This window comes from Equus asinus, chromosome 20, assembly GCF_041296235.1.
Source record: "Equus asinus isolate D_3611 breed Donkey chromosome 20, EquAss-T2T_v2, whole genome shotgun sequence".
NCBI lineage: Eukaryota > Metazoa > Chordata > Mammalia > Perissodactyla > Equidae > Equus > Equus asinus.
Genome location: NC_091809.1, coordinates 88,075,865 through 88,147,746, shown reverse-complemented (window position 1 = coordinate 88,147,746; position 71,882 = coordinate 88,075,865). Strand labels below are relative to the sequence as shown.

At 39.0% G+C, this 71,882-nt stretch overlaps 4 protein-coding genes and 1 pseudogene across 4 annotated transcripts; all 5 read left to right on the top strand.

Moving 5' to 3' along the window:
* The first annotated feature begins 25,773 nt into the window (after positions 1–25,773).
* On the top strand, positions 25,774–27,361 carry HBE1 (hemoglobin subunit epsilon 1). Its single transcript, XM_014839627.3, has 3 exons — positions 25,774–25,906; positions 26,029–26,251; positions 27,113–27,361. The coding sequence occupies exons 1-3, from the start codon at positions 25,815–25,817 to the stop codon at positions 27,239–27,241; spliced, it is 444 nt and encodes a 147-aa protein (XP_014695113.1). The 5' UTR covers positions 25,774–25,814; the 3' UTR covers positions 27,242–27,361.
* A 4,772-nt stretch (positions 27,362–32,133) lies between these two features.
* On the top strand, positions 32,134–33,658 carry LOC106830159 (hemoglobin subunit epsilon-like; annotated as a pseudogene).
* Positions 33,659–42,647: 8,989 nt separating this feature from the next.
* LOC106830373 (hemoglobin subunit epsilon-2) lies at positions 42,648–44,283 on the top strand. Its single transcript, XM_014839955.3, has 3 exons — positions 42,648–42,781; positions 42,895–43,117; positions 44,013–44,283. The coding sequence occupies exons 1-3, from the start codon at positions 42,690–42,692 to the stop codon at positions 44,139–44,141; spliced, it is 444 nt and encodes a 147-aa protein (XP_014695441.3). The 5' UTR covers positions 42,648–42,689; the 3' UTR covers positions 44,142–44,283.
* A 3,360-nt stretch (positions 44,284–47,643) lies between these two features.
* LOC106830157 (hemoglobin subunit beta-like) lies at positions 47,644–49,001 on the top strand. Its single transcript, XM_070491548.1, has 3 exons — positions 47,644–47,747; positions 47,863–48,085; positions 48,873–49,001. Exons 1-3 carry the CDS (start codon positions 47,644–47,646, stop codon positions 48,999–49,001), a joined length of 456 nt encoding a protein of 151 aa, XP_070347649.1.
* Positions 49,002–54,813: 5,812 nt separating this feature from the next.
* On the top strand, positions 54,814–56,322 carry LOC106830211 (hemoglobin subunit beta). Its single transcript, XM_014839626.3, has 3 exons — positions 54,814–55,093; positions 55,222–55,444; positions 56,068–56,322. The coding sequence occupies exons 1-3, from the start codon at positions 55,002–55,004 to the stop codon at positions 56,194–56,196; spliced, it is 444 nt and encodes a 147-aa protein (XP_014695112.1). The 5' UTR covers positions 54,814–55,001; the 3' UTR covers positions 56,197–56,322.
* Positions 56,323–71,882: the final 15,560 nt, after the last annotated feature.

Below are 71,882 nucleotides of genomic sequence, written 5' to 3'. Positions count from 1 at the left end.
TTTCCTGCCATTTCCTAATAATTTTCAGTTGGTTCCTGTTAGCCTCCACTTATGTTCCACTTTGACATCCCTATATTATATCTATCATTCTCCCTTTTTCTTTATTCTCTGTCCATCTTGTGAACACTCCCTCATGAGACATTCTCCCCAACCACTCCCTTTATCTGACTTTTTACTGATTCTCCTTGTTGCATTCGCCGGCTTTGACTCCTCTGATAGCCCACCCGAGACTCTTGACATCATTATCAAATGTTGTCACTGTTGAACTGCTGGATCCAAAAGTATTGTGGACAGATGGGTCCGGGGAACAAAAACAGCAAGATGAATTGTAATAGGGATAATCACAGGCACAACACTTAAGATTAAGATTCAACTCCATAACTTCAAGCAGGAGATACAGATCTTTCTTTAAGGTGGCTTGAAAAGCAAGAAAATGCAGCATATTTTTTAGGAGCCTTTGGGATCGCAGAAAAGATGGTTAGCTCACACTGCCAGGGACAGACAAGAGAGAGTTAACTAATATGAAGGGACTTTAAAGGAGAAAATATACCAGAAATTCCGTTTCCATATCACCTTATTGTGTTGTCATGATGACTAGATGAATGCAGCAAATACATTTTAAAAGGTAATTTTTATCTTGGTTATGTTTTAATCTAAATCTTGGTTATGTTTTAATCTAAATCTGTCTTTGAGTGCTGAAAATGTATCCATTAACCTATTGTTAAATATAAATTAAAGTAGGAATCTATACATACAAAAGAACTGGAGAGAGTGAAACAGAAAAAAGATGACAAAGAAATCATGATTATAAATAGGAGCTGAGAAGGGATCAGAACAACTGAAATTTATGTAAAGAAAATGAAATGGGTAGAAAACATCTGTATAAAAGTGGTATTTTGAGGAAAAATAATGCTTCATATTCTGAGATTTTTATGTAAAATAGCTAAAATCTATTGCAGGAAGTTACAAGGAGGTAAATTTTTAGATCAATATTGGAAGGACATTTTCAACAATCAGAGCTGTACACTAATGGACCAGGCTTTCTTATATATTACTGTCCACTATAAATGTCCCAGAAAAAGTAGCAAAATAATTTATTAGCATTTTAAATACCCAAGTAAAAAGTAGAAGATTGTACAAAGCCTCTAAATTTTCTGTGAACTCTAAGACTCAAATTACTCATTACTAACTTACCTGAAAATGTTGTATATAAATGCATATGTCACACTCCAGACAAAAATCAGTGCATATTACTGGAGATTTCCCATTTGTAACTTTGTTCTTTCTGTTTCTTTTAGCAATAGCCCCTGTTTTTGATCTACCTGATAAAAATCACATCCTTTTCCAAAGTCTATGTCAAATGAATAAGCACAATGTGTTTACTCTCTTAAATTTCCATTAAACTTTATTTCTATCGAAGGCCTTGATTCCTCTTTGTAATGTACATATACTCCAAATGATTATTACAAAGAGTACTTATCCATGAAAACCAGGACCTAGACTTCTATACACTTCTAGACTAACCACATTTTGGTATATGTGGGAAGAAGAAAGCATTTTCTCACATCCACGGATGAGTTAACCAATAGAACTACATGTCTGCCCACTGGCGCATGGCTCCCACAAGCTCTGGGTCAGAACTCTCCTTGGCATACTGCTGGTCACCACATGGATATAGAAGGGTTGGCTTCTCTTGAAAAGATCTTACTTTTGTCATGCTGCTCTCTGGAAGGGATTAACCTTCTCTCCTTTATCAGGGAAAGACCCAGGTTTAACTCTTGGGGATATAATCTCATTCTTTATTCCCACCTGTACACATAAATGATCATCTTGTCTTTGCTGCAACTCCCCACACCCTCAACATACACACCAGGATAATTCAGAGGTAATACTGATAACACTACTAATACTAGTAATAACGATACAATTATTATGGCTGACACCATGCTCAAGGCACTGCTCATATATTAACTCATTTACTATTCACAGTAACTCTGAGAGTCATGTGCTATTGTACTGCCCTTTTCACAGATCGGAAGACTGAAGCACAGAGACGCAAGGTAATGTCCCAAGATCAAGCACCTAGTAAATAGCAGAAAGGAAAATTCAACCCAGTCTGTTTGGCTTCAGAATATATGCTCTTAACTATTATACAATAATAAGACATGGCAAAACATTTTTCAAGCCTAAATTGTTTATTCTGGAATAAGATATAATAGTTTCAGATGAGAGAGGTTAGATTCACCTAAATATTATGGAGTTTGGCAACATTTTGACACTCCAGGTCTTATTTTCACTGCTTAAGTATAATAAATATATGCTCCATTATGCCTTTGATTTTATTATCAAGAGTCCTGCTGTTTTTGGATGTAAGGTTTTGAGGTAATGCTAATTACTACTGACTAGTATGGCAGAAACAATGTGGATCAGGGAAATCTATGTATGAAACCAGGGGCCAACTTGCTTTAACTATACTTACTCAGTTGCCTGTTTGCAAAAGTAGTTGGATAATGCATTACTAACGCCCGCCCTGTAGATAACATCTCTGCCACTTGAGTCACCATGGTAACTGGTGCTTGACTTTTTAGGGAACTGAGGGTGGACTCCTTGTCCAGTTCAGGATGGTTAAGGCAACCGACTCACCAACTAGGCCTGCGTGGATGACCGATAGGTGATCCTTTGTTGTCAAGGAGCTGAAAACCCCACTTCTAGATCATGGTAATGCTGCTATTTTATGAACATGCATCCTATGAAGAGCCATGAAGCTCAACTACGCTTGCGCAGATCATCAACTACCTCACTTCTCCCTACCTCCAATCATCTATTACCACACTTCAAACCACCCTACCCTTTTATCTCATTCTCCTCACTTGGATGCCTGTGAATTAAGCCCTTTTGCTGCCGCAAACTCGTTGTCTCAGTGATTGGTATAATCGTGCAGTAGGCAAGATGGACCTGGTTCACTTACGTGTGCTCCTCTATCTATTCCCTCAGCCATTGCAATTAAGTTGGCCATGTGACTGGTTCAGGCTAAGAGAATGTGAAGATAATTATATGTCCTTGGCCAAGCCAAGGGTGTCTTCTCATGAGGCTCTCTCTCTCCTTCCATGTGGCAGGAAGTAAAGGATTCTGAGATGGTGAATTCAAATGCCAGAAAGAATCTGGATTCCTGTGCCTCTGCTTGGAGGACAGCACCCAGGAGAACTAACTAAGAACCAGCATCTGACTGTGACATGAGCAATAAATAAGCCCAAATTGTATGAGAAACTGCCTAAAATTAATGAAGCACATGTTTCTACTGGTGCACATTTGAGTTTATTGGTGTCTTATTTGTTTACTCCTACTCCAATTCTGTTTTCTGTTACAATGCCCTTTCAAATTCTCATCTCATGGACTGAGATAAAGTGACTATCAGTTCCAGACCTCCAGAATTTTATAAATATTTTCTTAATTCACTCTTCCAAATTTGCCCATTTGCTCAAGTTCTCCTAGATTGATCATCAATGAGGAGTTGTAAGGAATCATTGAGAATTTTTTAAATCCATGATTATATCCTTATGCCTCTGACATTTTAACTATGATCCAGATTTATGAATTGATTTATGATAAAAGATGTTAGTCTCTGCAATATGCCTTTATCAGTCATGCTCATGGTGACTAACACCAAGAACCTCTACTTCATCCTCACAGACATCCCTAGCTCTCCCTGCCTTGACCCTATCCTCTTCCATTATCTCTACACTGTTCCCATGGGCAGCATTGCCATCCTGGCCAATATCTGGAAAGAAAACTTCTTTGGTGAGCTTAGTTGCTCTCCATGTTTGTTCAGATGGATCTGGTCTTTACGGCCACCATCCTTTCCACAGTGATGAGATCCTCTGTTTCAATGCCTCAGAATTTAGCTTTTAATCAAATGCCCAATTATGCTTCCTCCCTAGATTATCTTTTATGGAATCCTGTATACTGACAGCCAAATCCTTTGGCTACTATGTGGATATCTGTTACTACCTGTGTTACGCCTCCATCTTCATTATCAAAGTCATCAGCATTGTTGGCTTCATAATAATACTTTTTTATGTCCTACCTGTCCTTTTCTACTATTCCAGATCAAATGGCTTTTCACTTCTTATTTCCACCATCCCTCTCATTCCTTTGGCCTCCTTCTTGACGTGATCCACTTAGTCTGTGCTTATGGCTGGACTGATAAGTGGTATGGGTTTATGCTAGTGTTGCTCATCATAACATGGGGTCCATTGTTGATTATTCTTCCCTATGCACTGATCTAGAGAAGTGTTCAGTCATTTTACTATTTGTGGAAAATGTCTGTACACTTTCTAGTTCACTCTGCTGTAGCAATTTCAGTTTAGACCTGTAAGCATGAGAACGCCTTCTTCTCTGATTTAGTGTCTCACAGCCTGTTGGCCCACACTCAGTACAATCTGAATGATCACTATGAAAGAGAATGTCAGTGGTGATTACAATGGAAAAAAATGAATGATTTCAATCAAAATATTATTTTTTCTTTTACTGCTTTGTTATATTCTTGACACATATCTGGAAGAACTCTTTAGAAAAGTAGGCTGCAGCTGTTGCTGTGACCACTAGAGGGAAGGAGATGCCTATGTAGTTAACAGACCAAGATGGGTGGAGCCTCAAATGAGGAAAGTGTTGAAGGGATCTTTTGATTGAAGGTGCGAGCCCCCATCTTACAGAGACAGGGCAACTGGGTACTCTTCCCAGTTTCCCTTTTTCCCAGTTATATCTCCTGAGAAAATATCTACACTTTCCCCCCTATTTCTGATAAAGTCAAGGATAGTAAAACATCATCACCTTGGATTTTCAAAATGTCACAGACTTTCAAAATGATTTTAGATATTAGTCTGTCTTTATTCATCCCAAGATTGCAGAAAGTATAATATTAACTTCAATTTAGTGTAATAGAAAGAGTTTTTCAAGAGTAAAGGAGCAACTACTGAATCTCTTTTCCCGTCTCTCTGGCCCTCTTTTCTCCCTTCCCTCCTTCCTTCCGTCCGTCTCCACCACCCCCATCCCCGTATAGCAGACATATATTCTGGAAGGATTTGCAGCAAATAGCTAAGGCTGGTTTCCTCTAGGAAGGAAAATGAGAGTATGAAGCTAGAGTTACATGGGATTTTTCAATTTTTAGTTTGTATTGTGAGAGTATTCAATAATATAAATCAATTTTCTAGCTATATCATGTTTGGATATTTCCTTAAATATCCAGAGTTGTACTTTACTAACTTGGGAAAGGGAGATAAACACTTGCTGTACAGTGTACTAATGATTAAGTGAGATAATGCATGTGAACCCCGGGTCAGTAACTTACATACAGAAGATTCTTAAAAATAAATATTAAAAGGTAACATTTATAGGGTTCTTACTTTATGCTAGGCACTATAATAAGTCCAGTGATGCATTGAATCATTAAGGTCTAATTTAAACACTAGAATGCAGATGTTGTTATCCCAAATTCATACTGGAGACCTCCAGACTCATAGAAGTTAATTAAATTGCCCAATGTCAGATGTATGTTCCAAAGACTGAACTCAGACTGCACTTTGACTAATTTTAGATACTTCTCTCCTAAACTTGACACTATTCTGCTATTTTAGGAATCATTATTCTCTGCGTATTATTAGAGGGCAGGATCTACTCCCCCAAAACAGCCTCTAAATTAAGCTAAGCAATTGATGCAGACTTGCAGGATAGTCTGGAGACCGCAGGGGGGCAGCAGAGTGGTACATCCAGTTTAGTTCCACCAGCAAAAACCCAAACTCACACACACACGCAGACATAGCTCTGAGCACTTACATACTATACTACATGCTAGGCTTTTGTTTATATTTAGGAATGAATAAATAGATAGATAGATGATTAGATAGATACAGTAAATGCTTGTCTTCATGATTGTCTCCCTAACCTGCTTAAAATGTCCCTCTCCCAGATCTGAGATACCTGGCCTTGTTTAATTCATCAATGGCTACCTTAGATTCTGATGTCAAAGGAAGCCAAAAGATTTGAAGAACAATTTCTGACCCACAACTCATATGTTGTAGATGATTAGGCTAAAAATGTTCAGGAGCATTTTGAAAATGTTCAGGGAATGAACACTAAAATCTCCTCTTTTCCCTGAATCTCAGGTCCCAGCTTCTCAACATTTTCAGTCCTTCTCCTACTGCAGGAGGCCTCAGTGGCAGTCAGGAGAGTTGAACTTGGTAGACAAAGGAGAGAAGTATGTCAAGCCCGAAAGTCACAGCCCCAGACTTCTCAACGCTTCTCTCACCATGAAGGTAGGCAGGGGTCACTTCTCTGAGGGCTTCCGGGAACAGGGTAAGGACTTGTTTGCACCTTTTGTAGGAGAACATCCCCATTATGCAGGCAAGATTTACCTCCAAGCAGTGTCCTTTTGGGATCACTAGTTCTCTGTAGAGATTTCCAGCTAAACAGGCCCTGTAGGACCTCAGACTACACACTCCAACCTAGTCCCCACAGCTGGAAAACCCAAGCTCCTGGTTTTGATTTCAGCTCTTTTTGATTACAAAACATTGAATTCCTACCTTAATCCTAACCCTACCCTTGTCACTTGTTTGGAACATTAACTATGCATTGTCAACTATCTACTATCCCTCAGGCGGGGTCAGAAATTAGTCAGTGAAACACTCTGCAATACCTCTTCTTGATTTTCTAGCATGTGTCGGGAATAGGACTAGGTGTTATATATACATTATCGCAACAATTTGGTTAGTTTTATAATATTTATATTATTGATAAGACACTGAGGCCTAGAGATGATAGCTTTTATTTTCTGAACTGCAATGGCTTTGTCTTTTTTTCACCATAATGTAAGTTTCCCAGACACTAACAATAAAAAGCCATTGTGAATTCACACAAACACAACAGAATTGTTCTGAAGTTAAATCTACTGTCAATGTATGGGAAAAAAAAAACACATACATTTTTCCACTGAGCCATTGAAGCAAGAGAGACAGTAAAAAATTGAAAGAGTAAATTTCTCAATGATTCCTTTACTATGATGCAAAGATAAGCATATGAACCAAGAAGGACACATATTGTCCATAACTGGTGTTTGGGGCAAGATGAGGGTTTGGATGGGATGGTATATAGTGCAATGAGCTTGCCAACACTTTTAGAGCAGAGAGCTCTCTGGGGCTCAGGCACACAAAAGGGAGTGCAGGGTATACATAGATCTCTGTGTATTGTTCCTTTTCTTCTGAGGAGAATAGTCATAGCCCGAGTTTATGGGCTATGAGCCCTTTCTCCTCTCTCCTACTCAGCATCCAGGTCAGAATGATAATGGTTTGTCCCGCCCCTGTGCAAGGCTGACTCACTCCAAGGCCCAGATGTGGGAGGGGGCCCTGTCAGGGCTCTGATAGCACTATCTGTAAGGCCAGGACCCAAGAGGGGCTGCCTCTCCTTCCCAGCCCCTGAGCAGAGTTTGCTTATTTATGTATTTGAATGATATATTTATTTTCAAAGAAATAACTAGGCCCCCTCCCAGCTTTGACTGTAGCCTGGAAACTACCTAAGGTATTTTAGATTCCTTCTGTTCCTTCTCTCAGCATGAGCACAGTTAGGAGCAAAGGAGCTCAGTGCCAAGTGCACTGGACAACAAGTCAGGAGTTTTGAGTCCTAGCCCGGGCATTTCCATGACAAATTAAATCATACTGAGAAAGTCCCCACCCTGAGCTTCAGTTTCCTGCCCTGTAAATGGTAGGCTAGAAAAAAAGGTCCTTTTTCCAACACAGAGTTTCTGTTGATTAAATTCATGAGCTCTCTCAACTCCTAAACCAGGAATGTCATTGAACCCAATACTCCTCAGCTGACTAGACATCCCCAAGTCCTCTCATTCAGCAATGAAATTCCCTTCTTTAACAGGTCCACTGGATACGGATGAGTGGGTGCTGGCTCATGTGTGGAGAAGCAAGGATGTCCCTCTCCCTTCTGTTCTTATATACCCCTAGGAAAGAATTTGACCCCCTCCCCACATAGCCACTCTACTAACTCATTTCAGAGATTCAAACCCTTTGCTGCAGGGAAGTCTCAGGCAGTAGAGAGCAGTGGTTAAGAGCAAGGAATCTGGAGCCTGACTGCCCAACTGCTGGCAACTCAGCACCTCTTACTAGCTGTGTTACTCAGGTCTCTCATCTGTAAAATGGGGTTTTAACATCCTCATGGGATGGTCGTGGCATTGAGTGAGTTAATATATGCAAAGAGGTTAAAGTAGTGCCTTATATATGCTGAGTACTCTAGAAGTGTGTGCTATTTTTATTACGTCTGACTGCAATCACTCTCGCTAGAGCCAAAAACTATTTTTATTCTGCACTTTCCATCAGTTTACTTATAACAATAATAATAAAAATAACTGACATTTATTGAAGGCTTCTTTATGCACCAGGCACTGTAGTAAGTACTTTGCATAACATATGTCATTTAACTTATTTCTCTGTGGTCAGGAGCGAGTACACCAAGTGAGAAGTGATCGCTATCTTCAGTTCAATGCTTGGCTTTGTGAATTCAAGGACTATGGCTCTATGGGTCACTGTTATGTCTCCAGCACTTGTTACAAAGCATGCAATTTGTGTTTAATAAACATATGAATGCTCTAATATGAAAAGGTTGTCTTCTGGAACAGAGATTTGAGTTATACTATGTGACAGGGTTAGAAGATTTTCATTTACGTAAGCACTTTGTACATATTAAGCTGTCTAACAAAAACAAGGGCTCAGTGGAAAAGCCATAAGCTCCATGTATGAATATGACAGGGGTGTATCAGAGGAGATTCCCACCCTAAGTAGAAGGTTGGTCTTGAATTCCTAGACTTGCATGGCTCTGCGAAGGCCTGCGCTGTTATATCTTATTATCTGCTCCCCCATCTTTACACAGGGATGAACACATGTGACAGAGGGTCTCCTCATACTTCTTGATTGGATGAATCAGATTATCAAGTGGATGTGTTGAGGTAAATGGGGAAGCAGCACAAGAAAGAGTTCTGAGTGAAGTGGAAAACACAATGCTCCCTTACCATTCAGGGCTCCAGTAGAAAGGAGTTCAGGGCTTTGTGAAGCCTGGCCTAAAATCAGGAGCACCGTAGGATGTGAAGAGGAAAGAGGCCCAGACCCTACATGGAAGAGTTTTCCTTCATGTGAGAGGAGCCTCTTGCCTCAAACCTCCAGAACCCCTCTCTTTGATGTGCCCTATTAGAATCTCCTCACCTCCCTCCAGAAACTATTCTCCCACAGTCTGTGCCCCTCTTAGTCATAGCGGTTCCCCATGGGGAGACCCTCCCAGCATCCAGAGTCTAGTCCTCAGATTCCTCAGCTTCCAGGAGGCCCTGGATCCAGTTGTCTGGTGTTCCTTCCTTGGCTCCTGCCATTGACCTTGATCCTCCTTCCCCTCCCTGAACCTTACTGAGGTGATCCATTTGGTGAGTGTGGCTCCTTCAAGAAATACCTCACTTTTTAATGGCTTATACCCAAATCCCACTCTAATATCTGGAATCACTGTAAAGAAGTAGGGGAGTCACTATGAGTAAGAGAGAACGAAGAGGAATGCAAAAACTTGGAAGTGAGTAGGAGAGCTGCAGGAGAAGAGGCATGGGATTAATGGGTGATAAAATCCACTAGTATTTATTGATAACTTTTATATTCTCAAGTCTAATCAATTAAGCTACTGCTTTGCAGATAGGGTGTCATATTTCCTTTCATCCTCATACTAACACCACAAGATAGATACAATTATTTTTATCCCTGTTTTTGGATTGACAAGACTAAGCTCAGAGAAGTCAAGGCATTTGCCTGAGGTCAGACATGTAAGAGGTGACACTGGTTCTTGGACACAAGTTAGACTCTAAATCTGCTGCTCAGAAGCCCTTGGCTGCACTACTGTAAACATTAGACGGATGGGTCTAGGAAAGCAGGGGAACTGGGCTGTAGATGAAGGAGGCAAGAATGGAGAAGTCAATGACTATAACTTTGGGAGCAGGAGTCTATTAGGGCTTGGACTTCAGTGAACATTGACTCAGCAAACCCGAGGTCCCCAAAGGGACTTTGGGAGCTGGTGTGCAAGATGTGTCTATCAGAGGTCACAGAGAGGGCAGGGCCAGAGCTAGCTGTCAGCTATCAGGGCCCAGAAGGGTTATAGGTCTGTAGACTTAGATACGTGGTCAGCTCAGGCTGGCAGTTCGGGGTGGAGACCATGACTCTTAGGGGAGATAGACTGTGAGTACAGGGATGAACATGGAAAGGGTAGAGAGACCCAGCACAGCAGCATTTTACATTCTACTACCATGTGAGACCCCCACCCACCTCCTCTACTAGGGGCACATGGCTTGACTCCTCTGAGCTCAGTCTCGTCATCTATAAAATAAGGGTAAAAACTGTATCTATCTTATGGGATCACTATGAGGATCAAAAGAAATGCACACTGTCTGGGCCAGTGACAGCAATTCAGGCCAGAGATCCCTAGGGACCAGAGGTCTCAAAGTAGCAGGTGATTTCTAAAAAATAACACCAATCACTCTTAAATATATAGGGGCAGTCTCAAAGCCCAATGTTTAATTTAGCAATGGCCTGGGATGTTGTGCAACAAGATCCTTTCCTCCCTCAGTAAGATCATCTTCCCAGGTACTGTGGTCCAAGGCCAGAGCTCAGCTTTAAGGGCTGAAACACCCACAGATGAAAACAGTTGACAGCAACTTTGCTGTTTAAGAAAATTCCACTTCATTGGGAACTTGCACAATGAAGCATGCGAGCTCTACTAAGAATCAGACCAGGAGTTGAGCAGGAGACAGGATGATTAAGGTACTAGAGACCTCAGGAGATACCCTTGAAGAAAAAGAGGGGATTTGGACTAGAGGAAAATGAAAAGGGTTGGGAATTAATACTTACTGAAATCCTTCCATATGTCAGGTGCCATTTTAGGATGTTTAAATAATCTTATTTAATCTACTAGTTTTATGAAGTGTATATTATTGAATATATTGCAATTCATGCCAATGGTAAGTAAGATCTCGAGTATTTAGTATATTTTAAGATATAATTTAACTTCATTATGTGAATTAACTTAGTGTATCCTCATACCAATACTCAGAAGTGGATTAACGTCTCTTACTGATGAGGAGATTAAGGCACAGAAAATATAAGAAAATTTCTCGAAGGCACACAGTTAACAAGCAGCCAATTTATGATTTGAGCCCAGGTGGTCTGGGCTATCCTACTGTCTACATTCCACTGTCTCTCTTAAAGTGTGGAGGACTTGATGGTCAAAGAGATTAAATAACCTGTTCAAGCTCACAAAGCTAGTAAGTAGTGACGCTAGGATGTAAGTCCAGTTTGCTGCTGCTGAAGACCATGCTCTTTCCCCAACAAAACACCAACATAGAAATCCACTGTGGACCCAAGAAATAGAATTAGGTACCCCCACCACCCACTCCCCACTTTCACACCTTGCAGACTGGAAACCAGAGTTCAAGCCACAGTTGCAGACCATATTTCCTTAACATGGTTGCATCTCCTTAGGAAAGTTTGAGAGAGAAAGAAGTAAAGAAAAATTTGGAAACAAGTTCAGAAGAAAAGGAGGATCTAGCCAATTATGGAGATTGTAGGATTACAGATTATAGATTCTGGATTATGTGTTCCTGAGAACACCAGAGGCCTCTATGTGCCCAAATAACATCTTAACCCCTTGCCCAAGCTGCAAGTTTGGCTAAGTAAGAGGGTGTTCGTGTATTATATTCTTCAGTTACTCCTCAGGCCTAACCTGCTTCCTCTGTCTTTACCCTGCAGTAACTTGGAAATTCACTGCCCCCAAAACGTATGTATATGTGTCGATGTGAGTGTGTGTGACATTCGAACTAATGCCAAGCACTGAGGATGCTAAACCATGCCAGGAATAGAGCTGTGGTGATGAGTTAGGAATATAGAAAATGAGAAGAAATTCTGCAAGTTCCCTGCACCTCCCTTTGCTGAGCCTGACAAGAGTTCTCCCAAATTTTACCAGTGTAAGACATGTTCTATATGTTACCTTCTCCAAAATCAGTTTGGTCTTCACACTGTCTTTCTCATCTGCAAGCAGAATGGAAGAACTAAGCATCAATCCTATAGAAGTCCCTAGAGCATCTGTTTTGGGCTGAGCTCGCCTGCTTTCTTTATCTCAAAAATCAGCCATCAATGTTTCTTCTTCTAAGCCCAAACTTAAGGTCTTACATTGCCTGGGGAGACTCTCAGTGGTCAAAGGTAGACTAGGGAGAAGGGCACAAGGACAGGGACAAGGACGAAAAGGGTGGAAGCACGAGGGGTTCAGAGACGGAGAAGGTAGACCAGAAATTGCACCATTATGGCCTTTTGTCTAAATATCTCCCATAGAATTTTTTTCGGAGGTAGGAATAGTGTTTCAAAATAAACTGAATCTGCTGTCAACATTTAAAATCAAGAAATGCCAAGCACAAAAAGAAAAAATTAGCATGATCTCACTTGCATGTGGGATCTAAAAAGTGGAAAACATAGAATCAGAGAGTAGAACAGTGGTTACTGGGGTGGGGAGGTGGAGGAATGAGGAGATGAAGGTCAAAGGGTACAAAGTTGCAGTTATTTAGGATGAATAAGTCTGGAGATCTAATGTACAGTATGATGACTATAATTAGTGATACAGTGTTGATCACTGGCAATTTTCTAAAAGAGTAGATTCCACGTGCTCTCATAACACACAAAATAATGGTAACTCCAAGAAAAACTATGTTAATAAGCTTTACTGTAGTAATCACTTCACTATGAGTGTGTATATCAAATCATCATGATTTACACCTTAAATATATATAATTTTTATTAAAAAAATAAAGGAAAAGTACCTCAAAATATCTGTATTTCTGATCATTCCTCGAAAGTAAGATATAACCCTATTAGTTATATGCATATACTTATAATATTATAACAGTTAATATATAGTGAGGACATACTGTGTCTCTATCTCCTTATGCAATAAACAAATTAATCCTCATAGCAACGCTATGAACTAAGTCATATTGTCACCCTGCATTTCAGAGACATGGGGACATTAAGCAACTTGCCGAACATTACACAGGAAGTAGGTAGTGTTGGGGTCACTGAGCCCACCCCAATCCCTTATGGCAAGATTTGACTAAAGTGCTGACTGTGCTATTTTATTGGAAATGGGCTTGTAGTCATTGCAGACCCCACCTGACAGCCTATTCCTTTATGTGATTTGTCTGACCCCAGAGGGCTTATGAAACCTCTGATGTAGAAGAGAGCAGGAAGGGAGGGCTTATTGTAATGTGTGATGAAGTCTCCTTCCCTGACCATACACCAGTGAGACTCCTCTCTAAGACCAAATCATTCGGGCACACTATATTTTAGCTAGTTTCATACCCCTTGTCTGAAAGGAGATGAAGAACAAGTATTCTCAACTGTGAAAAATCCATTTTCATCTCTCAAGACCCAGCTTACATTTCCTAAATTCTGTAAAACCTTTCGATTCCTTCCTTATTCCCTAAAAAGAACCGCACTTAGAGACTCATAATTTTTCCCTCCTATACATATCTCTATTAAGTATGAAAAATATTGTATTAGAATTAATTATTATTTTAACTAGGACTTCTGGAAGGCAAGACACATATCTTATTCTTATTTATGATTCAAGCACTGAAATTAGTGTCTAGCACATAGCAGATACTCCAAAAATATTTGCTGGATGACTGCATGTTCTACAAGACCAACTCTCTCTATCCCCTCCATCCTCTTCATCTCTGATAAAATAAGTATCAGGTTTCCATTAATTCATATTCCATTTTTGTCTAAGCCTCCCTTGCTACCTTTCTGTAGTCTAAGCATAGACATTTTTGCCAGAACCCCAGTCTGAGTCAATGTCCTGCCCACTATTTTCTTGATCTGCATAGCCTTCTAGGTCAGGGTCTGGCCCCAGGACAGCCGTGCTGAATCATGCTGAGTCATACTGAGGCTTAGGGTGTGTGGCCAGATGTTTTCAGCCTTGAGTGATGACTGCTATCTGGGTCCCCAGCAGGAGACTTATGGGACAGATGGCAAGAAAAGGAGAAGTTGACTGCCTAACTGTAACTCCACCCTGACCAGCATTATGAAGAGAAGGGACCCCTGAGGCAGGACGTAACATTTCCTAGAATATATTTCCTTTTGATTTAAAAGATTATCTCTGTTTTTCTCAACAGCTGCCCTGGAATGATAGTCATTATTCATCAAATATTTGTCTTGCAGTTTGTTTCTCATACCTAGAAGTGGAAAAAACATCCCTTGTCAGTACATGTCTGTAAATTTTTAGTTCATAAAATATATAGCCATTAATCAAATGCTATCAGAGTAATTTGAAGCATAGGACCATTGTGAGTAAGCTTCTTGACCTTTTCTCATGTACCGTATAACCAGGGCAGAATCTTAGTTTCCTCCTGACTATAAAGATGTGGCAGGGCTGGATGGCTAAAGGATTCCTCCAGCTCTCACCATCCTGAGATTCTACATACTGAACACCTACTTTGCACAGAGTCCTGTATTCATGTACTGAGACATTGGTATGGAAGAAGAAGGCAGGAAATAGGTGAAAAGGAAGTCATTATTCACCATTTTAGGGAATCTCAAGACATCTAGGTGACAAGAGGCCTGTGCTCTTAGAGGGCACATGCTCACATGCTGGGTCAGTTCTGACTGGGGATGCCACTTGGGAGCCCTCAACTTAAGAAAATATCTCAGGTCAGTCTTGGTGCTGCCACTCTTATTGGGAAAATGTAGACATCTCTAAGACTGATAGGGAGGAAACGTTCCTTTAGGAGGGCCAGCAGGGTTTCCATGTGTTGATAACTGTTGAGGACTGCAAAAGGATGGAAACCATGAGACAGTGCCCGGGGAGAGAAAAACCAGGAGGTTAAGAGATCAGAAGAATGACTCTGAAGTAAGCTTCTACAGGAGTTAATGGCAGCAAAACAATGTTTCAGAAATGTGAAATGACTTGAGGAGTTATACAATTGGGAAAAAAAGGTTTAAAAAGAGGCAGATAGATTTGCTCAACTGAGCCATGAGGAATTTTCAGATGATCATTTGGTTCATTTACTACATTGAGCTTATAGAGCTCAGGAGCTATGCTGGTTCTGGATTCCCAGGGCCTATTACAGACCCTAGTACACAGGTGGCATAGTTTCTGGTATTTGTTGGTGAATGAGTGGCCTCTTGTAAGTCTATGTGGCTGTGATAGGAAAACAGAGAGATTAAGTGATTTTGCGTTACAACTTCCTTCTTGATTCAAGTGTAGGAATCAGAGACAGGATACATAATAGCATGTTTAAAGTAAATGAAGACTTTAAGAAAGGAAATCTACCTAAAGAATGTTTATAAAAGCAATAGAATACAGAGACAGTGTTGTGTATAATAACTGTGAGAGAGTCTGGAATAGGAGCCATTTAAATCACAAAGTAATGAAAAAGTGTGAAAAAGAAAAAAAACGGGGCATGTAATTATAGAGACCAGTATGGTTTGGATTGGGAGAGGTGCTTAAAAGAATGATGTTGGGCCAAACTTGAAAGCTGTGAATAAAGAACCAGAGAATTGTTCATTCCTTCATAGCCTGAGTAAAGAGATACAGCTTCATGGTTCAGAGCAATGTGTTTAGGAGTCAGACAGACACTTTTGGTCTTTGTTTTTCTTGGGAAATTTAAAGAATCTCTTAGAGCCTTTTGTCATACATAAAATGAGAGTAGTAATTACTTTATCACCTATTTGTTGTGATGACTATGGTATATTGCTTATAAACTACTTAAAAGTGCCTGAAACATCACATACTCAAGAAATGATACCGTTATTATTGCTATCATCACTGGTATGTGCCAGGCAATACACTAGAGATGCAGAGAGAAATAGCACAGGACTAGAAATTCTATGTATCCCCCTATGGGCATCAAATGAATTATATAACTAGAATTAGGAGGAAAGAGGCTGAAGGTGGATTCAGGAGCCAATTTGAGAAGACATTTTCATTCCATGCCAAAGTATTTCAATATTTCTCTATAGGCAAAGAGTAAAGAGATGAAGATTAGAGATTTGAAGCTGAAGAATAAGATCACATCTGTGGAAAAGAAAGATAATTTGGGTAGCAAAAAACAGTTGGACAAGAGTCATTCATTCATTCAGCAAACATATCCAGAGTACTGTTCTGTAACAGAATCTGTGTTAGACTCTAGTTTACTAATGTGAATAAACGCAAATAAAACACTGTCACTAGACTTAAAGAATTCATACATTCTGGCAGAAGGTAGTCATTCAGGTAAACAGATGATTTTTACTGCAAAATAATAAACACTGTGATGGAGAAATAGACATGGAAGCAAGTCATTCTGCCAATATTTATTGACCAAAGAAATAAATGAGTGATGATCAATGACAGCAAGAAGTTGAAGAGAGGAAGCTAGTAGGTGATTGCAATAGCAGGTATTAGAAATGACGGGGTTCTGAACCAGAACCAGAAGAAGGAAAGAGGCCCTACTTCATCAAGGCCCAAGGTATGTGTAAAATCTGTGCACAAGGTGTGCGGAGGGCTAGGAGAAAATCAGATGAGAACATAAGCACTTGGGGTGGCAGCTACAATTCAGTCTTGGGCAGAAAGTTTAGAACTCATAGAAATTCAAGATTCAGAGGCAAGGAAGTCCTGAAGAATAATGATTCTGAGCCAGACAAAGTTAGTTTTTCTTACAGAAATTATTCAAACTGTGGGGAATTCAGGCTCTAAAATTTATAAAGAAATTACTCAACCTGTTAATAACTCAGACCCTAAAATTTACCCATCTTAAAATATACTAGTTTCATATTCATCAAGGAACTGGCAGCATTTTTCGGTTTGTTTGTTTTGCTTTGTCTGTTTATTTGCTAATATATCCCCATACCCTTGAACAGTGGGTCAGAGGAGGCGATCAGCAAATATTTGTTGAATGACTGATGTGGTTCTGAAGGCCACAGTGTAAAAGGTAAGCCTTGGCCAATAGTGACAGAAGCTACATCACAGTCTGAGGAAATGCATTCCTAGTTTATTCTCTTAGCAAAAATATAAATTGAAGAACTTTTCTAACGGTTCAGACGTCTGCCTTTGCCCAATGCCCACAATGTTTCATCTGCATGCCTCTTTTGGTGTAGATCAATGCCTGTAGCTGAATTATCTGATAAGCTTCTGTTCACACCTAACTCTACGGTCTTCTTGACCATTTTATCTTTCTCAGCACAGCCCCAGAATAGCTGGGTCTTAATCAAGGGCTCAGATCACAATTTTATACAATTCCCTAGGAAATCTTACTATAGATCTCCAGAATTGTCAGAGGAATGTGGTTTATAGAAATGTCTGCAGAGATGAAACTTATTTAGGACATACACATGGAACTATAGTAAACCAGAAGAAAAAGAGGTCATGTGCTGTTTAGGGGCCTAAAAAAGGGAAGATTCCAAAGAAGTGTTGGAGAAACATGTGTAATTGTTTCTGATTCTTCCCTGTTTTAAGGAATGTTTCTTGGTATTCTGGACCTGGCCAGTCGTCTGAAAAATTTCCCTGGAAATTCTAATATGACACTTCCATCGTGCCTCTGACATTTATTCTTCCTTCACTAGGCCACCTCTCCAACCCCAGGCCTCGGAGCTGGCTCAAAATCTATAATGTCTCCGCTGAACTTCAGCAACTGTCTCCTGACCATTATTTCAGCCTGCATTGTCTGTTCCTACCAACACCCACGAGAATTATCATTTTGTGCTGGGTCTGGAAACTATGTAGATGGTTCTAAGCAAAAGGATTGTGTCTTGTCTATTTCTCTCTCAAACACAGTTCTCAGCACAATGCGTAAGGTACAGTAGGTAATCACATGTTCGTTGAATTAAATTCTATCTTTCTTATTCCATTTGACACACAGAGTAACACATCAGGGAAATAGGTGTGCCCATAGGAAGGAGGTGCTCTGGAGTGTGACTGGGTATTTAGAGGAAGAGAATGGCGGGCCAGATCTCCTTACATAGTACAGAGGCCTCAGCATAAACACTCCAATCCTTCACCGCACAGAATGCCTTTCTGTCTGATCTTTCTCTGACTCATCACATAGTTTTCCCTCCTCAAAGAAAATGTGAGTTTCTCAGCTAGAAAGTGACAGCTTATGGCCTCTGATCAGGCCCAAGAGATATTAGTTGATGTCACTTTGGCTAAAGTTCTGATGTGTGAACAAACTCCAGAGATAGTTTCTGATTTTTTTTATCTACTCATCCCCACTCCCCACTTGAAATCAAGAATTCTGAGACAGTAACTATCATGAACAAAGGCCTTGACAAAACTCAACATAGAGATTCTCCTTGACCAGCTTCAAAATCCTCACATTGACATATACTCACATTCAGAAATTAGCCTCCATGAGAGTGTACAAATATGCATACACACAAATTGCACAAACTCCACATTCTTTTAGAAAATCCATTTGGCTTTAGCTTAAAAATTTATTTAAATGTTGACCCCTTGCTACCACCTCCATTGCTACCACTTTGGTCTGAGCCATTATGATTTCCACTTAAACTATTCCTGAAGACTCCTAACTGGTCTTTCTGCATCTGCCACTCCCCCTCTATAGCTTCTTCCCAACATAGTAGCCAAAGTAATCTTTTAAAAATATAAATCACATATGGTAAACTCTTTGTCCAAAACCCTCTGATAGTTTTCTATATTACTCATAGTAAAGCCAAAATCGTTACAATTTTCTACAATAACAGCAATTGCTAATGTTTATGGTGGCACATATACATATATAGATGTATATTTATATATAGGTATGTGTATATGTATACAAATATAGGTATGTATACATGCAGATATAATTATAATATGTATATTATATAGGTGTACATGTGTGTGTATAAATACATATATATTTATTTTATATGCATGTTTTTTCTTACAATTCTATGATATGGGTATTATTATTGTCCCAAATTTTATAGATTAGTGCCACTGTGACCATATCTTCTTCTAGTCTCTCCCTCACTTAATCTGCGCCTACTTTGGCTTTATTGTGATTCCCTGAAAATTCTAAGCACTCCCACTTTAGGATATTTATATTTGCAATTTCCTCTGCTTTCAACATTTAATCAAAGTTCCATCTGAATTGCTTGCTCAGCATCGATTGGTAGGCGCCCTTTCAAGTGTGCCGTCACTGCCACACTGTTTAATGTAGCAATGCCCATCCACCCTTCTCCTGATCACACTCTATCCTTCATCCCAAGGGTTCTTTTCCTCCATAGTGCTTCACATCATTTGGCATACACTATATATTTTACTTGCTTATTTATTTTTTGTCTATCCTCCCACTATCAACTCCATGAAAACAAGGACTTTGTTTTCTCACTTCTGAACACTTTTGCAGTGTTGAATTAATGAATAGCCAAACACACACACAACTATAAGGAAAAAGACATATACGCGTACATCCAATGATACACACATACAAAGAAATCAGGGGAGGAATCTCGGAAATGTTAAGGCCGATGAGAGTTAGTCCTCAGCAGGCAGGACCTTAAATGGATTATTGAATTGCAGGATGTGGCTCACTTGTTTTACAGGTTGAGTTTGACTCTTGAAGGCTTATTCTGGCCAAAATAAAAGGCACACCACTAAAATAGAAACCAGAGTGCTTATTTACTAATTTACATTGAGATCTATAACTGGAATACTGGTGTCTATGTGAACAATAAATTCTTTCCTTATATCAGTCAGGTAAAAGTAGAGGAAACAAACTGTACCAAGGTAGGTAGCTGGATGCCAAGCGACCATCTTACAAATGGGGTTAGATATGACTTGTTCATCCATCTTCATGGAAGGATAGCCCTGAGCTGGACATAAATGTTATATGAGGTTCAAAACGTCTCTGGATTCTAAGCTAAGAAAATCTTTCCTTTTACTGTACTTTCTTCATTGACCAACTCTCTACTGATTAACAATCTTTTTTTTAATACATCAGAACATTCCATAAGATTATAGTCAGGAGCTTCTGGTTTGGGAGTCATTCTGTCTCTTTCAAGTGACTTTGAGTGTTTCTTTTTTGGCACTAAATTTATTTTTAATCTCAGTTGGATTTAGAGAATGTAATTTATTCCCATGTCTTCCTAAGCCTTGCAAATTATCTACTCACTGTAGCCTTCATATTTTGACAATATTCACATATTTATAACCATATATACACACATATATGTGTGTGTATATATTATATATTTTATATATATATGTGTATATATATATATATATATATATTACACAGAGCATATTTATCAGTCATTTATGAGCAGTTAACCATGCAGGACTCTCCAACACCAACCGTAATCTCTTCCACTTGTCTACTTGTGTAAGAACCAAGAATGGGGTCTTTGAAGGCAGTAAGAGAAGCACTTTGGTTCTCACTGTCTTTAGTTTGTCCCCTCCCTTGCCATAGCTCTGTGTAGTCCTGAGTCCTTATCTATGCCCACAGTTTCTGACCCCACCCAGCTATCACCAGCCCAAGTCCCCAGGATGAGAAAAACACTGGATCTGCCTGCCTGTGTTGATTAAAACAAAGTAAAATATATGCTCCCAAAACCCCAGGGAAGAAATGAATAGAGAAAGAGACAAACTCAGAAAAGAAGAAGGAGAAGGAGGTGGAGGAGGAAGAAGAGGAGCAGGAGGAGCAGAAGAAGAAGAAGAAGAAGAAGATGACAAAAACAAACAGATGCAGGAAAAGACTGGTGACATTAGGGCCTGAATGAGTCTACAGTGCAGATTAGAGCTACATTAGCTTCTTGGTGAGAAGCCTAAGAGGTGTTCCATTCCCTCACAGATGCCTCAGATTCAATAAGATAGGGGTTGTGGGAATTTGGTTTCAGAAAGAAGCCTTCTGGGGCTAGAACTAGCAAGACCTAAAAGGGGTTAGGGGCAGGAGAAATTATGAACTGCCCCCACTAGGTCAAACAAAATGAAAGGACCTGGTTTCTTATAATTCCTCATGGTTGATGATCTTGTTAATGGATGAGGTCTAACCATAACCATTACTGCTTCCTTTTAAGCCCTGCTTACTGATCAAACCTCAAATTTATCCTTTTCCAGGGAGAGGCAATTTTTTTTTTATTCAGGAAATATGCTTCACTATAGCTTCAATACTGAATATCCAAAGTACTGCAAATAGCATGCCTAGGCGAAAAAGAAAAAAAAAGAACTCATTAACTTCTTTGTAGAGTTCAAATGTCACTAAGTCAAGGACTTCTCAATTTTCTGTCAGCAGAGGTTGAAACTTGGCATAGAATTGGATCTTTTCCATGATTTCTGGATGCAAAATTCTAAGCCCTAGTTAAGAGTCCCATTTGAATCAGCCCTGGGTAGAAATTTGAATATTGAATTTATGTATGCTTTGGAGGTACTGCATTTGAACAAAGTTTATAAATTACTACTTGAGTTAAATCTTGGGTAAGAGCTATGAGATATGGACCAATGACTTATGGTAGTACAGTAAACTGAAGGGAGGGGAGATTATAAAGCACTGGCTCTAATAATGGTGTCATTCCTTCTCACTATTCCACAGTACTTTTTTAGTCTTGTTCTTAGTTCACAGAATACTTTAGGTAATAACATTTAAAAAACAAAACAAAAAAAAACAGGAAAAAAAACCAGGAATTTCTCAGAATTTTAATCATGAAAATAAAGTGAAGGAAACTTTACTTAAGGTCAATAAGCATCACGGAAACCAAGAAAGCAAGTTACATTCCATCAGAAAATGGGAAATTTATGACGTTTCTAAGTTGCTAGATTCAAGCTTTAACCTTCAAGGTCCATCTTGTACAAAAGCGTTTAATGACTGGCTGTTTCTGACTTTCCATTTCTTCTTCCCAATAAAGATTGCTCTTGCTTAATTAGCATTCACACATATCTCTGGCTATGGCTTAAGCACAGTGGTGTCAGAGGTCAGTTAAGCCATCAATGTCCATGCTGTGAGCTGGCAACTGAAAGAAGTTACTCTGAGAATAAGACCCAGCTGTGGTTCAGACTCACCTACACCCTTTGTGAGAGATGATGCAGAGGCATGGCGTATTGAAAGCTGTAGTATAGCTTGACTACTAGTTGTGGTCTAGTCTCTCATTCTTTGCAATTATAGCAGAAAATGTTCATTGGCTTCCTGTATGGCAGCCACAAGAATTTCATGTTCCTTGTGGCATCCAATTTATTCTAGGCTAATGCAACACGTAATAGAACCTTTGATCCAATCTATTTCCGCTATGAGACTATAAATTCAGATGCATAATGGAAGCAGACGAACTTATAGCCTCTAGTCAAGAATCCTAAGCAGTGTTTTGTACCCTCAGTGGCTTATAAACCCTGTTTATAATTTTATTATTTTAAAATTAAAAACAAAATAATTCATTTGTGCTGAAGAATAATTTTTGAAGTAATTTTTCTCTGATAATATTACGAAAAACAAGCAGTGAGGTAAAGACTCATTTTACATACCAAAAATGTAATTTACATAATTCTCCATGCTAGTGGCACCTAAAGATAATAGAGTATTTTTTTAAGGCATGAGCTTTTTAATTTTTTTTTTTGTGAGGAAGATTGGCCCTGAGCTAACAACTGTTGCTCATCTTCCTCTATTTTTTTCTTTTTTCTCCCCAAAGCCCCGGTACATAGTTGTATACCCTAGTTATAAGTCCTTCTACCACAGCACAAACCACAACATGGTTTGATGAGCAGTCTGTAGATCTGCACCCAGGATCTGAACCGGTGAACCCCCGGCCACCAAAGCTGAGAGTGCGAACTTAACCACTACGTCACTGGGCTGGTCCCCGATAATACAGTATTTGACTCATAGGATTAGTATACATGTAATAAATTAGCAACAAGATCTAAGAAAATATTTGATTTTTCCCTGCTGAAAAGAGGCATCTTATGGGGCCAGCCCAGTGGCGCAGCAGTTAGGTTCACATGTTCCGTTTCTCAGTGGCCCAGGGTTCACTGGTTCAGATCCCGGGTGTGGACATGGCACTGCTTGGCAAAAGGCATTCTGTGGTAGGCGTCCCACATATAAAATACAGGAAGATGAGCACGGATGTTAGCTCCGGGCCAGTCTTCCTCAGCAAAATGAGGAAGATTGGCAGTAGTTAGCTCAGGGCCAATCTTCCTCAAAAAAAAAGAGGCATCTTACATTTCTTAAAATCCAGCACAGAACTTACAAAAGTATAAGTGCTACAGGGTACCCTGAGAGGCAGGAATTCAACTGTATCAAATTTTGGAATTTCTTTTTAAATATCCTCTTTTATTTAAATACCTTAAAATCAATGTTTTTTCATTTTATTACTTTTTAATTTTATAGATAAGAAATGAATGTTCTTACTGTTTATGTTTTCTGACCATTTAATTTTTCTGATCTATCCTGGATAACAGTGTCAGTTATCTCTCTAAACTTTAGGTTTTTCTTCCAGGAAAGGGAGACATTAACCATGGTATTTCATAAGAGAAATAAATAAAATACTTCCAAATGAGCAACTGAGATAATTTAGCTTGGATCAACAAGCACCTAAGCAATAATAAGACTATACTGAACCTACTCGACTACAGAATCAGAAGTCATGAGCCGGCCGGCCCCATGGCCGAGTGGTTAAGTTCGTGCACTCCACTGTGGCGGCCCAGGGTTTTGCTGGTTCAGACCCTGGGCACAGACATGGCACCACTCGTCAGGCCACATTGAGACAGCGTCCCACGTGCCACAACTAGAAGGACCCACTACTAAAATATACAACTATGTACTGTGGGGACTTGGGGATAAAAAGCAGAAAGAAAAAACAAAAAAGAAGATTGGCAACAGGTGTCAGCTCAGGTGCCAATCTTAAAAAAAAAAAAAAGAAAACCAAAAAACCTCTTAAAAAAAATAAACGAAGTCATAAGCCTTGTACTGAGCTACAGACATACTACCTTCCAACCCTGTAACCTTTCCTGAAGCCTTTTCCCATACCTGGAGTGATAAGAGAGCAAGTGATGGGCCAGGTCCTTGGAGTCAGGCCAGCTCTGTTCCCAAAGGCCATTACTAGAAAGAAGAGATATGTGCCATGCAATGAGTGTGAGAGAGGAGGAGGAGGGTCAACCCCATACCCTAACTCCAAGAGAAGACTGGTGTCTACACTGAATTGGAAGCAGAATGAGACATACTCAGAGTGTCTGCTTCGGGGAGAGACTTCTTTCCCAAACTCTTGGTCTTGAGAAACCTGTTACTTATTCCCTGTGTTTTGCTAATGTCTGATCCTCATACCCAAGGTCTAAGGAATAGCTCACTCACCTTACTCTGTGGATTTATAGAAAATTTGCCTTGGAAACTTACAGCCCTATCTCTATCGAATAAAAAACTCTTATTCACCTACGGACTATTCTTCACTGAATAGTCTGCTGTTTCTTATCCATTCATTGGTCTTCTACTTCAGTGATCAAATATCTCCTCTCTCTACCTAGAATCCCCCCATCATAGGCTATATTCTAGCCCAGAATGTCTTTCCTGTCTTTCTTAAGGGGAAAAAAGCTAAGAAACACTTGTGAAGGCCACAGTCAGGAACACTTGTTACTAAAGACTGAGATTTAATTATACAATTACAGAATGCTTCTCCTCCACCATTCCTTACCACCATATCAACACAACTCTAGTATAACAGTGGATTGCAACTGAAAAAGTTGTCAGGAGCAGAATCTATTTCATGATGATACTTTAGAGCAGCCAAAGACAACAGGGGCATCAAAAAACAAGGGTACTAGAGGAATTTGAAGCCTCTGGCACCTATGACTACAGCAAACATTAAACATCTTCCAACTTCTAGCTTGAATAACATATCATCTATTCCTCAGTTTGATCACAAGTCCTGGTTTTAAATAATTTCAGACTCCTCAGCAGTCTTACTGGTGTAAAGAAGTATAAATAGGACATAAGATCAAGAAGAGAGGTCAGAGCAATGTTCCCATCGTAGCTAGTTTCCTCTGTAGTCACTGAGAAATGGACAGAGAGAGGGTTTCCTAGAAGCACAGGATGGTAGCTTATTCTGTCTGTCCTCTCTGTGAAATTAACCTTGGGTATTGTACTTTGGAACTGAGTTCTTAGTCCCATTGTGAAGTTCTTGCTATTCTGTTCAGCTGCCTGAAGTAACCATGTGTGTGTTTTGTCTCCCCTGGAAAACTAAGATCTAAATGTTTGTTTATAATCCACTCTTTCAAGAGAGTTAGAAATGGCAGAGATTCTATGTCAACAATTGTACCTTTTATCTTGATCCTGTTCTTGTCCCTGTCAATATTTTTAACCCAAATATTAAGGCTGTTTTGACTGAAACTCTTTATCTTGGGTTTAACTCTGCTCTTTAGATCTTTCTTGGAGAAGGAGAATGGGGGAGATGAGTGTCATCTTGGAGGATGACATGGTGAGAGACAAGAGTGACAAAAGGGAAGGAATGGAAAATTGTTTTGAGGATGGTGGAGGAGCTAACAAAGGAAGGGTGTCTCAGGAACCAACACACATTATCACAAACTCAGAACACATTCTTCATTACTGACCCTTTCCTGGCCTGACTCCACCCCTGAGGGACACATCTTAGTCTTGACCAATGACTTCAAAGTACTAGGGGGAACCAGGGGCCAGAAGTTCACCAGTAAAGAATAAAAGGCCACACCATACAGCAGCAGCACATACCTGCTTCTGACACCTCTGTGATCACCTGTAAGCTCCCAGACCTGACATCATGGTGCATTTTACTGCTGAGGAGAAGGCTGCCATCACTAACACGTGGGGCAAAGTGAATGTGGAAGAAGCTGGAGGCGAGGCTCTCGGCAGGTAGGAACTGGGTTTCAACACATGGGAACGGATGATAAATATAAACCTGGCAAATTGACTAGGAAAATCCTCAAGATTTTTGAGAGTCTCTGATTTTCCTTCTGCTATGCCCCGTCTCATAGGCTCTTGGTTGTCTACCCCTGGACCCAGAGGTTTTTTGACAACTTTGGCAACCTGTCCTCTTCCTCTGCCATAATGGGCAATCCCAAAGTCAAGGCCCATGGCAAGAAGGTGCTGACCTCTTTTGGAGATGCTGTTAAGAACATGGACAACCTCAAGGCTGCCTTTGCTAAGCTGAGTGAGCTGCACTGTGACAAGCTGCATGTGGATCCTGAGAACTTCAGGGTGAGTTCAGGAAATGTTCATGTTCATGTGCTCTTTTTTGCTTTTTAGTTTGGGATAATAATGGAAGTTGAGCCTTTGGTTGGAAAGACTAACAAAGATCTCAAATATCATGGGTCTCACTTGGTGTTATGAGGGCAGACCTCAAGTGGGCATCACTAAGAACTCCTAGATTCAGGACTAGTGATAGTAAAGGGATACTAGCAGCCTGAGTTTACTTAAAACTTTTCAAGAATTGTTGTCAGAACTGGACTTGTTTATCCTACAGAATATCAGAGAATAGCTGACTTGTTCAAAGAGGAATGGAATTTGACTTTTGATAGATGAAGGCCTGTCTCAAAGAAGGAGAAATGCCTTATTTTATGTGGTTCTTATGACTGAAGTTTAGTAAGAGATTTAGGGAAAGAAAATTCTGGACAGATTATCTCAGAGAAAAATACAAAAATTTCTCTAAAGTATACTAAATTACCTGTCCATAAATTACCTGTCAAGTAAGAGGAAGCTTGTTATTGCATTGGTTAGAGACATTAAACTCACTCTGAGAACCCATGCAGCCCTGAAATCCTATGATTACAGGAATTAGATAATTGGTAAATGAGAAAGGAAGGGAGAGAGGCAAGTCAAAATGATGAAATGAGAGGTCGGGTGGAGCTATAAGCAGGCAGAATGTTGAATGGAAAGGTCATGAATATTAAATGGAATTGAGGGACTAGAGCATGTGAGTTATTTGGATAGGCATAACCCTTGGAGCAGGTTAAGGTGCAGAGTTGGCAGGGAGTGGAGGCCTTAGCCATTTTTCCTGCAATTTCTGGGGGAAATTTCTACTCAACACACCTATTTGTCATTTTGTCTTTCACCTAACAGCTCCTGGGCAATGTGCTGGTGATTATCCTGGCTTCTCATTTTGGCAAGGAATTCACCCCTGATGTGCAGGCTGCTTGGCAGAAGCTGGTGTCTGGTGTCGCCAATGCTCTGGCCCACAAGTACCACTGAATCCTCTGTCCACCTCATCAGTGCCCCTTCGTGTCCCCAGTGCCTTCTTTCTGCACAAGGGGACTGGGATGCGGCCTTGAGAGCACAGCTTCTGTGTAATAAAGTGCATTCCATTCAGTAATCAGAAATTAATATTGTGTCTTCTCCATCTTTTATTCTTGTGTTAAAGGAGAAAACGTTCATTGGTTGAGGGTTGGGGAGATACATAGGAAGTAACAAGGGCTCCTTTGAGAAGTTTGCGGGGATTCATTAAGGAAGATAGGCATTATGGGAGGAGTCCAGAGGGACTGGGGGGATGCCAAGATAGGGAAGAAGTTTCCTGGGGTGCAGAAAGGTTTATTTAAGTGGGTAGGGGCTTTGGGAGCAGTGTGGCACACACTTACTGGAGAGGGGAAGGAAGGAGGTGGTGAGCAGTGCCTGAGGAAAAACAAAGTGGATTTGTGGGGCATATCTGAATTCAGTTAAAAAAAAAAAAGCTTTGTAGGGATCTAAGGTCTAGGCTAGGGTTATTATTTCAATTTGCTCTAATGTACATTTTTAATCAGATAGTTTGTCATAGCTCTTGTAAGACTGAATGGGGGATAAGAGGATAAGTTGAGAAACAGCCGGGAGCTTTCTGGAAAAAGTCTCCATGAAACAGCAATAGCCTGCTCTTTCTTGAAGGGTTTCACTGTCTCACTGGGGAGCCAAGGCTAAGACAAATGAAATCATTGTGCATTATATACTAATTGAATGTGTCATGTATTAAAACAAAATTAGAGTTAGGATAACGTGTGAATTTTGTGGGAAAAATGACCAAGACTGCTTATAGCAGATAAGATATTAACAAAGGTTCATAGTCTAAAGCCAGCAAGTTAGGGCTTAGTGACTTGCATGGACATAGGTCTCCAGGAGTAGAGGAGAGAGTAAGATATAGGTAGAGTATTAGAAAAGACTAGACAAGGCAAGGCCTTGAATAGAAAAATAGAAAGAAGTATTGCTATACTATTGACAAGAGTAAACAATAAATATTCTTAGAACATTACATGACTCAAGGAATAAGATTTGGGGGGGAAGTAATTTGCTTAATACACACAAAATGAATTGAAAATTGCAGAGACTAGATGTGGATACTAATTCAGGGGAACAGACATAATGGCCCAAACCCAAAAAAAGCAGCGAGGTCTGCAAAAAGTGAAGGATGAACAAATGTAAAGTGAGGAGGATAAGGTATCTGATTGGCCGGGGTGGATGAAAAGGAAGGAGGTGGTTGTGAATGGCTGAAAGACAACAGCCTGGGTGAATCTAACAGGAAGAGGCTGTGCACTGACCTGGGGATCCTCATGTAGGAGTGACAATAAGTGAATCGTTCTTGAGGAAGTAATGCTTGGTTGCTCAGGGAGTCAACCTTTGGGCCTTGATTCAAACTCTCATATCAAGGCTTGAGACCTTCACACTTTACAAGTTAGTGTCGTATCTTGGAAAATTTAACTCTATTAGTTATTTTATTGCTTCCACATATTTATCAAAATTTGTCTTGTGACTTACCTTCTAATTTGGCTTTATGTTTCCACAATAGAGATGAGAGACCAATGATTATCGTAATTGCAGGCTTTCAACAGTACTGATCTCTCTGAGGCCTGTAGCCTCTCATTATGTCCTCAAGAGAGGCTACTCATGGCACTAAATATTTTTACCCAGTCAGTCAGTCAGTCAACAAATGAGAGCAATGTGCATTTTTAATCAATCGATCTCTTTTTATCTTTCTTGCCCATCAATTATTATTCTGGCTCTGAATGTCAAAGGGTCAAGAATGGTGGATGATGGAGTTGTTGGCAGAAGATACATTCTTTATCCTTTGCAGATCTAGATTTAGATCTGGATTTTGCCAATCCGAGATGACTGAATTGAAAACAACTTTATAATTAACACACATGCACACGCACATGCATACACGCAGGTCTGGATCACTCAGAACTTTCATAGATGAAAGAATGCCTAATTATTGTCGATAGGCAATAAAATCCACCTGAACAAAACAATGTTGTGATGAACAAGATATTCTTGCAATATTAATCTAATCTATCTAAGAGTATAGAGAGTTTAAAGATTATCTCATTATCAGGATTAAAATCTTGTACCAGCTTCTTACTCTCTACCACTGAGGATAAATTCTAAGTTACTAGGTTTATGCTTTCTCTCAGCAATATTTCCTGTCATTCTTACCTTTACTATTTGCACATCAACTAGCCTAGTCCATTGTTCATATCTCTAGCATACTGAAGGTCTGTTCTACCTTTGTCAGAGGTTTGGATTCACTGGTCCAACTTTCAGACTTTCTATCCCAATATCTTCCCATGGCAGATTCCTTCTTTTCATTCTGGACCCAGTTGAAATACTGTCTCCTTAGAGAGACTATTCCAGATGTAATTGTGTCCCTCTCATTAAATCCAGATATTAATTTTCTTCATAGCAAATGATAATTGAAATTATTTTGTTGATAAGTTTACTTATTTATTTTATGTATCTTCCACTTTCAAATTATAAATCTTAAGAGGGAAATTTTCTTCTCTGTCTCATTTACCTTAAATCTCCAGTACTTAGAACAATTGTGACACATAGTTATTAAACAATAGTTATTGAATGAATGCTTGAGAACACATGGGAATGAATGTTTGAGAGACAAAGAGATAGCTTTTGTAAAGAAACAGCTTCATAAGTGAGAATTTGGGTAATGTTAGGAACAATGACATGGGAAAAATGGAACGGTGAAACAGCTAAGGCTTTGGAAGATGTTGCCTCAAAAGCGTAAGAGGGAAGCAAGAGTTACAGATGACCTTTGGATCACTGTCTGCATTTCTGGAAAAGTGGAGAGGTTGTTTGCAGACAAGAGGCGTCATAGAAATCCATTAGTCTGAGGAGGAGTAATTAAGACTCACTCACTTGGTGAGGTATTCAGAGGCTTGGGAACCAGCTTCTGAGTCATTCTCCAAGGTCAAGTTCTATAAACCCAATAAGATTATCAAATGTAGTCAAAGATGTCTGTACACTCGCCTCACAGGCCTCCTATTATAAAGTTTCTAACTTGGGTTCCCCTCAGCCTCTTTACCCTACACCTTCATACCGGTAAAAATGTGCCCTACGTACCCTTATGTTGTGAGGTCACAAATTATTATAGCTATAAGTAGAAAATGAAAACTGATGTATTGATGAATCTCATTCTCCTTCACTTTTACTCATCCCTATCAATGAACATACATAGGCTTTACATGAGATCATGAAACTGAAAGGATGTCATCTATACTATTATAATTTCAGGCAACCTGATAAGTTAGAGGATAAACTAGTTTAAAGATAGAGGCACCCTGTAATAAAATACACAAAAACTTCTTAATCTGCTTTTTAATGTGATCTTCAGGTCTGGCCACAAGGGCAAATAATCAAGCCAGATTTCCAAAGCTCAGGCCTGACAATTTGGCAAGGTCTCAGTGGGTTTTCTGGCTGTGCTTGAAATTGCCCCCTCGTTGCCTTCATTTCATCGATCTCTTAAAGAGAATCTTCTCGGCTTGGCCTCAAATGTCATCCCTTTTTCACATTAAATCTTCCCCATTTCCCCAAGAACTGATAACAGCCCCTCAACTATATCAAGTGTGGTAGACTGAAAGCATTACTTCTCTCATAGCAGAAATTCAGCTCGCATCTATTGGGATGAGCTCTTTAGGTTTTAGAGTACCCCATAAGTACACATGGTGGTACATTCTTAAATGTCATTTTTTAAGGATTTATGCCAGAAGAGAAACCAACAAACCAGTTTCCTGGAGCTCTAAATTCAGGAGTGATGGACTAAGAGAAAAAAATAAATAAATGATTCCCTCTCCCACTGGAAGTGTGCCCTGTCTAGTCCCATAAATGCTTGTTTGAGATGCATGAGACCAAAGAACTTTAAGTTACAGGAGCAGTGTGTGTGGAATACCGTCGATGAAGATTGTCTCTGCCTGTTAGATATGAGGAAAAATGAAACACAGCAGGGGAGTGTACATCCAGCACACACCAGAGATAACTTCCTTAATCTGCAGCCCATGCCATGAAATAATCTACTACTCAACTACTCTCTGTATTGAACATATGAGCACCCTTCTCCTCCTACACCTAAACAACTCTATTTTCTGACACAAATTGGTGGATACATGGAATCTGCCACAGACTATTGTCCAATGACTCAGAAGAAATATCTTTTTCCCAAATAAATACACTGACTATTAAATGGATTAAAAAATATGGGAGTAACATTCAATTCTGCCTTAACTTACCTAGTTTTTCTTATCCTGCTTCCTTTTGATGTTGAATAGAAATATTTATTTCTACTATAAAAAGCATTAAATTATGCACCCAATGTAATCTCAAGAGAATTGGGAACCAAGAAGGGCTGTGGCTTCTTTGATATGAAGACTGGCTGAACAACAAATTTTCACAACTCTTCACCAAATGCCCAAGACATTCATAATTTCTACCCTTTTAAGTTCTAATCTATGCCTCATCATCAGCCTTCATGTCGTTGCAAGATAGTGGTGGTTGGAACCTTGAGATGTAAATTGCATACTAGATGGAGGGGGGAGAATGAGGTATACGAGCAAAGAAAAGAAAGAAGTGAAGGTTCAAATTGAGCACGAACAGTAGAGTCTTTCTGAGAGAGCTGCCCAACAGTATCAGAGACACAAATGCCCATCTTCCAGACTATACTTTGTCAAAACTCCACACACGGTGGTGACTACCCACTCTTGACCGATAGTCTCATTTCATTGGGAGAAGCAAGAGATGGGCGCCAGAGATGAAGAATAAAAGACCACACAAAGAAGAAACAGCACAGACTTGTTTCTGGCTCATCTGTGATTGCCAGAAAGCTCCCAGACACCATGGTGCATTTTATTGCAGAGGAGATGGCTGCTGTTGCTTGCCTGAGTGCCAAGGTGAACATGGAGGCAGTCTGAGGTGAAATCCTGGGAAGGTAGCCGCTGGAAGCCAGGGCAGGGGGCAAAAACAAAAGAAAGAAGTGTTGCTGAAAGAGGGATTGGTCAGGTTTCTTATATACTCACAGGTTTCTTACATACTGACTTCCCATCTGGTCTGTAATTGTGATAATCTCATAGGTTCCTGGTCATCTACTCGTTGACTCAGAGTTTCTTTGACAATTTTGGCAGCTTATCCTCTCACTCTGCAATAATGGGCAACCCCAGGATTAAGGCTCATGGCAAGAAGGAGCTAACCTCCTTTGGAAGTGGTGTTAAGCACATGGATGACCCCAAGGGCACCTTTGCTCAGCTCAGTGAGCTGCACTGTGGCAAGCTGCATGTGGATCCTGAGAACTTCAGACGGAGTTCTAGGTGAGCTTGTGCTTTGTTCTTTCACCCTAGGTTTCTGTACCATGGTTACTTTTGATAATAGAGGCAGTTACCTATTGTGAAGTAGGGGTTAGCTGTGGGATATATTTTGGTGATGGGATTGATTTTGAGAATTTTATTGTTGTAAATGCCATAGCTAAGATTATACAGAACATAAATCAAGGGTAGTGAAAGGCCACTTGCATTTGATATTTCTGAAAAACATCTTGTGAAGAGTGTCGGCTGAAACTGAGCTAAGTGGCCCGGGGAATGTTAAGTTTGGGGAGAGAGAAGAACATCTTGCCTTTGGTAACTAAAAATTTCTGCTAAAATTGATGCACACCTTGTGGCATAATTCTGGAATTTAGAACAAGACCAACCAGGACAAAGTAAGGACAAGTTTTTAAAGAGGATTTTTTCCCCTGAGCAATGATAACGTGCCCTTTTACACATCACGCAGGGTTCTTTTTCACATGAGCGTTCAGGAAAATTGTATGCATGTAATGACTGGGATATATACTATTCCACAAGGCCCTGGTCATATTATGGTCTTACGTTTGGAAAAGATAAACAGAAAACAATCCATAACAATGTTCTGGGGTCATGAGTTGGTAGGGCAAAGAAGAGAACAGAACACGATAGGAGAGACAGGGCTTGGTGTCATATTAAGGTTAATATCAAGCCCATAATGATATCCTTTTGCAGACATGTGGCCCTGAACATTGCTCAAACTTTGATCAGGAAGAAAATGTGCCTTATATCTCTTTGCTCAGGCCAGCTTGAGGCCCTTTGTTCACCATATTCTGTTTACTGTTTATCCCTACTCTCTCTCCAGCTCCTAGGCAACATGATATTGATTGTCTTGGCAATCCACTTCAGCAAGGAATTTATCCCACAAATGCAGGCTGCCTGGGAGAAGCTGACCACAGGTGTAGCTAATGCTCTGGCCCCCCGCAAGTACCACCGAGTTCTCTGCCCAACTATGCTGGTGCCTATTGGAGGGCCCTGTGTCCTAAAAGTCCCTCAAGATGGAGGGACAGTCCCCTGCCTCTGGACTTAACTTCTAAATGATAAAAATAAGATTAACTCTGTTCTTTAGGAAATGTTCTTGTCTTGTTACCTCTGCCTTCATCTTTTGTGTCTACTCAAAAGAAAGAAAGAACACCATGAGCACTGAGGGCTTTGGAGAAGGGGTGTATGAACAGGACAAAAAAGAGATTCTTGTGAGATTGAATAAGACAATGCAAAGCTTGTGAGTAGCTTCAACAGGGTCAGTGCAACCATGTCTTTGAAGAAATTCTGAGAATGGAGGGACTCATGACAGCTGTAAGAGCCTTGTTGATGGTGAGGTAGGATATGTTGACTCAAAGTACGGGTTCTATATAGATTTTTATCTGTATAAACTAAGGGTAGAGCTCAGTTTGAGGTTATAGTTAATTTTATTTAATGTAAGAAACAGTTTTTGATCAGCTATACTGGGGTGAAATGGGTTTCCCAGATTACAAGTCATGGACGCTTGCCTGGCCTTTCCCCAGTGTTGTCAATTGCACTAATGGGGAGCCATCTCTAAGATATATGAAACCACTTCCTTGATTTGAATCTGAGCATCACATGGTGACTCTATGACCAGAGATATATTACTAAATACCTTAAGCCCTCATTCCCATAGCCCGTTTGTCAAAGATCATTTTGTGAGAAGTAAATAAATTAATACATGTAAGATCTTTACTACACCACCTGGAACACAATAAGCTCTCTTCTCCCTCTCTAAATATAGATAATTTATTTTCCAAATAATTTCTGTCTTTTAATGGTAGTATTTATATTTTATATATACTGTACCTATATACATGTATACACGTACTCCTAATGATAGTGTTTTCATTTTATATTTAGTTATAAGTATAGCTATCATTATTGAAACCAATTTAGCTTTATTGGCAATAAAAGGACATTTTGTGAGGAAACGTCAAATTCAAAGCCTGAATTTCAGGAATCAGCATACCAGACCCAGATGGAAAAGAAGAGACCAGTCCTTTAAAAACAGAAGAATGGTATCACCAATTTGGAAAGCAGTTGGAGAGACCAGGTTATAAAGGGAAGGATGTTAGTGTTATATGCAATAGGAACAAGTCAAAATTATTGTACAGGAGAAAGAACATGAATAAAGAATTTTAGGAAAACTGACACGTTTTGGTGCATAACTGGTCTGAGAAGATAGAGTCTAGCCTTGGGTATGGGACCAGGAGCTTGCTGTGATTATAAAGAAGAGATTGGGTAAAGGACTAGACTTTGACAAGAGCAGTGGGACTAAGCTTTTAAAAAATCTTTAGAAAAGGACAGTTAGGGCAAAGATTCAGCAAGACTTGTAAACTGATTGATAGTTAGTGAGGAAGTCACAGATGGTAGCCAGGTTTTTTCTCTGCTGAGTAAGAAGAAGGAAATCTATTGACAGAGTAAAAAATGCCTAGACGTCCCAGCGTTGGAGCTGGAAATGAGGACAGCCACTTTTGTGGCAATCATTTCAAACTCCAGGGCATTTAAGAAGTCTCTGGAATACTCGAATTAACTCAAGAAATAGTTGATAAGTTTTAAGAAGACTTCATCTCACTTCTATGCCCATTCCACTGATCTTAAGAACTAAAATGTTTTCCTCAGAATCTTTCCCATATGTGTCCACCACAAAGAGTTCTAATATTACATTCTTGGATGGGAGCACATAGGACAATGACTGCTACAATTCAACAGTGTCTGGAGTTTCTTTAACATTTTCATGAGTCACTCAATGATTACTAACTCACTAGGCAGAATAAATAGGAGTTACTTGTGTACAATTAGCATCCATTCACTCACCCACTTAACATACATTAATAGAGCTCCTCCTGTAAGCAATTATGGTGTCCAACGTCTTCAAATCCCGTATTTGTCCTATTCCCTGCTTATTTTAGACATCAATCTATTTTCTAAATTAAAAGAAAGCAAGATGCCTTCTTTGCCTGTGTTATTTATTACTCTTTTCACACCTGAGCAATCTCTCACCTCCATATACCTTTCTTTTATGCTACCCTCATGGGTTAGCTGTAGACATCTTAGACACACACAGGCCTTCAGGCCTAGGGTATTTAATATTTGCATAGGATTTAATATTTATCAATAGTCTATAAAGCCACTTGAGAAAAAGTGTTTAGTAATGAACAAGATATTCTTGCAATATTCATCTAGACAAGAGTACAAATGGAGTATAAATGGTTTCATTATCATGATTAAAATTCTCTAATAGCTTCTCGCTTCTCACCTCTGAAATGATCTTAAAGAGACTAAGCAGGTGCTACTTCTTTAACATCATCTCTGGCCATTCTCTTCTTTACTATTTACATATCAACCTGATTAACATACTATTTATCTCTCTAACATACTAAGTATACATATGTATATGTACGTGTTGTGTGTGTGTGTGTGTAAATATGTGTGCTTTCCTGCCTTAGAGTATTACATTTGCTATTCCAACTTCCAGAAACTTTTTTCTTAATATCTTCCCATAGCAGACATCTTCATGTCATTATGGCTCCAGTTCAAATATTACCCCCTTAAAGAGATCATTGCTTACATAGTTGTGTCCCGCACACATCAAGATATTTATTTTCTTCATACCAAATAATAATACATGAAATTATTTTGCTGATTGATTTACTTATTATTTCTATGTATCTCTTACACTATAGAATATAGTCCCCTGTGAGAGGCTTCCTTTTCTGAATTGTTTATCTTAAATCACCAGTACATAGAACAATTGATGCTTTATAGTAACTCAATATATTTGTTGAAAGAATATTTGAAAACATCTTATTTGACTTTTGTGAGGAATCAACTTTATAGGTGAGAATTTAGACAATGTCAAAAGGAGGGACATGAGAAGAACGGAAGTGCGGAAGAACTTCTGACAAGGAGGGATAAGCCTCTGCAAAACGTTGCCTTGAAAGCAAAGAGAAAAGCAGTTGTTACATGGGTAACTTCTTAACCTGCATTTTTATTTGATCTGCAAGTATCTAGTCTCAGGGGCAAATTATCAAATCAGATTTCTGAAACTTCAGAACTCCTGATCAGATAACATCTGAGATCATGCATCACTCTTAGAGGAAAAAAAAGTATGAATCTGACTCTCTTACATTGGAAGTGTGTCCTGTCAAAAACTGTAGTGAATTAGAGATAAAGTTATCTATGGTGCAGTGATGGCCCAGCTGCGACAGTGTGTAGACAATTAGTAAAAGAATATAGAACCTCTGCCCCTTTAGAGTTGTTTTTCAAGCACCCAAGAGAAAGCAAAGGAAATGCCTCCTGATGTTAGTTCTTGGACTAAGACCAGCTGAAAAGCGGACCCAGCATTTATCAGACATACCTCTTTCAAGTCCACACTACCCACCAGGAGCTTTCTACCATTGTCTTCACTAAGATGGAAGTGCTACACCACGCCAAAACCCTGGGGCACCAGGCAGAACACACACTGGCGCAGTGGGAAATACTCATAGCCTGTGGTAGACACAAATGCAGAGGTAAACAACTTTTTCCAGACAAGCAGACATGGTTTGCTTTACAAAGGCACATAGATAATGAGACAACTGTCCAGTCTCCTATATTTTATTGCCTAATACTACTCTATTCCTGTGCTTAAGCTGATTTTTTTTTATGGGATTCATTTCTCCCAGGTTATTGTGAACCAAAGGGATCATGGGCAAAATTTGACCCACAGAGAAGTCTATTCACAGATCAGTTTATCACTTCTCCATGGAAATCACTCCTAACTGAATGAGACCTATTTGGAATCTATCATAGTTTCTGTAGTGGTAACCAAGAAACCCTCAATCTCTGGATTTTCCAGATTCCTACCCTTGGATCAGCTTAAATCTAAAAGCACATCTGGAGATAGTGACAAGAATTGTAAGGAAGGTTGGCAAAAAGTACTAGTTTCCCATGGTGTGGTGGAGAGGGAGAGTAGCTAAAAAACAGAGAGAATAGGGAAATTTTGCATAATTGAGTTGAACAGGGAAATGGTATAAAAACACATATTCATCAAGGGGTCTCCAAGACACTATCACAGACGCAAATTACCATAGTAACAGTTCTCTGTCTAAATACCACAACAGTATTCAGAGTCCAGCCTTGATCAATAGCCTCACAAAATCAGGCAAAGCAAGGGGTCAGTGACTCAGTGATAACGAAAAAAAGACCACACACTCCAGCAGCAGGAAATACCTATTTTTGACACATCTGGGATTACCAGCAAGCTCCCAGAGCAGACACCATAGTTCACATTAAAGCTGAAGAGAAGGATATAATCACAAGCCTGTGGGGTCAAGAGAATATGGGAGAGGTTGGAGACTAGGCCCTGAACAGATACGTTCTTGGGGCCAGGACAGAGGAAGAAGGGAAGGAAGATGACCCCGGCAGTAGTCCAGGTCAGTTCTCAGGTCCTGTGATGAGCTCTAACTTCATATCTGCTATAATCCCATCACATGGTCTCTATTCTAGGATACACCGGTTCTTTGACAACTTTAGTAACATTCCTTTGCCTCTGCTATCATGAGAAACTCCCAGTGAAGTTTCATGGCAAGAAGATGTTGACTTTCTTAGGAAAAGCTGTAAGGAACCTGGATGATCTCAACGGCACCTTTGTCCAACTGAGTGAGCTGCACTTTGAAATGCTGCAAGTAGATCTTGAGAACTTCGGGGTGAAACCAGAAGACACTCATCCCCTCTTACTTTTAGCATTAGGACAACTTAGACAACTGAGCACTGATCTGACTATAACCAAGGACAGCTGTGGGAGGTGAAGTATTTGAAAACACTTGAGTTGGGAGGAAAGCAACTCTAGAGCACTGAACTAAGATCAAGTGGTAATGTATTAGGGCCTAAGGAGTGCTTCTAGAAGTCTAGAGAAACTTGTTTGCACTCTACTGGCTTTCAGAAGAGACTTATACAGAAGTGAGGAAAAATGTCTTGTGGTAATTGTCATTGTATGGAAGAAAGTTTGCCTTTACTTTTTATTTTTCACTTTTTCCTTCCTGGAGGCATAGAAAAAATGGTGAAGGAGATATATCTATGCAGGCATATGTTGGCTCTGTATAAAGAAGGGACCTAGAGTTCAAAATATATTGCTAAGGCTATTTATATATTGGCTGGGAATTTCTACAAACTTGCTTCTAGTGACCTATTTCAAACTTACCTCCTAAAAATCCAGAAGTGGGGAAAAGTGTCTCTGAGGAAGAGAAACAGCTAGACTATGTGGCCTGGAAGGGATATGGAAAGAAAGCTATGAGGTTTTGTTTTTCGGGACATAAAATATGGTGTTGGTGGTAGGAAGAAAATAGAAAGAGTGAAATCATGACTAAGCATTACTCCAGCAAGGGGAACAAATTAGCAGTGTTTAGTGACTAGACAAGACTCCAGACTTTGAGGAAAGTTGACCTCAGCTTGATTCTAAATAGGAGTTGGGTGGCCAGACACCTGGAGGCCAGTCTGGAGCTCTCTGCTCATTGTACAAATCTATTATCTGTTTCCAGCTCTACAGCTTCTGAAAAATATATTAATGATTGTCTTGACAAATCATTTTGAGATGAAATTCACTCACCAGGTTAGACTGCCTGGCAGAAGATGGTGACTGGATTGGCTAATATCCTGGCCCACAAGTATCACTGAAGCCCTTGCTCACAGTGTAGAGTCACCAGGAACAGATTTATTTTTCAATTAATAATAATATCAATAGTAATAATAATAATAATGTTCTGTTAAGAATTCTTCTATAATTGTCTTCAGTTCTACTTTTCTCATGTGCTATTAAGTACGTGAGAACCCCAGGGATTTTATGTTGGACTGCGTGCGTGTGAGCTTCTAATTCAATTTTTGTATGAAGTGCAGATTTTGACAAGAAAATAAAACAACAGTGCAATAAAAGGAATATACAACTGGGGCATTCACTTTAGTTGAACATATACTTGGGAGTTCTTCAAGTTAAATTCAAAGACATGGGAGAGTTCTGGTGGGAGACAGAAGGTGTCATGGGACATGAACTCCTCGGAAACAGAAAATTATGTGGGCCTGAGTGAAGGCTTCAGTGAAGGCAAAGGATTTGGATGGAGGTAGAGTACCAATATAGGGATTCTACAGAGGGAAATCAACCCATATCTTAAGAAGTAAGGTCCAGGTAGGGATTGTAATTCCATTCTACTTATAAGAATACATCTTCTAAAAGCAGCTGGTTTGTCACAAGCCCTTGTGAGGATAGATTAAGAACAGGAGTGTTTGGAGGGCAGAGCAAGGGATAGCTCCTTTCAAAGTCAACTCTGAAGAACTGATTCCGGACTTTACTAAAGAGCTTTATGGTTTAAACAATGAGAGCTGCCTAGGAATGTTTAAATAATTGCACACAGTCGAGAGAGACAATGCCTAAGTGTGCAGATTAGCTACGGCATTTCAAGGAAGAGAGATCATTGTAAACTGAACCAGAAGAGGCTCAGAAGCCAGCCCAGAGCAACGGAGTAGCACTGTGAGATCAAAAGGAGAAGGAAAGAAATTGCATTGAGTAGCTGGGGAGGAGAGATCGTAAGAGTTTCTGTATGACTGGAAGTTCATACTGGTTTATAGGCAAGAGTGTAATGTGATGGAAAGGAAAGTAAGGAAGATTAGCCTGGCTGTGGTGCTGAGCAGATTAGCGATCATGCTAATGTGAGGTGTACAAATCCCTGCTGGTTTCTCATGCCTTAGAATAAAACACTCACTCTACTCTCATGTACCCAAATAAGAACTGGGCCCATCTCTCCAACTCTGCTTCCTCCTATTCTCTTAACATATTTTCTCCAACCTTGTAATGCCTTTCTCTAAACGAAATTCCAAGTTTATTTTTTGTCTCTTTTTCCTTTCTCTGCAGAGTCAGAGTTTTGCACTTGTCTTTCCTACTTCTAGGAACTTGTTTCTACAAACTACTTATGCCTGGCTCCATCTTGTTATTAAGGTCCCACTTCAAATGTAACTTTCTTCAGGATATCTCTCTTTATATTATTTTTCTGTAGTCACTTGCTACCATATCATCAGATGCATTTTCTTCCTGTCATATGACACCATCTGAAATTCTTATTCATTAATTTTTTAATTATTGGTGTTGGTCTCCTTTTTCCACCAGAATGTGAGCATCATGAGACTAGATAGGCTGTTTTGTTCATCCAAGATGCCCAGCGTTTAAAACAATGCATGGCATGAGTGGCCTCAATAAATATATCTTTTCAATATGTGATGAATTAATGGAAAACTGTTAGATATCTGTTATGATGATCTAGCATTGATGTGATAATCATCCAGATGCCAGTGGGAGGAGTGTGCATGGAAATAAATTGGAAGTGTGGAACAGCCATGAGCAAGAAAGAATCAAAAAGTCTTGGGAAATGATTGTCTACAGAGGGTGAGAGAAAAGCCGGCATTAGAGGTAGCTGCCAGAATCACTGTCTGGTTTGCTGGAAAGATGGGGGGCTATTCGCCAACATTCAGAGTTGCAAACGTCCCTGAGTCAGAGAGATTGCAGTGTGCTCACACCCTGTTGAATGTGTGCATTAGGGCCATTAGAGAGCATGAGCCCTGAGCCATCCCCTCAGGCCAGCACCACAACTGAGTGTAACTGGGATTCCTAGCTGTGCTCAAAGTTTCCTCTCCTTTCTTTTATTTCGTTGACCTCTTCTCTTGAAGCAAATCCTTTTGGGACTGATTCAAACTCTTGTCTTTATATTTCTGTACCAAAGTGCTCACATCAACCAAGTTTGGGACTGAGAGTTCGCAGATAGTTGAGTCTGTCATGGTAAACTAGCTTCCGGCAGCTTCACAATTCTTATCTGAGTTTTACATTTAAGTCTTTTCCAAGCTGAATACATAAAATTCTCTCGTTATATCAAATGGACAGAAAGGATTTCTTTTCTAATAACAGAAATTCAGCTCTATAATATTGGATTGAACTCTTTAAATTTTAGAGTTCCTCTGTAAATATACATGGGGATTATTTGTTAAACTCTATATATACCTTTGTTTTGAAAATGGATATCTGGGAGAAAGAAACAAAACAGCTTCCTGGAGCTCAAAATGCAGGAACAATACACTCTGAGAGAAAAATATAAAAGAAACCATTCCCTCTCCCATTGGAAGTGTGTGCTGTCTAGTCCTGTACATGCTTGTTTGAAATGCATGAGACTAAAGTGACTCAGGTCACAGCAGCAATAGTGTGTGGAATACTGTCAGTGAAGATTGCCTGATTAGACCTGAGGAAAAATTGAACACAGCAAGGAGTGTGCTTCCAGCATACTCTTCATTGAACCCAAGAACGGCTATTTTCCCCAATACTTAATTGTGTATTCTTTGACACAAATGAGTAGATACTTGGTATTGGCCAGAGACTCTTGTCCATATAGTCAGAGTGAAAATAATTTGATTAGACATGTGCATGTATTATCAACAGAACCCAACAATAATGAAGCAATGCTCAATTCTTCTCTAAATTACTCATTTCTTACCTATATTGTTTCCAAACTGATGCTAGATTGAGGTCTTTTTTTCCATTTACAAGAACTATAAAATCATGAGCCCAATCTGAACTTTAGAAAAATTGGTAGCAAAGAAGAGCTGTGGCTTCTTCTATACCCAGGTGAACAACAAAATGATGTCGTGTAAGCACCTGACACAATGCCCAATAGATTTATAATTCTTACCTCTTCTAATTCTAGTTATGTCTCATGGTCAACGTACAGGTCACTTCACGGGTAGCTGTGGTGGGGAGGTTGAGAGATGAATTGCATAATAGATGGTAAGGGAGAGGACAGCAGAATCCCCCTGATAAAGATATCCATTCCTATCAGAGACACAAATGTCCATCTTGCTGACCCTCCCTTGTCAAGACCCCACCCCTGCTGGTGACAACCCAACCTTGACCAATAGTCTTATTTCATTTGGAGAAGAGAGGACTTTCCGGCCAGAGAAGAGGAATAAAAGAGCACAGAAAGAAGAGGCAGCACAGACTTGTTTCTGGCTCATCTGTGATCACCAGAAAGCTCCCAGACACCATGGTGCATTTTACTGCAGAGGAGAAGACTGCTATTGCTAGCTTGTGGGCCAAAGTGGATGTGGAGGCAGCCGGAGGCGAGATCCTGGGAAGGTAGGCACTGAAGGCCTGGGCAGGGGGAAAAAAGTGTTCCTGAAAGAGGGATTGGTCAGGTTTCTTACATATGCTGACTTCCTGTCTGGTCTGTTACTATGATTATCTCATAGGCTCCTAATTGTCTTCCCTTGGACCCAGAGGTTCTTTGACAATTTTGGCAACTTATCCTCTGATTCTGCAATAATGGGCAACCCCAGGGTCAAGGCTCATGGCAGGAAAGTGCTGATCTCCTTTGGAAATGCTATTAAGTACATGGATGACCTCAAGGGCACCTTTGCTCAGCTGAGTGAGCTGCACTGTGACAAGCTTCATGTGGATCCTGAGAACTTCAGGGTAAGTTCTGGGCCAGCTTGTGCTTTGTTCTTTCATTATAGATACTTTTGCTTTGGATATCTTTGGAGACATAGACACTTAAGTCTTGTCCTATACAGGTATTTTGGGGAGGTAACATTTTAGAGAAGGGCTTGATTTGGCTATTTAGGTTGTTCCAAAGATCACGGTAGGTAAGCCCATGTAGAGTCATTACTATGACCAGTGCAGACCACTGGCTTTCAGATATTTCTAAAAAGATACATGTTGTGAAGAGCATTAGCTGAAATTGAGCTAAATATTTTTGGCTTCGAGAATACAAATTGAGCCAGGGAGAAGGACACCTTGCCTTTGGAAATTGAAATTTTCCATAAGAATTAATGAATATATTTCTGCACAGTTCCTGAGTTTAGAACCAGAATTAAGCAGGGCAAAGTAAGAGCAATTTTTTCAATAGATGCCTGTGGCTCCCCCAAACCCCGCCCCTTAGCAGTGATTAAATGTTCTTGTGTACACGGCACAGGATTCTTTGTCATACGACTGTCCAAACAATTTGAATGTATGTAACATCTGGGTACTTAGACTACATATATTAAGGTTCCTTGTAGTACTATAATCCTACTTTTAAAAAAGAAAAAGGGTCTCCAAAGGAGAGAAGAAATACATAGCAATGTTCTGGGGTCATGAGTTGACAGGATAAATGAGAGAAGGGGAGAACACAATGGGAGGCACAGGGCTGAGAGTCATATAGAAGCCAATGACAAGGCATAATGGAGCTCTTTTGTGGGAGCATGACCCTGAAGTTGTTCAAACTCTTATTAGGAAGGAAATAAGTGTCATATCTTTTTGCTGCAAGGTCAGTTTGAGGCCTTCTTTTCACCATGTGCTGTTTTCTTTTTTATCCCTACTCTTTCCGCAGCTCCTAGGCAACATGATACCGATTGTCTTGGCGATCCACTTCAGCAATGAATTTACCCCACAGATGCAGGCTGCCTGGGAGAAGCTGACCATGGGTGTGGCTAATGCTCTGGCCCACAAGTATCACTGAGTTGCCTGTCCAACTTTCTTGGTGCCTACTGGAGGGCCCAGTGTTCCAAGAGTCCATCCCCTGAAGGCTGGGGGACAGTGCCTTGCCTCCAGACTTAACTTCTATATGATACAAATAAAGTAAAAAATTTGTTCTATAAGAACTAGCCTTGTCTTCTCTGTCTTTTCCTTTATATTGATTGAGCTAAAAGAAAGCACTCAGATTGGAATAGGAGTATCAGGGATTGGGAGTTTGGGGTGAGTAGAGAAGAGACTCTTGCAAGATTCTGTAATATAAGAGTGGCTTCCATAAAGTAGTTACTCCTTAGAAGAGAGAGTAGATCTTCAGGTGGACAATGTCTCTAGAAAAAGGGAGGGAATGGAGGTACTCTTGAGACATACAAGAAGACTATTGATACTGAATAGGGGCATGGTAGGAGTCAGAGTATGGGACCTGGATAAGCTGTTATTTCTATAAACTCAGAATAGAGCTCTTTTTTGGGTTATAGTTCACTTCTATTTAATATAAGAAACATATTTTTATCAGCTATAATGCAATAAAGATGACCCAGAGACCCAGTCCAAGGTCATGCTCTAAACTTTTCTCTCACGTCTTCAATGGTATTAATGGAAGCGCCCTCCCTAAGGCAAAGAAACTGACTGCCTTGGTTTGAATCTGTACTTCACCGGCTAGCTCTGCGGCATGGAGCATATTTCTAATTACATTAAGACTTTGGAGATAAAGTGCCGTTTATGTGGGAAAATGACAAATTCAGGAATCAGTATGCCAAGTGAAAGCAACAAAAGAGAAATTTGCCCTTTAAGAGCAGTGGGGTGGTATAAAACTAGAGAATCTTCTAAAGAGACCAGAAAAAGCAGGAAAACAAGATATTGTTACAACAAAAAGAACCAGTGAATTTCTTGAGAGACATAATGAACATAATGAACAGGGAATTTTAGGGAAATTGTGGCTATAGAACTGACAAGACAGGGTCTAACTTGGATATAGCCATGGAGGTTTGCCACGATTGTAGTGAAGTGATGGGCAAAGAACTGAACTTGTCAGGAGCAATGAAACTAAGAATAAATTAAGCAAGGAACCATTGAGACAAAGATACTTTAGGACTTGTAACATAGTGAAGCAGAGAGTAGAGAAGTCACAGATGATAGCCAGCTTCCTTATCTGGTGAGTAAAAAGTTGGAAATCTATCAACAGAACAGAACAGGCCTACAGGTCTCTTGTTTGAAGCAGGCAAGGAGCACAGCCACTTTTGTGGTAATCACTTCAAATTCTTGTACCTAAGTCCCTGGGATAGAAGCTAAAGGCCAGGGCTTTGGGATTAACAGATAAAGATCAAATTACAGCCCTATCCCTTTGAAAAGTTTAGTTAATGTTTTTCACAATTAATTTTCTCCCTTGTAAAATGGGATAATGATTCCTATCTCACAAATGTTTCAAGGTTTCAAGGAGATATTTGTAAAGTGTGTTGTCTGTCATTCTTGAAAAGGTCGAGGTCGTGGTTTATGCAATGCACTAGGATCTGTTCCTCTGTGCTCTGATACACTGTGTATTCTTTACCTGATTCTATTCTTTCTGAGTTCCTGATCCATGTATCTAAATTTTTGCTTAATATCCCATTTTGGATTGCCCAAGAGTGCATCGAATACAACATGTCCAACACTAAACTCCTGTTCTTTTCCTAACTTGGCCCTCTTCCTGTGTTCCCCATCTCAGTGACTACACATCACCCAGTGCTCAAGCCAGAAAAGAGATATGGTGTTTTTAGTGCTGCCCTACTCCAATGTCATTCTATTTGTCTCTCATATGTCTGCTATAAAGTTCATTTATACACTGAAGTCCGAATAATTTTTGAAAAATACAAATTAAATCATGCCACTTCCTTCCTTGAATTTTTTGATAGTTTTTCTTGGCTCTCAGGTTAAAGAAAAATAAGCTTCCTACATATAACACTCTCCTTGTGACCTGAATCTAAGTCACACTGTCCATCTTTCTATATATGAATCATGTAGCTTGAATTATTGTCTCTGGTTGCTTTTAATCAACATTACATTGTACAATTCATCTGTATTGCTGTATGTAAAGCAGTAATCTATTCTTTTCCTTACTTTGTTGTATTTAATTCTTTTACTTTACCATAATTTACCTATTCCACTAAATGAGGAACTGTTAAGTTGCTACAAGTTCGTGATTCGTATGCATATTGATGTTTCAAGCATTCCTCTATACGTCTTTGCACACACACAAGTATGCCTTTCTTTATATCCAGAAGTATAACTGCTAGCTCATAGGTTTTTCATATAATCTGCTTTAGTAGATACCAACAAATATTTGCCAAAGCAATTATGCTATTTTATACTCTCACCAGCAGAGTATGAGAGTTTTGTTGAACTATATCCTTGTCAAATTTTGGAGTTGTCAATCTCTCCTCTCCTCTTCTTTATATTCTTTTCCCTCTTCCTTCCCTTCCATTCCATTCTCTCCCCTTCTGTCAATCCCTTCCTCCCTCTCTCTCTCCCTCCTTTCCTTCCTTTCTTCCTTCTAGCTATGCTTGTGGGTATACATGTGTATGTCATTTTAGCACTATTTTGTATTGAGAAAAGAGTGAAATTCCTTTTGAATCTTCTTTCCAGGATGTAACTTCACTTTTTTCCAGAGGACATAGCTGTGGAAATTTCTGCTCTTGCATTTTCCCAGAAACCCTGTCAGACAATCTGGCTGAGGAATGTAAATCTTCCTTGTAATTCCACCTCATTCGTTATTTAGTCATGTCATAGTTTTAAACAATTATGTTATAGGTATCAGATATTTTTCTATATCTCTCGTTGAATTATTCCCATTATAATCCATGTTCCCCAAAACTATTTTAGTAGCTGATAAAGAGACAATACTAATTATTTTTCATTCTTTTAGTGAACAGTTATTTCAATGAAGGAAGGGAGAAAAGGAATTTTATGACCAGAAATATTTACCCAAAGAAGAAGTTAAAACTATGTGAAAATATTTATCTATTCCAACCATTTATAAATACCTCTAGAGGCAAAGAGAAGCTCCATATAAAATCAACTTGATAAAATTTCTGCTTTCTAGGTCTAGTTTTCTTAACTATAAAGTGAAAGAATTGGATACGTTAAACTCTAAGGTACATTCCGCTATATCAGACTAAAACATCTATGCATAAATGAGAGTAGGAGCATATTTATAGAAGGAACTGCTAAAGGAAATGAGATCAAGAGACAAGTAGAGTGAAAGCAGAGTTTCTGAGTCAAGACACATGAGATCTAGAACAGCCAATCTCAGGACCAGCTGAAGGCAACTAAGGAAAGAGGATGTATCTTATATTCTCACAAATCAATGAATTTCTGTTATTTCCTTGGATAATATACTCCCCAGAGAAGGGAGGACAGAAGCCAGGGGTGGGCATAAAAGGAACAACAGCGCCAGCGACTGCCTACATTTGCTTCTGATGCAACCATGTTCTCCAGCAACCACAAAACCAGACACCATGGTGCAACTGAGTGGTGAGGAGAAGACAGCCGTCCTGGCCCTGTGGGGCAAGGTGAACGAGGAAGAAATTGGTGGTGAAGCCCTGGGCAGGGTGGTATCCAGGTTATAAGCAACTTATGGAGAGCAGTAGAAGCTGGGAATGTAGAGATAAAGCAGTCCCCTGGGTTTCTTACAGGCACTGACTCCCTCTGTCTCTTATGCTGTTCTCACCTCTTAGGCTGCTGATTGTCTATCCATGGACTCAGAGGTTCTTTGACTCCTTTGGGCATCTGACCACTTCTGCTGCTGTTACTGGCAACCCCAGGGGGAAGGCCCATGGTAAGAAGGTGCTACACTCCTTTGGTGAGGGCGTGCATCATCTTGACAACCTCGAGGACACCTTTGCTCAGCTGAGTGAGTTGCACTGTGACAAGCTGCACTTGGATCCTGAGAACTTCATCGTGAATCTAGGAGATGTTCTCCATTTTTCTACTCACTTTCTAGTCTTTTGCTGGTTATTTTACCTACATTTTCTTACTCCACATTCCTTTTTACTTTTGTGTATGTCACCATTTGATGCTTTTCAAAATTTATGCAGTTTTATATATTTTTTTCAATATTCCATATCATTTCCCTTCTCACAACCTTCCTTGTTTTTATCAAGCTCTTTCTTTAATGTCTTTTCTTTTACCTCTCTCTCTTTTTTACCCCTAACTTCCTTTTCCTTACTCAGTACCGAATGTATGCATACCAGCTCTCATCTGCTACTTCTATGCTTGGAAAAACTCTTCTGTGTCTCCATATGGGGATTGGAAAGGCTCCTCAAAGAAGAAAGCCACAAGATGTTGTTCTAGGGTTATAGGTCGCTTCAAAATTGAAGGATAATTGGAAAATTATAGAGTCAAGATTCAATGGAAAGGAAAGTGGATGAAATACCAAAAGTAGGGAAATGGGGCAGCAGTTGTTGCTAAAAGACAGCCCATCCTCACACTAATTAATCCATTAATTAACATATATAATATATAAATATGTTATGTGTATATCTAATTATCCATCGATCTATCATCTAGCTATCTATATGTAATACATACATATATGTTTACTCCTTTATGCTCGTGGGGACAGCCTGAGGATCAGTTTGGGCTAGAGCATGGGCAGAAGAAAATGATCATTGGTTCAGTTTCTCAGAAACCAAGCTTGATTTCTCTGTTAATCATGTGTATATGTCTATCTACCTCTCCCCCACAGCTCCTGGGGAACATGCTGGATGTTGTGCTGGCTCACCACTTTGGCAAGGAATTCATCCCTGAGTTGCAGGCTTCCTATCAGAAGGCACTGTCTGGTGGGGCCCATGCCCTGGCTCACAAGTACCATTGAGATCCTGATCTGCTTCCTGGTGACCACAGGAAGACCCTATTTCCCTAGCCTAATTTCTGGATTTAGGGAAATAATGCCCTCCCTCAAGGGTATGGCTTCTGCCTAATAAAGAACTTTCATCTCAAATTCCTGATTCATTTAATTAATTAATTAATTATTCTTTTTTTTCTCTGGGGGTATGGGAAAGTCCCTGAGGATCTACAGATAGGAAGTTTTTGTGTCTTATACCGAGATGTCAAGGGAAATGAGAAAAGGAAGGGGATGACACACAGTCACAATACTTCTACCACCAAAACATAGGAATTGTTAAGAAGGTTGGAAATATAGTATTACAGGGGCTCTATGGGAGACCACAAAACTAGGACGTAGTTTTTGAGTGAATTCTCTGATCCATTTCCAACAACTACTCAAAAAATGATGTTCTTAATTAGAGATATTATGATTGCTCAAGACACTGTTGTGTTTCCTTTTTCTTGCTTCCTGGCCTGCATATTGTAGCCAGGAATACTACACTCCATCAAGTGTTCCTGCTTTAAGAAATAACCTCCCTTTCTCACTTGCCCCAAAACATCTCCCAAATTAATTGCTGACCCTCTCCCATTTCAGGCACAGTTCAGTGCTCCCATATCACTTGTGACCTCTTTTGACTTTGGCCTCAAAGAACTTTCCAATATTGCCAATATTGCCCAATGAAATCTTTCCAAACTCTCCTCCTCTACCCATTTTTCACATTTCTTTATCTGTCACACTCATGCTGTATAAACATTTTTGCCTATTTTATACTATCCTACATGACTACTGAGCATTGTAAAGTTTTCCCATAGGCAGTAAATAAATATTTATTAAATGAAATAGTCAGTGAATGAATGAGTGATTCTTCCTTGTCTTAGAAGTCCTGGGACTAGAGAACAATCTGAACAATAGTCGATTGCATAAAGTTCCTTTGGTGTTAATGCTACAATATACAACAAAGAATCATGTAGGAAAGTAAAGCACTGATCAATCATTTGCTTTCGGATGGTAGGTAGTAAAACATCTTTGAGAATTATTTTTGTCATAAGAAAAATTAGAAGGCTTTCTAGAACCTTCTAATTTGTATGCATTTCTTTAAATCTGTATCATGTTCCTGTTGATTAATTTTAGACTTACTTGACTACCTGAAGCAGAACCTGCTACTTTGTTCTGTATATATGCACTTCCATAATAACTCTGCCTGTTCTACCAGGGTGTAGACAACACATTAGAGTTTACTGTTTCACCACTAGGTTTTGAATTGCCTTAGGGCAGATGCTTTTTTATATTCATTTTTTTTTCTCCGTAGGTCATTGTACCAAGTAAGAACTGAGAAGTCTTTATATGTGAACAAGATCTTTAAGAACCATAGTCTCACAACTTAGAAGCAAAGTCACCTTAGAGAAATTTTAGGAAGATTACATTTACACTCCTGACTACAGAAAAGTCCTCCTAAGAATCAGATAATAGGAGAAGAAGAGACTTTCAGAAAATTTGAAAGAGGGTAAGAGAGATTGTGGGTTTCATAAACTGGAAAGGGGGAAATAAACTAAGCTTCTTCCTTCTAAATAGTTACGAGAAGAATAAAAATATATAAAGACTCAATGTACTCTCTTTTGTTCCTTCACCTCTAGAGCTGGCCAGTGATTCTAGAGAAGAAATTGGCCCTAAAAATCCCAATACTGGAGAACTCAAGAGAACGTCACCTGGATGGGACGTGCATCAAGCCCAAACAATTACTGCATACCAGGCACTGCTGTCGCCACATTGGGAGTGAGGAGGTCATGGGGTGGAAAGAGACTTGGCAGCTTGTTGTTATATTCTCATTCTTTGTTAGAGTAGAGCTTCTGTAAAAGTCTAGGAATGGAATTAATGCTTTAAGACTTGATTTTAATTTTACTTGATAATTTATCCAATGGTTATTTCAACTTCTTCCCTATCATGTTGCTTTATAGACTACGTTCAGTACGTTTGAATGAAGATGGTGTATGTGTGTGAAAGAGAGAAAGATGGGAAGGGAAAGGAGGCAGGGAGAGAGAGAGGGGAGGAGAGGAAAGGGGAAGGGAAGGAGAGAAATAAAATGAACAAAAGAATTGTGGGTAAGCTTCCATAATCATTTTAAAATAATTTAATTTAATTTAATATCAAGGGAATTTAGCATGATATTCTAGATTATCCATCTCTGGAGCCTCAGAGCAGTGCCCTGGAGATTTGGCTTTATGAATTAATGCCTTACACATTTGTAAAGGGTGTCTAAACTGAAGCCAAGATTCTGCCTGTAAAGATGTACGGTTTCAAATTTAACTTGGAAAAGACTGCTGCTTTACTCTCCATAAATCAGCACCATGGCCCACTTAGTGAGGTACACAAAAGCTAATTATGAGTGAAAATCTGAGCTGAATGGAGGAAATATTAATGTGGGAGTTGTTCTGTAAGAGTTAGAATATACTTGTCAAAGTTATGGCTATACTAACTTCATTGCTTTTTAGAAAGAAATATGACTTTTTTAAAAGTGAGTAAGTATCCTATTGTTAAACTGTTTTGTGTGTATGTACTTTTCTCTATAAGTTTTACTCTTTCTGGAGCATTTTTATTTTATTTAATTTTATTAATTCAATTTAATGATATTTTAATTTTGAAAGGATGTTAAACTGAAGGAACCAAGAGATTGTGCATCTGGGAGAGAAGAGTAAAAAATAACTGAGCTCGGGGCCGGCTCCGTGGCCTAGTGGTTAAGTTCGCACGCTCTGCTGTGGTGGCCCAGGATTCGGATCCTGGGCGCGGACGTGGCACGGCTCGTCAGGTCACATTGAGATGGCGTCCCACATCCCACAACTAGAAGGACCTGAAACTAAGATATACAACTATGTATGGGGGCGGGGTTGGGGAGATAAAGCAGGAAAAAAAAAAAATTTCCTAAAAAAAATAATAACTGCGCTCAACACAGGAAGATATAAATTAAATTGTTGAAATGATCTACTTAAGGAATTTAGCATTGAACACTACAGCATGTTCAAGGGTGTCCTATTTGAGTGTAATTTTTGAAACAAATGACAAAACCACACCCCTCTGGATGAATGTCATGACTCTCTTGAAGGAAATTAATGCTCACCCTCTTAATTATACTCAGACTAGGCCCATCCTGGTATAGAACATTAGAAATTAGGTAAAGTAAACAGACTGGAACAAAGGAAAAAAGAAAACTTCTGTCTCTCTCTTGCAGACTTGTAGGGTGTTGTGTGTTTGTATGTGTGTGTGTGTGTGTTGAATGTTCAGAGGGGCTCGAATCATAGCAGAACAGACATCCTGGTACCTTTCACAGGGTGGAAGTAACCTCACAATGATGAAGATCGCAGTGGGTCTAAGAAGCTTTCCAGAACCTTTGAATGCTGACCTGCGTTTGAGCCTGAGGCTCTGAACATGACCACATTTATCATTATTCATTCTTCCTTATTTTAGCTGGTATGTCTGAGCTTTTCATGTCTTATTACAGTTTACAGCTTTGTCCTTGCGGGGTCATGGGAAATAGAAGGAAAAGTCTGTTTCATTCTTCAGTCATGCTAAGGAGCAACAGTAAGAGAGAACAGCAGCTCCTGTCCCGAAGCCGGGATGAGGGTAGTTGCAGCAGTTGCCAATACAAAATACTGGTGCCTGGGTCATTCATGGCAAAAGAGGTTTAACAAGACTCAACAGAGGACTTCAGGGGAACAACTTCTGATCACAAGAAATGGCAGAGCAAGTCTTTAAGTAGATGCTAATTTCTGTCAATCAAAATGGCATATGTAGCCCTGACAATTTGACTCTTTGCAGGAAATTATAAATGTATTCTATACCATTTAGTAAGGTCTGGGAATTTGCCATGACACAGAGTTCCTGCAAAAGACATGTCCAAACTTCCCCAGTGGACCTGCTTTTATATACATATGCCTGCCCTCTGATATCAGGGGTGTGAAATGGGGTCTTGAAAACAGTCGGAATGTAAAATAATGATAAGGCTAATAGAGGTTTAAACTTAATAAAATGAAACTCAGACTCTAAAGGTCAAGCTAAATCTTTTTTTTTTTTTTTAACATTTAAAACATTTGAAAGGCCTCTTTTCCTAGAAGCCAACTTGAAAAATCTTTTCCCAGAGATAGACCAATAGTAAGACCCTCTTTGCTTCAGGATTTTAAAGAAGAATGAATATAAATGGAAAATATTTAAATTCTGTCTATTTTACCCCTGTAATCTTTTAGGGGCATATAATTCTGATATAATCTCCAGGCGGCAGAAAAGAACCAAGCCTTTCCTATATGTCTGAGAATAATCAGACTAAGTTTTTTCACAAGTACTTCATGTGGCTTGTTACAAGTAAACAGGGTGAGGAATTTTTATTTATCCAGCAATGATGGAGAAAGTGTTTTGGAGAATGAAGCAGTGGAAGTGGGAATTTTATGAATTTCTTTAGAAACAGAGAAGTCCTTTTCTTCTGGTTCACCTAAAAAGGTTTTTGTGGTTAACGTTTCAGACTGCTACTGCTGACAGGATGAGAGACTTCTGTTAAGTATTTGTTGCCGGTGATGGCAAGAGAGAGAGGAAGATGGTTCTAGACATCAGGGGGCTTGAGTCAGGAGAAGACTCTAGGGGAGGAGAAACACGGTAAGTAGAAAATGCATGGTCATTTACCTAGTGAAACGTAGTGGGAACTCAGGAAGGGGGATGATGCAGGAGGTGGAGATGACAGAAAGTTGGGAAAATAACTATTAGCACCCTCAGGGAAATCTGAGGTCCTATGCTGAGCTCTGAAATGCTTGCTGCTTTTGCTCTTTTCATTGCATATTTCAGTGGCAAGGAGCAGAACTCTACACCTGAAGTTAACAGAATTGATTACACAGGGGGATAAAGAGGAATGTTGGAAAAACCGTAGAGATAGAAGCGTAAATTTTAATACAGGAGGGTTTAAACAAATAAACAAAAATACCAAAAATATAGAGAGAAAATGAGATTATGAGTGATGAATTTGAGTCAAAGAAATGATTATACAAACAGCATTCTTAGTAGCCTGGGAGGAAAAAGAAATAATCTGGGACAAGACTGGAATATTTTTCCACTTTCCTATCTCTCCTTTTTAGTCACAGAGAAGCTTCTCTGTTCTCCCAGACACTTTCCCAGATCAGTCCAGGAAGAAGTAAGTTTCACATCCCTGGTTACTCTTTGAAAACATTGCTTTCTTTAGGATTACTAACAATTTGGGTTGTAACTACTTTTCACCTATATGTATTTCTTACTTCATTGAGAGATCACTCTGTTTTCCCCAAAACCTAATACAGTAATTATTTCACAGACAAGTCTTGATAGATATTTATTCTATTTTTCAGTCATCACTTATTTGGTCATATGACTAAATTAAGGAAAAAAATGTATGAATATTTGTTTTCTTACCAGGAGGATTTAATCCAAACCAAGAGAAGGAAGATATACTTAGAAGAGGGGAGGAGGTCTCATTCATGATGTCTTTGTAACTATTTTGCGTATTCTGAAGACTCAGGAGGAGATCCATCCACAGACTCCTAAGTTACTTACCACAGCAGGTAAATCTTTTCCATTTGCTGGACCTCAGATTCTTCATCTGTGTAATACGAAAATTGAGGATGCAATCCCTCAAAGCTTACCAGGCTGTGATTCTAAAACTACGTGCAAGTAAATTTGCTGAGGAGGACAATTATAATAGCATTTCTACGGCTGGGATGGGATCTGGAGACACCTAGAGAGAGAGCTGAGGTTCCGAAGTCAGACTTATAAGACACTGCTAGAAATGCCTAGGACAGGTATGGCTGTCATCTCTCAGGCCTCACCCTGGAGAACCACACCCTGGCTTTGGCCAATCTGCTCACAGGAGAAGGGAGGGCATAAACCAGGGTTGGGCATAAAAAGAAGAGCAGGGCCAGCTACTGCTTACACTTGCTTCTGACACAACTGTGTTCTCTAGCAACCACACAACCAGACACCATGGTGCAACTGAGTGGTGAGGAGAAGGCAGCTGTCTTGGCCCTGTGGGACAAGGTGAACGAGGAAGAAGTTGGTGGTGAAGCCCTGGGCAGGTTAGTATCCAGGATACAAGCAGCTTAAGGAGAGTCGTAGAAGCTGGGTATATGAATATACAACCGTCTCCTGGGTTTCTGACAGGTACTGACTGCCTCTGTCTCTTGTGCTGTTTAAAACCTCTTAGGCTGCTGGTTGTCTACCCATGGACTCAGAGGTTCTTTGACTCCTTTGGGGATCTGTCCAATCCTGCTGCTGTGATGGGCAACCCCAAGGTGAAGGCCCATGGCAAGAAAGTGCTACACTCCTTTGGTGAGGGCGTGCATCATCTTGACAACCTCAAGGGCACCTTTGCTCAGCTGAGTGAGCTGCACTGTGACAAGCTGCACGTGGATCCTGAGAACTTCAGGGTGAGTCTCTGTGACCCTCAATTTCTCCTTTGCCTTCCTCTTTTTGGTCAAGCTCATGTAATGAGGAGAGGACATGAAAGTCAGGCTGCAGTTCAGAATGCAAAGAGATATTGTGGTTGCATCACTGTGGACTCCGGAGGAACATTTAAGTTCTTTTATTCTCTTTGCTCAAAACCCTTGTTTCTGCTGGTTCGTTCTTGTTTTCCTCTTTTTGGTCTCTGCAATATCTTCTCATTGTATTTTTAATTAAATTTTTTGAGTGTTTAATTAAAAACAACTTTCTTCTTTGAATCTACTTTTAAAAAAAAAAAAATTCATCTAATACTTTCTTTCCCTTGTCTCTAACTCTTTCTTTCAAAGCAAAAAGGATAACATGTATTATTGCTTCCTTTCATGGTTCTAAAGAATAACATAACAAGTTCTGGGTTAAGGCAGAAAGGAAGAGACATTTTTAAGTATAAATTCAGGTTGTTATTAGTGGATTCACATAAATAGTAACATCCAAGTTTCAGCTATTTTTCTGCTTATATTCTAGGGCACAGCTTTGGATAAGATTGGAATATTCTGAGCCCAAGCTGCTTCCCTCTGCTAACCATGCCCCCTCTTTTTTCTCTTCCCCACAGCTCCTGGGCAACGTGCTGGTTGTTGTGCTGGCTCGCCACTTTGGCAAGGATTTCACCCCAGAGTTGCAGGCTTCCTATCAAAAGGTGGTGGCTGGTGTGGCCAATGCACTGGCCCACAAATACCACTGAGCTCCCTTTCATGCTTTCCGAGAAAGGCCTCTTTGTGCCCAAAGTCCAACAATTAAACATGGGGATGTTATGAAAGCCTTTGAGATCCTGGCTTCTGCCTAATAAACAACATGTATTTTCATTGCACTGGTGTATTCAATTATTTCTGCGTCTCTCACTCAGATGGGCACATGGGAGGGTAAAGCATTTAAGTCATAAAGAAATGAGTAGCTACATCAGACCAACTATATATTTCGGACTCGATAAAAAAAGAGGTTGTAAATAGTTAACATATGTAGGAAACAGACACTGGTGCCTATTTTTATTTTCCCTCCAAAAAGGATTCAAATTCAGGCTTGATTTGGGGGATAGATTTTTGCTATGCTTTTATTTATTTTAAATAGCTTGCCCTATAAATATCTTCTCTCTCTTCGGTTGTCCTCATAGCCCTAAGCCGACTAAGTTCTTCTGCCTAAAGGCACCCCTGCTTCTCCAAGATTTCCTTTACATGTTTTACTGTCCCCATTGCCATCCTGCCATCACTGGTACCCTAGTTCCCTGTTACCTTATAGAGGTCTGCTTGAAAGAGGAAAAGCAAGGGGAGGTAGTCTTGCTGCCTCTTCCTTGAGCCTTTCACAGTCCGCACCGGAAGGAAGGGGCTGCTAATATTGTGATAAGTATAGGACTGAGGGGAATGTAGAAAAGGGTTTTCTGTGGCTTGATATTCACTGCTGTTTTATAATTGTTTCATGGGCTTATAACAAATGAGAGCCCATTCTCCTCAGGAGGCTTTAGCATTCACATTCAGAAAGTGATTGGAAATCTGCTCTCTTCCTTATCCTGCCTCTGCTGGATTCTCTGCCTTTGTAGTCACTAGCATAGTGTTACCATGAGCAACACATCCTAATTTCATTTTCTCATTCAACAGCCACTTGAGTGGATTCTAGATTCTGAAAATACGATATGAATTTCAAGCGGTCCTTGTCTCCTCCTGCACCCCAATTCTGAATCTAGTTAGGAAGATCTGAAAGTAATGTATCTAACAAGTCACTATAAGGCTCTATGAGTCCAGAGGGTGAAGCCTTCCATATGAAACGAATGATAAAGATAAGCATATACTTGTCAGAAAGAGAAGGAAAAAGAAAAATGCAAAACAGAAAGGGACAATAGCATCTGCCAAACTGCTGATGAATAATGTGTTTGGTATTCTGAGAATTCCAAGTAGATAGGAAAGGCAATTGAAGCAAAACTACCTGCAAGGGAATCAGATAGAATAGGATTGGAAAGGATAGAATAGAATAGAACAGAACAGAACAGAATAGAACAGAATAGAATAGAATAGAATAGAATATGAACATTTTTGAACACTGTGGAGGACATATTTAAAATTAAAAATCCATAAACAGGGAAATACAATCTAGCCATTACGCATGAGATGCTTGTTCTAAGGATTTACAAGTGAGATGGGATAATATAGCACGTTAGAACATACGCTTTGAAATCAGGCCCTGGATTGAAAACAAACTTACCACTTATTAGCTCCGACCTTGTGAAAATCACTTATGTTTCCTCCACCTTGTTTTTCTTGCCTGTAAAGTACCCAAAGATATACAGCTTTCTTGCGGTGTGACTGTAAAGACTAAAAGAGTTAAAGAGTACAAAAAAGTTTATTGCAACATATGGTACTTCACAATGCCTGACGCATGCTCAGCAAGTGTAATCTAAATAGTGTTTTTGTTATAATTCTTATGAATAATAAAGGTAGAAGTGGTGTCATTAATATTGATAATGATGCCTGAAAGAGTTGTCTAATTAAAGAAAAAACTTTAGTCAGAAATACGATCTTTGGCCACTACCATCCATGTACCCTAACCTCTTATATACAGGAATCTGTGTTATTTGTGGATTATTGGAAAACCTCAGCTGAGTGTATCAGTTAGAATCCAGTTAAAAGACTAAAGTCACACAGAAATTTGTAAAGATAAACTTATCTTTATACACATAAATTAACTGTAACCAGAGATGGAAGAAATGGAAGATTAGTCCATAAGGAGTAAAGAGGACTGAAAATACATGAGTAGAAGATGTAGAGAGCAGTCACTTCTCTTAGTGCTGGAATAAAACAATCAATTAAGGAATAATCTGAGACAGAGGTCTTTTTCTTGGGACTGACGTCTAAACCACTTGAGAGGCAGCATGCCAAAGATTTGATGGAAGGCTGAACAATTTTTGAAGCTGCAAAACGCCCAAAGGGAGTTGCATGAGAAGTCATCCACTGGGAGGTGCCATGTCAGCAGCATTTATTGAGAATCTGCTCCCTGGGATGTCAGGGGAAGCCACCCATGTGAAGGAACTTCACCTCAGATCTATGAAACTGCCTGAGGATGTGACAGGAGAAGTGAGTCATGGGGAAATTCCAAAGGAACAGCTCTTTACTACACAGGCACCCGAGAGGATGTCAGAAGGAGCCATTCACAGAGGTGCCTCACTGGCAGCATTCTGCTGCAAAGCCACGTGTGCTGCTAGAACCTGGCACTGCAGAAGCTGAGCACGTTGCCATGGTCTGGTGCCGGAGAGACAGAGATTATTGCAGGATCCTAGATCACACCAGAACTGGGAAGACAATCCTTTTCCTCCTCCAGTGCCTCTCTAGCACACCCTACTGACAAAGCTTAACATTGTGCCAACTGGAAAAGGAGAACTTTTAACAGGGTCTGCCTCTATCACAATAGAATAGGCAATTGAGTGCATTTGGATTTGAGAGGCAATCCAACGACAACTGACACACCTGGCATACAGTAGGTGGTTGTGCCAAAGACCATAAGGTAATAAGCAAGATAAACCCAATTAGAACTGGCAAATGAAAAATCAGTATTTAAAGGTTTATGGAATCAACGAAAGAAGTAGAGCAGGCTTGACCACTGTGTGGACTAACAATTTTTCCTCTGCATAAGTTTGATATATTTTTCAACTTGTTCAGATGCTGGACCAACAGGAGGGGTGTCTATTTTGTACTCTCATATCCAAACAGAAAGATTGTTTAGATTACTACTACCTTTCTGTCTTGATGATGATGATGATGCTGATTTTGAAATTCAAGCACAGAGTTGAGTTCATTATACTCTTTACTTTGTAGCAGATTTTCAATACCACTCCGAAAATGTTTTATTTTATATTTTCCCCTCTATCCTTCATTTTAACATTATCCCTTTTTATGTACTTAAAAACTGTTCACGTACTCTTGTAAAGTACATGATGATTTTATGCATTTTAATTTACACAAATTGTATTTTCCTATAAAATCTCATTTTTGTTTCCTTTTCTCACTCAATATATTACATGGAAACCCCTGATTGTTTCTCACAGCTGCGAAAACAATATCCATTTATTACATTTCACTTAGCCATTCCTTTTGTGACGAACAGTGAAATTGCCTCCCATTTTCACCAATGTGAACATCAATAAAATGAACATCTTTCCATGCACTCTTTTATAGGAATATTTATAGGGAACCCAAATAGCCTGGGTTGTGTAAACATGGATGGCATTGCTTGGTCATAAAATTTACTAATACTTAATTCACAAATATTGGCATACAGCTTTCAAGAATTGTGTATATAGTTTATATTCCTATTAGCATTTCTTATTCAACACTTAATTTTATTCAACTTTCTAATGTTTTGTTATTATCAGTACAAAGTGACATCACATCTTTTTAAAGTTAGAATTTATCTAATTACTACTTTATTTAAAGATTATTTAATTCACTTCTAGGCAATTCAGTCTTCTCTGTGTGTGAATTACCTACATATATATTTTTTGAAGTTTCAATTGTTGTTCTATCTTTTGATAAATTTCAAGATTACTTTTTAATTGATTTTAAATGTGAAAAGCTTTTGTAGATTGCCATCTCTAGAATAACTCTGTGGTATCTTTCAATTCAAGCATCTCACCTACTAAGCTGAGATGCTTAATTACTCTCTCATTCTTTGTACCTGGAGAACTGGTTTAAGATTTCTTTCTCTGATATTTAAACACAAAGGTTTTCCCCTCTACGTTTTGTTGTCAATGTACTTTAACTTTTAGGTTTGTACTCTACTTGAAATTATGTTTTGCATATGAAGGGTGATAGGAATACAGCTTTGTTTTTCTTCAAGTAGGGGATGGTTTTTCCAAATGTCATCTACTAATCAATCTAATCTTTTGCTTCCTGATGTCACCCTTGTCACTACTCAGGGTCCTACAGATAATGTGGCTCTATTCTGAACTTGTTCTATGTTCCATTGCTCTGTTTGTTGACTCTTCCACCAGTATCGTAATTTTTGCTAATATTTCATTATTTTTTAATAATAATTCTGCAGGATGTCTAAACAGCTAATGCGCTCTCTCTAAATTATTCTTTCATGGAAATTAAGAATGGATCTGTATTCTAAACGACAATTTCTTTGAACAATTTAGCTGGTGATCTGAGTGCAATATCCTTGAATTTAGAGACACGTTTGGGGAGAATAGAAACCTTTACTATATTGAGTAGTACTGTCAATGAAGACAGCATGTATTTCCATTTATCTAGATTTTCCTTTATGTCATTTTGGAAGTTTTTGACCATTTTTGTAAAATATATCACACAAATAAAACACAAGAAAAGGTGCCTCTCAATGGTTACAGTTGCATCATTGATTTCTCAGACACAAACATTTGTTTATTATTTTACCCATTCCCAAGATAATACAATGGACTTAGAACATTTTATCTCCATTTCTCCACTTTCTTATTTATCTTTTTCAAATATTGTAAATATTTTGTACAGTTTTAGGCACTAAATTTCATATTATTATTACTTCAAGCAGTGAAGAAACACTGATAATTACATATTGCATTCATTCATTTTCATTTGACAAGAAAAATATTTTAAAAGTTCTCTATGTTAAAAATAAAATCCCGTGAGTAAAAGATAGAGGAAAATGGCAAAGAAAGTACATTTATAAGATGTGTGACAGAGAAATGGTTAAAATTCCAAAAAGCAAATTTCTCGTTCAATGCAAAAAGAAATAAAAATAAACAGAAAACCTTTTAAAAAGGCATGCAAGTATAGTAAATCAGAAATAGCAATTGCTAGTAAACTGTGGACGTTTTTAACTTGGTCAGTTATTTTGAAGTGTATTTTTAAAGAGGATATGTTCTGGTGTACATTATCATCTCAGATGCATAATGCTCCATGTTGTCAGAGATGATGGTGGGCGGTCAGCCATTCTCATACATTGCTGCTAGGATCCTAGCAACAGTTAACATTTTTTGAGCACATGTAACACATGATGCTAACCTTTTTACCAAGCAATTTCAGTTCTAGGAATTTATCCTATGAAAAAAATATAGAAATATGTGTACGTCTGCATTATTTAAAATTAGTGAGCTACTTAAAATAATCTGAAAGTCAATAAGGACTGTAAAACAAATATAACACAACTTTTACGGAAATTTGTAAAACTATTAAAAATAACATTCTTGAAGCATATGTTACTTGTGGACATCATGTTCACAATAAAGTGAAAAATAGGTTAGAAAAGCATATATATATATTAAATGAGTGTATATATGTGTGCACATGTTATCCATACATATGCATACACTTATGCATGTATATAAGATACATACACATATGACACAGTCACTTTTAAAGCTAATATTCATTGCATTAAGATATTAGAAAAAAGACATAAGTACATTATTGATAGTCATGATATCTTGAAAAGCAGGTATTAGTAAGTTTTGCTACGCAAAGCAGAGGAAATTAAAAATCTTAAATCATAGTAGCTTGCAAAGTACAGGTTTATTTGTAGCTTACATTGATACCTGTAGCCACAAGTTGGTTAAGACTCTGTTCTATCTGTCTTGTCAGTTCTTGACCCAGACTGGAGGATTGATTCCTATTTGAGATATGCCTTTCTTATGGCAGAGGGAAAAGAAAAAGAGAGCTGGCAGAAACACACAGTGGCTCTTATAGCTTATGCCAGAATGTTGCATATGTCACATGGAATCATACTTCTCTGGCTAAAGAAAGTCACATAGCTAAACCAGGTCAATGAGGAGTGGATGTACAGTTTTCACATGGGAAACATTCTAATACAGGAGGCAATAAAAGCAGCAAAGAAAAATGAAAAGTTTCAAACAGCAGCAAAGTCTACCGTGATAGGATTGCAAGTGTTTTGTCTACTTATAATAATTTCCACATTTTCCTAATCGCATATAACCAACAAGTATTAACTTATGACAAAAATGAATGATGCATCCAATTTTAATATTGTTTATTTTTTTCTCTTTTTAGCATAAAACAGGATTTTGAAATGATCTATACATGAGACAATACGTACCAGAATGTAGGCTTTGCAGTACGATGAAGAGGAGCAGCATAACCACAGAACACAGGGGACAGCTCATCGGGAGCTGGTCATGAAACAGTAACAAGGAGCAAGGACGTGAAAGAAATAGAGCACTGGCAGATTTTTTGCTTGAGGATGGCAGTCACTTATAGGACAAGGAAGTGAAAAAAAATGGAATGTGTGTGACGGAAAAAGTATGAGATCACCTTTGCATGTGATGAATCTGAGAAGCCTGCAGGATGCTTGTGCTCAGAAGAAAGAATGTGGGAGTCATCAGCATATATGTATGTGATAGCTGAAAGCATGGAGATAGGACTGTTCAGAAAGATAAAAATAAGACCATAGACTAAGCTTTCTCTAAGAATCACATTAAAGGAAAGATTGTCGGTAATAGATACCTGATAAAATGAGAAGATAAAATAGTAGGACATAACTTCGGAATAGAAAAAAAAAAGGAGGTGAAAGTAAACTCTTTTCTGATTAAAAATAGCATTTAATGACTTTAAAAAACACTGCAATATAATTGGCATGCTATCCAAGTGTTATAGTCTGGTGCCTGCATGAGTTGGAGCAGGGAAGATTAGAAGTTCATGGGTTTCACAGCAGTCTTTTTTCACATGCCGGCTGCATTATCTTTTCTTTCAACAATAATCATTCAAGATTTTCTTTATTCTCTGTTTTCACAAGATATCTACAAGACTACCTCACCACTTTTCCATGATATCCATCAGTAAAATGACTGGTAAAAGCCAAGCCTCTATTTTGCTCTACTGTTTAATTTTATTTCTTCCCATGGCCAAAGCTCCCTTACATCTGACTTAATGCTGAGACTACTGCTGGCGTGTTGCCTGCTTTGCCCACTTTGTTAAATTTATTATACACATGTGTATGTATATTTCTACTATCTTACAATCCTCCTGGTTATGTAAAAAAAACCATATTTTTAAATGTTGAAGTTCTCTGGGTTTCCTCCTAGTATTAAAGCTCAATGCATAATCTACACTTTAAAAATGATATCTATAATTAATGCTATCATTCTGAGAATTTTGATGTGGTTCCATGGAATCAAAGGGAGGTGAACATTCGAGTAAGGCAATAGTAGTCTACAAGAGTCAGATGCAGCAGAGAGGACAAGTAAGATACAAGAATTAGTCCAGAATGTGTACATTAACTTCAACAGTTACAAATTTATTTGCGGCCATAATGAGAGCAGTTTCAGTAGTTAGGATGGAATCTGGAGTTACAATGCAATATGTCAGTCAATCAAGGGGCCTGGCTCCATGGCCGAGTGGTTAAGTTCGCGCGCACTGCTTTGCGGCCCAGGGTTTCGCTGGTTCGAATCCTGGGCGTGGACATGGCACCGCTCGTCAGGCCATGCTGAGGCGGTGTCCCACATGCCCCAGCTGGGGGAACCCACAACTAAAAATACACAGCTATGTACCAGGGGGCTTTGGGGAGAAAAAGGAAAAGTAAAATCTTTAAAATAAAAAGAAAAAGTAAATCAAAATTGCTGAAGTAGAGACAAATGAGAAATGAGAAATGGTATGTACTCTTGAGGAAGTTGGAGCAAATGTGTTCTATCTCCCAAGCTTTAAAATATAGCTTCAGACTTACATGGAGAACTAGGGGGAAGATCTAAATGTGGCAGTCTCACTAAGGGAGTTTTGTGGATGATAGCTTCCTTAGTTGAGGATCATGGTATGCGCAGCGACTCTAGCCAGGCATGGCCGGCCAATTCAACATTTCATCAGTTCTGCTGGAAAGGAGACAGCCAGCATACCCACAACCTATCGAAGCCTAATCAATTGCTCAAGAAATGACAATGGAAAAGTATTATAAGCTTGGATCAAATTGAAGTGGCTCTAGTGGGAACCCTGAGGGAAGAAATGACTCTAAATATGAAACCAATAATTAAACTCTATACGCTACTTAGCATGTGGCATACGACCTAGAAATATCCCTTGCTGTCTTGGCTTAGACAGCTGAATTGTCTAAGAGGATTGGGATAGGGAACAGTTGAAGGTACAAGAAAAACATGTCCTTGCTAACAGGTTAAAGTCACCTTTATAAAATGTGGGCTCAGACAATTCCTGCTTAGTCTATCTATATACACACCTGTACCCATTTATTTTGAATGCTAAGATGAGCCCATATTTTTTGCTTTCAGGTGGAACAGAAGATTTTCAGAGTCTGCCTATTAATTTACACAACTGAAGATTCTTACTAATCAGGGAGATTGGGTGAACAAACCCTAATGCTACAGGTGGGCTCATTACTATTACTCACCCTTCCTGGGTTGAATTGTCATTAATAATAGGCACCAACTTGTTAAGAGGTAGGAGACATCACCCAAAAGATGTACCCATAGATTTCAGTGTAGATAACCACTACAAAGTTGTTACTTTCCGTTCCCTCTGGAAATTGCTTCCTCTTGATCCTTGGGCTCATTTAGTTGGAAACATGTAACCCTCACCAAATTGAAACCTGAGGTTGCATTCAGCACATTGTGATTAAAAAGTCCACATAACTTGCAGACTGTAGAGAATGCAACCAAGTAAATATCATACCAAGAAGTAAACATTATATAAAGTAAATATACCATATCATACTGTTGAGAATACAACCAAGTAAATATATCTTATCAGAAATAAATGATGAGAATATTATAGAGATTGTTACTGCACTACAGATCATGATTCTGGGAGCAAGTTCCAGCGAAAAGACATGCAAATGCCTTAGGGCCAGAAATTTAAGTCTTCCTGAATAATATAGATTTTTTTTTAAAGTATTCAGTAATTCTACACTGAATGGCTGACTTTCTCTATCAGCAGTGCCAGACTTCAAGCTAATGATATGAGAATAATAACTATTGCTGCTCTATTCTGGTGAATAGTCAGAAGAATTTGCTTATTCACAAAGCTAGAGTACCAAGGAAAAAAAAAATAAGTAAATTAATTAATATGCAAATAATCTTCATCTAAATACAGAATGGAGATGGATACAAGATGTCCTTCCGTATACATAAATGGGAATCCTTCAAACCTCCCTGATCAGAAGGAAGTTAAAAGTGTGCCTTGGTGAAACTTCATTCATCCTCTGAATGAGCTCTTGCCTTTGATATTGATCTGAGTGTTAAGGAGTTTTCACATAGAGTGCATGGAAGAGCAGAGGTCCTATAGGTCTAGATGAAATGAGGACTGGTATTAGCTGATAGATGAAGACATAGAGTAAAGTGGAAAGAAGAGTCATGCAAACAGTCTGAAAGAAAGTGGACTGCATGTGCCTGCATGAGCATCAATACAAAATTGTGGAGTGGGGCAGGCAGAATGTGGATAATCCAGGAGGTCCAAAGAAGGGCCTGAGAATGGAGGTGAAAGACTAACAGTATTAGGTGGTCCAGGTTCTATAACTTGATGATGATTCATTTAGCTGAGTATTCTTTGTAGGCAGGATTGTGCAAAATTATTTAAAATAAAGATGGTTTTATTACGGGAACAAACTATGTGCATAGAAACTTTTCTCTTGTATCACTAGATTTTGCCTCCTACCATCCAAATTCTCAAAGATTCTCTTCTGGTTTTTGCTTCTTTTAATCATTAGCAGCATAACAAATGTAATGTCAAGATTGGGAAACATTCAGAAAACATTGTTAATGACTGAATCAATAAGCATCACTTACTACTTATTTAGCTGAAGGTATAGTGTCTCCAAGTGATAAATGCCCAGCTTTGGCACAATGGCGTATTATTTGGCTGTTGTTCTACTCCTGCAGTAGCATTAGCTGGAGGTAGAGAAGGAGGAAACAGAGAGATAGAGTATAGCATGTGTCTATCATATGTAGCAATCATTATTCTTGTTGGAAAATCAAGTAGCGATTATGTTTCTCATGGAAAGGAGTCTTTTACTTTAATAGACATGAAAAAGTGCAGAACATTCGCAATTATTCACATTCATAAAGTGGATCAGAGCCAGAGTTGTTCCAAAATTACTTTTGCTTCTGAAACTTGTTTCATAAAGTTACTGATTTTTCTTCTAGGACTATTTTTAATTTTCTGATTGTTTGGTTCTGGTTGATATTAAAATGAATGCATTTACAATGTTCTTACAACTAAATGAAAAGGAGACTCTCTGACACTAGAACTGAACAAGATCTGAAATTTCATCACAAGTAATCCAGTTCAAAGGGAGTTGACTGACTGAGAAAACATTAGATTTCTGTCAATTTCAGAGAGAACATCTTGATAATGTCTCTGTGGATCTTGTGGGTCTTGATGTTATAAATGACTGGTTTCATCAGCTATGGAAAGAGGATATATACATTGCCCATGATGATATGAAAGAGCAGGGAGGAATGCCTTGCAAACCTGTGAACAATGGAAAGGCCTAGCATGGACATAAAATGCCACGACAGCCAGAATGTGAGACATACAAGTGTTGAGAGCTTTGAGTTGCTCCCCGAACAAGGCAATGGTCATTACAGACCTGTGAATCAAAATATACGAAAGCAATATGAAAAGGAAGTCTGAGCCCATAGCGAGCAACATGACCAACAAGGCATAGAGGCTGTTGAGCCATGTATCACAGCAGGAGAGTAGAATCATATTCTGGTATAGAGAGTAGGAGCGAGAAAAGATATTATCATGGCAGTAGGAGAAACCAAGGAGGTACAGGCCAGGAAGGATGGTGAAGGATACACTTGAACCCTCAAAACACTCCAATCTTCACTATACAGGAGGTGGTGAACACTGAGGGATATCTCAGAGGGTTGGTGATGGCCACAAAGCAATAAAAAAACATGGCTAAAAGCATGGCTGACTGCATGAAAGAAGAGGTATGGACAAAATGGAGCTGGAAGACACAGGCATATAAATGGATACTTACAAAATTAAGTAATAGCAGTCCAGTACTGTGGGCATGGTTGACACATAGAGATCCAAGTCAGCTCCTGCCAGCATGGCCAGAGAGTAGTACTTGGACTGTTGCAGGGGTGAGTCCATGCGGACAATGTGAATAATGGTGTCCAGCACAGGTGCCAGATACACCAAGAAAATAGGGATGGAGATCCAGCAGCAACCCCATTCAAATCCAGGAAAACCTGGAACTTGGAAAAGCTGACATTGAAACATGAAAGACAACACAGGATGCCAGGGACCACTAGACATAACAGAATTTAAAAAAATGACTTTCTCATTTTGAGTTTTAACAAAACTTTATGCCAGATGAGAATTCAAAGAGTGAGTTGACTCATTTAGCATCTTTTCCTAAATCCCAAAGATCTCAGCCTGGGATGATAATATTAGGCAATAGGGAAGTTGCAGGCTTATTTTTAATGGACGTGAACAACATCAAGGCAGCATTGCTAGCAGGATTCAGGTCTAGAAGAAATTTGCATTTCTATATGCATCCGGAATCAACAAGGTAGGAAAAAGTCTCTCATTTTTAAGTCAAGGATTTCAGGAGGTCAAATCAGAGGTGAAATATGATTGGTGATAGAAAGGGGTTTGAAAACAGCTCAGTTGAAATAAAGCAAAGAGACAAAGTCATTGATAACCCATATAAAAATGTGAGTCAGTTGGCTGATGCAAAGATCACCCAGTGTTTTCTTTTATACTGTGTTGTTGCTGAGTACTTCCAAGGACAGAAAATAAAAGCATAGAGGCATTGCTGCTGGAGTACTCAGTCTAAAACTCCTGCAGTACCTAGAAGCAGATTCTCCAATGGATTCTTGAGCCCTTCATAACATTTGAAGTTGTGAAATGACACTCACCCAAAGATCGTGTCTGTCTTCTTCAGATCTCGGGCTTTGGATTGACTTTCCCTTTTGTTGGGGCTGCCACAGAATCATGGATCCAGACATGTGTCAGCATGGAAGGAAGCAAAGAAGACATCAACTAAAGGGATTTGGAAGCCAAGGAGAATTCTGAAAAAACAAAAAGAAATTGAGGTTGGGAGAAAGGCAGAGATTGACAGGATTCTACCCAAAGGGTTCTCAAATAAAGAATGACATTCTTTTCTATGCCAAAGATAACTAGCAGAATTGCTAAAAGTTTCATCTGGCCTGCTGGTAAATTGGTACGACATTCTCTGCAGCCTCTCTGTCTTCTCTTTCTTCTATTTTTCTAATATCAGATCACCCATGACAAAATACACATTTGCACACCAAACTGTGAGTCTTTAACAGTTCTTGTGTGTTTATCATGAGAACAATTTGGTGACTTGCTATTCTTTACCTCTTTTTGGTTCAGTTTTATTCAGCAAGCATTTATACTATTCCTATCTATTAAATATAAAGAGTAAGTGTCTTAGGTGTTGAAAGTAAAAGATAATTATATTATTTTGCCCTCAGAAAATGTATAAGCAATTTAGTTCAAGAAGCTTCCTGTTCTTTAAAGATTTTCACTTACTTCTATCATTCTCTTTCTCAGATTCATGTGGCAATAAAATATTTCCACGTAAATTTATGATGCACCCTTTTGTCTCCTCTGCTAACCTGAATCATTAATATTCACTTCTAGTCCTCATAGTAACTCAAGCTCTACCTCTGAAATGAAATCAGAGGGCACAAAGAAGATTAGGAAATATCACAAATAAATTCAAGAAGGAATTATTACAAGGGGAAAATGGAGATGAAGGTGATTTTGCTTTGTTGGCAAGGGAGTGAAATGGCTAAGAGGGCTGACCTTCTCCGTCTCTCATGAGCCCTGAGCTGGGGAGGTGCCGGCGCAACATGTGGGACACAGGGGCAAGTGGGAGAACTCAGGTCTTGGGTGGTGCTGCTCCTCTCTCCTCTGTTCCCCAGCTGCCTTCTCATTCTGGATGGTAGAATAAGGTTTAAACTTCACCAAAATATCAGACTTTGCACCTAAACCAAGGTTAGACAGTCTTGACTCCATGAAGAAAAGGGAGGCAATAAAAAGTAAAAAAAGATACTTGAAAAGAAAAAAGAAGTTAGGAAAGAAGAGAGCAGAACAATTCTGAAGGTATTCTGGACATTGATTTATTATTTATCTACCGGACATGGACTAAAATAATAGAAGATTTAGAATAGGCAATTTTACCCTTCCTCTCATCTTACATATGAGATCCAACCATGAAAAAAGAAAGATCTGATTTTCTGCAAGGAAGAGATTTCCTACCTTGCTGTGATGATCTGCAACCTCCTCCAAAGTTTAATCGTGTATTTCTGGAATGCAAGTCCCCTTAGATGCCCTGGTATTTCTCTCATTTTATTCCTACTGGGGCCAATTTACCTTTCACACTTATCCTCTTGATACAATTCCCAGTCCAATATGGTCACAAATGTGTGCACTTGTTGTTGGTGTTCCAGGATGTAGCCATGAACAGTTTAAATTTGCTGGAACTCAGTTTCTTAAATGGGAAGATAATTTCCAGAAATTCATATATGTGTGTATGTGTGTGTGTGTGTATGTATGCAAAAATGTACAAGAATCTTCATAGCAGGATTATTCATTACAGTCAAAAGCTAAAAAGGATCTAAATGCTCATCAACAGTAGAATCAATAAATTTATTTTGGTATATACATAAAATGGAATACTATCCAGTAATTAAAAAGAATCAAGTACAGTTATATCAACAACCTGAATGCAATTCACAAAGATTATGTTTCATAAATAAGTCAGACATAAAAAGCATGGTAACATTCAATTCATACAAATTTTAAAAAGTGGAAAATGAATCAGTCATGATAGATAAAATGAGACAAATCAGAATAGTGGTTAACTTTGGGGAGGATGAGGCTAATGACTAAGAAGGAGCTCATGGGGGTCTTTGAGGATACTTTTAATTTTATATTTCCTGGTCTGAGTTGTTGCTACAGGGCTATGTTATTTTTGCAATTGTTAATTGAGCTGTACACTTATGCTTTGTGTACATTTCTATATGAATATTGTACTCAAAGTATTTAAAAACAAAGTCAAAAATAATAAACAACGGGAAAAGCCAAATTATTTCTTTGGATTTCAAAGAATTCTGACAAACTGAGGTATTAACACATTCTTAAATGGCTTTAATCAAATACATTTGAAATCTCACCACCATATCAGCTTTTGCACCTAAATCTAGGCAGACAGGCTTAACTCCATGAAAAAGAGGAAGGGAATAAAAAAGCAACAAAAATGCATTCAAAGGAAAAGGCAGAGCCTAGAAGTACAACATAAAGAGAAGGTGGCTCCTTGATATATGCTGCGATTTCTAAGGAGTTGCTATGCCATAGTTTTCACACATGGTCTTGGGAAAGGTAAATAAGGTGGTTAGATCACACAGGTAAAAAGTGGCAGAATAGAGATTCTTCTAATTCCAAAAGCAGTGCTGTCCTCACTACACAATACTATGTCCCCTAAGAACAACTCCATTGATGGGGAATTCTTTGCTGTGTGTCAGGGATAAATTAGCAGGCATTCCATGACATGGAAGAAATGCTAAAATAGCATACTTGTCATCTCCGCTTACATGTCCAATGGACATCTCAAGCTAGATATTTTGAAAACCATCATTTCCCACATATTTGATTTTCTTCCTGTATATTCACAAAATTGATGAATGGTTCACTCGGTTATTCAAGCTCAAACTCCATTTGTCAAGGTGACAATACTTTCTCCTCCATCCTCCATATCTGTTTACTCACTAATTTTGTCATTGTAATGATTATCATAAAAAATGATAGATATTGATTAGCAGACAGTGAGCTGCTTTTCATATATTATTTTCATCCAACTTTACTAGGAAATAAGCTAATTGTTAAATAGGCTTAAGTGTTTTTTCTTGAAGTTATATGCCTAATAAATGTCAAAGCCTATATTTAAACCCAGTTTTCACTGACTCCAAAGATCATTCACTTAGCTATAATTACCACACTCCTTCATGGCCGTTCTTCCTCTTAAATATTCCCAAACTCATATCTTGTCTCTATCCTTCTCTACTCCAAATTTCTAACTGTGATCATTTCTTTCCCGGAATATTACAACAGGTTCTAACCAATTCTCTTCACTTTCCTACTGTTGACTTGCAATTTGGGTTGACAAGTCCTGTCATGAGCCAGCTTGAGTTCTAATCTCAAGTCCATAACTTAACAACTCTGCTTTTGGGGCAAATTACTTAATCTCTCTCTGTTTCAACTTCCCAACCAATAAATTAAGTATAAAAGCATATATTTTATTAATTTCATCTGAGTTAATTAAGGTAAAGTGTTTAGAAAAATGACTGAAGTAAAATAAGTTCCCAATAAATGTTAGCTCTTGATGATGATCATCACAGTGATATTAACAATAAAAAATACTGTAACAATCAATTTTCTCTTCCTGAGGCCA

Bases quoted from the DNA above. Each gene is read 5' to 3' on its own strand.
- LOC106830373 (XM_014839955.3), top strand. From the start codon at position 42,690: ATGGTGCATTTTACTGCAGAGGAGAAGACTGCTATTGCTAGCTTGTGG. The intron at 42,782-42,894 runs GTAGGCACTGAA...ATTATCTCATAG, and splicing joins GGAGGCGAGATCCTGGGAAG to GCTCCTAATTGTCTTCCCTT. The intron at 43,118-44,012 runs GTAAGTTCTGGG...CTCTTTCCGCAG, and splicing joins TGGATCCTGAGAACTTCAGG to CTCCTAGGCAACATGATACC.
- HBE1 (XM_014839627.3), top strand. From the start codon at position 25,815: ATGGTGCATTTTACTGCTGAGGAGAAGGCTGCCATCACTAACACGTGG. The intron at 25,907-26,028 runs GTAGGAACTGGG...CCCGTCTCATAG, and splicing joins GGAGGCGAGGCTCTCGGCAG to GCTCTTGGTTGTCTACCCCT. The intron at 26,252-27,112 runs GTGAGTTCAGGA...TTCACCTAACAG, and splicing joins TGGATCCTGAGAACTTCAGG to CTCCTGGGCAATGTGCTGGT.
- LOC106830157 (XM_070491548.1), top strand. From the start codon at position 47,644: ATGGTGCAACTGAGTGGTGAGGAGAAGACAGCCGTCCTGGCCCTGTGG. The intron at 47,748-47,862 runs GTTATAAGCAAC...CTCACCTCTTAG, and splicing joins CTGGGCAGGGTGGTATCCAG to GCTGCTGATTGTCTATCCAT. The intron at 48,086-48,872 runs GTGAATCTAGGA...TCTCCCCCACAG, and splicing joins TGGATCCTGAGAACTTCATC to CTCCTGGGGAACATGCTGGA.
- LOC106830211 (XM_014839626.3), top strand. From the start codon at position 55,002: ATGGTGCAACTGAGTGGTGAGGAGAAGGCAGCTGTCTTGGCCCTGTGG. The intron at 55,094-55,221 runs GTTAGTATCCAG...AAAACCTCTTAG, and splicing joins GGTGGTGAAGCCCTGGGCAG to GCTGCTGGTTGTCTACCCAT. The intron at 55,445-56,067 runs GTGAGTCTCTGT...TCTTCCCCACAG, and splicing joins TGGATCCTGAGAACTTCAGG to CTCCTGGGCAACGTGCTGGT.